The 72,089-nt window shown below is 37.1% G+C and overlaps 4 protein-coding genes across 4 annotated transcripts in view; all 4 read right to left on the bottom strand.

Moving 5' to 3' along the window:
• Positions 1 to 19,738: 19,738 nt before the first annotated feature.
• MS4A2 (membrane spanning 4-domains A2) lies at positions 19,739 to 28,587 on the bottom strand. The gene is made up of 7 exons (XM_012757027.3): positions 28,412 to 28,587; positions 27,430 to 27,544; positions 26,773 to 26,907; positions 25,049 to 25,114; positions 24,343 to 24,501; positions 23,188 to 23,286; positions 19,739 to 22,333 (listed from the first exon to the last, which is right to left on the bottom strand). Exons 1-7 carry the CDS (start codon positions 28,480 to 28,482, stop codon positions 22,235 to 22,237), a joined length of 744 nt encoding a protein of 247 aa, XP_012612481.3. The 5' UTR covers positions 28,483 to 28,587; the 3' UTR covers positions 19,739 to 22,234.
• Positions 28,588 to 31,747: 3,160 nt separating this feature from the next.
• MS4A3 (membrane spanning 4-domains A3) lies at positions 31,748 to 44,448 on the bottom strand. Its single transcript, XM_012757006.2, has 7 exons — positions 44,339 to 44,448; positions 41,402 to 41,573; positions 40,109 to 40,246; positions 37,354 to 37,410; positions 34,833 to 34,991; positions 33,435 to 33,536; positions 31,748 to 32,903 (listed from the first exon to the last, which is right to left on the bottom strand). Exons 2-7 carry the CDS (start codon positions 41,555 to 41,557, stop codon positions 32,820 to 32,822), a joined length of 696 nt encoding a protein of 231 aa, XP_012612460.1. The 5' UTR covers positions 41,558 to 41,573; positions 44,339 to 44,448; the 3' UTR covers positions 31,748 to 32,819.
• Positions 44,349 to 56,359, bottom strand: OOSP2 (oocyte secreted protein 2). Its single transcript, XM_076001361.1, has 5 exons — positions 56,215 to 56,359; positions 53,405 to 53,583; positions 52,299 to 52,402; positions 50,409 to 50,569; positions 44,349 to 44,473 (listed from the first exon to the last, which is right to left on the bottom strand). The coding sequence occupies exons 1-5, from the start codon at positions 56,357 to 56,359 to the stop codon at positions 44,349 to 44,351; spliced, it is 714 nt and encodes a 237-aa protein (XP_075857476.1).
• Positions 56,360 to 61,868: 5,509 nt separating this feature from the next.
• The window catches only part of OOSP4B (oocyte secreted protein family member 4B), a 10,639-nt gene continuing 418 nt past the window's right edge, over positions 61,869 to 72,089 (bottom strand). Inside the window, exons 2-5 of the mRNA XM_076001362.1 lie at positions 68,529 to 68,713; positions 67,883 to 67,980; positions 62,809 to 62,958; positions 61,869 to 61,932 (exon numbers count right to left, since the gene is read on the bottom strand). Coding sequence (XP_075857477.1) covers positions 61,869 to 61,932; positions 62,809 to 62,958; positions 67,883 to 67,980; positions 68,529 to 68,713 — 497 coding nt within the window. The remainder of the gene's footprint in view (positions 61,933 to 62,808; positions 62,959 to 67,882; positions 67,981 to 68,528; positions 68,714 to 72,089) is intronic.

The raw sequence follows: 72,089 nt of genomic DNA on the forward strand, positions 1-72,089 counted from the left end.
ATATTGCAGCCCTGGCCGACACTTGATTTCAGCCCTGTGAGACCATGAGCAGAGAACCCATTCACTCCAGACCCAAGGAAACTGTGAGATAATAAATTTGGATTGTAATAAGCCTCTAAGTAGATAATTTATTTGTTATAAAGCAATAGAAAACTAATACAGATCCTATGCTAGGTCTTAATACAAGACATCCAATCAACTCAAAAAGATTTTAAGTAATACTAAGTATATTATCTGAACAAAATAGAATTACATGGGAAATCAATAGCAGAAATAAATTTGGGAAACTCCCAAATACATAGAAGTTAAAAATCACTCACATCTCAATTAACCATGGATAAAAAAAAAATCACAAGGGGAATTAGAAAATATTTTGAACTGAATGAGGAAGAAAATATTACATACCCAAATTTATGGGATACAGTTAAAGTAGGACTTCTGGTCTCAAAAAAATAACCTAAGTAAGCTCCCTCCTTACAAAAGTAGAAAAAGAAGAGTGAACTAAATCTAAAGTAAGCAAAAATATGGAAATAATTAGGATTATACTGGAAATCAAAGAAATGAATAACAGAAAAATAATAGAGAAAAATAAATAAAGCCAAAAGTTGGTTATTTGAAAATATCAACAAAATTGACAAATTCTAGTTGTACTGAAAGAAAATAAAAGAGAAGACACCCATTACCAAAATCAGTTATGGAGGAGAAGATATTACTAGCAACTCTAAGGAAATTAAAAGGATTATAAAGGAATATAATGTACAATTTTACACCAACAATTTATATAAATAGATGAAATTAAAAAAATAAAAAAGATTTAAATCATCAAAAATGACACAAGAATTAGAAAATCTGAATAGATCTATAACAAGTAAAAAAATTGAAATAGTATTCAAAAATCTTCTCAGCAAGTAAAGCTGAGGCCCAGATAGTTTTACTGGAGAATTCTATTAAATATTAAAAAAGTAGTACTAATCTTTTACAAAGTTGTTCACAAAAGAGAGAAGGAAGGGGACACTCTCAATTCACTCTATGAGACTACTATCTTGATATCAAAATCAGACAAAGACCTTTGAAGAAAAGAAAGCTACAAAAAATAAAGCCCATAATTGGCATTTTATGTCCTCCTGAGTCACAAGAGTGAAGCCATAAAAGATGCCCATTCTGGTGCTGCCTCTTTTATTACAGTGCCATTCATAATGTGGGTAAGGAACATCCAATTTGAAATCTTGTTTCTATCTTCATATAGCCAGTCTGATACTGCCAGCAACTGAAGGATTTCTGTGGCTTCAATAAGATTTGACCATCTGTATCACAAAGGAGGAGCAGCAGGGCATTTGCCTTTTCCTGGGTACATATGAGTCACTCCTTCATTAATCCATTCTGATAAATCCTAAGGAGTTATTTTTAATATTTTAACAGGTACCTGTATAGCCAATTTATCAATTATAGTTGTCCAGATTCCTTTGGTTGGACCTCTACCTGCAATCCAGAAAGGGTAAAGTTCACCGTTGCTTTTGCTAAGTGAGAGCAGAGAAAACAAATTTTTAGCTGAACTGCTACCTTTTTTGCAGTTCTTTATTCATCTATTTTGTTAGATTCTAAAATTGTTTCTATTCCTTCCATATTATACTGGAAAGTTTTTATTATCGGTAACTGATTCCAAAAGCTTTGCTACTTCAAACCAAAGTGGCTCAGTTACTATGCCAGTTAATACCTAGTATTAACAGTTTGTTTCCATTCCTTTTAATTTTTTCTTTTAGAATATAAACGGGGTACAGATGTTTTTCTTACATAGCTTGAGTCAGGGCTGTGTAAATGTGCCCATCACCCAAATAGTGTTCATTGTACCTGTTAGGTGGATTTTTGCCCCTCCCCTTCTTCCCTGTCCCCCTTGCTTGATTTCTAATGACTTTTACTTCCCTCTGTGCACTTGTGTGCTTATGGATTAGTTCCAATTTAGTTGAGAGTACACGTGGTATTTGTTTTTCCATTCTTGAGATACATTGCTTAGGATAATAGCCTCCAATTCCTTTCAAATTGCTACAAAAGGCATTAATTCATCCTTTTTATGGCTGAGTAGTACTCCATGGTATACATGTACCACATTTTGTTAATCCACTCATGAATCAATGGACACTTGGGTCAATTCCATATCTTTGCAATTGTGAATTATGCTGCAATAAATGTTTGGGTGCAAGTATCTTTTTGATAAAATAACTTCTTTTCCTTTGGGTAGATAACCAGTAGTGGGATTGCTGGATCAAATTGTAGGTCTACTTTTAGTTCTTTGAGAAATCCCCATACTGTTTTCGATAGAGGTTGTACTAATTTGTAGTCCCATCAACAGTGTACAAGTTTCCTTTCTTTCTGCATCCATGCCAGCATCTATTGTTTTTGGGCTTTTTAATAAAAGCCATTATAAAAGGAGTAAGGGGCTATCTCATTGTGGTTTCAATTTGTATTTCCCTGATGATTAGTGAGCAGTTTTTAATATGTTTATTGTCCATTTGTCCATCTTCTTTTGAAAAACTTCTATTCTGTTTGTGTCTTTTGTCCACTTTTTAATGGGGTTGTTTGGGGTTTTTTCTTGCTGATTTGACTGAGTTCTTTGTAGATTCTGGATATTAGGTCTTTATCAGATGTGTAGATTACAAATATTTTCTCACATCTGTAGGTTGTCTATTTACTCTGTTGATTATTTCCTTAGATGTGCAAAATCTTTTTAATTTAGCCAATTCCCATTTGTTTGTTTCTGTTGTTGTTGCAGTAATTGTCATTGTGGTCTTAGTCATAAATGCTTTGCCTAGACTGATATCCAGAAGACTTTCTCTTGCATTTTCTTATAGAATGCTTATGGTTTCATGCCTTACATTTAAGTCTTTTATCCATCTTGAATTAATTTTTGTGATGGCAAGAGATAAGGGTCCTATTTATTGGCTATCCTATTTTCTCAGCACCATTTATTGAATAATGGTGCTTGTTTTCCCCAGTGTGTGTTGTTGTCTGCTTTGTCAAAGATCAGTTGACTCTAGGTACATGATTTTACATCTGACTTCTCTATTCTGTTCCATTGGTCTATGTCTCTATTTTTGTACCAATCCTATGCTGTTTTGGTTACTATAGCCTTATGGTATAGTTTGAAGTCTGGGAATGTGATGCCTCCAGCTTTGTTCTTTCTGCTTAGGATTGCTTTGGCCACTGGGGCTCTTTTCTGGTTTCAAACAAAGTGTAGAATTATTTTTTCTAGATCTGTGAAATATGCGATTGGTATTTTGTGGGGATTGCATTGAATCTGTAAATCACTTTGGGTAGTATGGATATTTTAATAATGTTGATTCTACCAATCCAGGAGCATGATCTGTTTCTCCATTTTTTTGTGTTATCCACAATTTCTTTCCTCAGTGTTTTATAGTTCCACTTGTAGAGATCTTTCACCTTCTTGGTTAAGTATATTCCTAGATATTTTATTTTCTTTTTTGCTATTGTGAATGGTATTGAGTCTTTGATTTGATTCTCAGCTTGACTATTATTGGTATATAGAATGCTATCAAGAGCAATTCTAGGCAAAAAAAAAAACCAAAATGGGAGGTATTAATATGCCAGATATCAAACTATACTACAAAGCTGTAGTAATTAAAACAATTTGGTATTGGCACAAAAATAGGAATATTGACCAGTGGAACAGATCTGAGAATCCTGATATAAAACCATCCTCATATAGCCATCTAATCTTTGACAAAGCAGACAAAAACATACACTGGGGAAAAGAATCCCTTTTCAATAAATGGTGCTGGGAAAACTGGATAGCCACTTGTAGAAGGCTAAAGCAGGATCCACACCTTTCACCTCTCACAAAAATCAACTCATGCTGGATAACAGACTTAAATCTAAGGTATGAAACTATTAGAATTCTAGAGGAAAATGTTGGAAACACTCTCCTAGACATCAGCCTAGGCAAAGAGTTTATGAAGAAGTCCCCAAAGGCAATCACAGCAGCAACAAAAATAAATAAATGGGACATGATCAAACTACAAAGCTTCTGCACAGCCAAAGAAACAGTCATGAAAGTAAGCAGACAACCTACAGAATGGGAGAAAATTTTTGCATCCTACGCATCCGATAAGGAGCTGATAACTAGAATATACTTAGAACTCACGAAAATCAGCAAGAAAAAATAAAATAACCCTATTAAAAAGTGGGCAAAGGACTTGAACAGAAATTTTTCTAAAGAAGACGGAAGAATGACCAACAAACATATGAAAAAATGCTCAACATCTCTAATCATCAGGGAAATGCAAATCAAAACCACAATGAGATATCACTTAACTCCAGTGAGAATGACCTTTATCAAAAAGTCTCCAAATAATAAATGCTGGCATGGATGCGGAGAGAGAGAGGAACACTCCTACACTGCTGGTGGGACTGCAAACTAGTTCAACCTCTGTGGAAAGCAATATGGAGATACCTTAAAGCGATACAAGTGAATCTACCATTTGATCCAGCAAACCCATTGCTGGGCATCTGCCCAAATGATCCAATGACACTCTACAATAAAGACACCTGCACTCAAATGTTTATAGCAGCACAATTCATAATTGCAAGACTGTGGAAACAGCCCAAGTGCCCATCAATCCAAGAATGGATTAATAAAATGTGGTATATGTATACCATGGAGTACTATTCAGCTCTAAGAAACAACGGTGATATAGCACATATTATATTTTCCTGGTTAGAGCTGGAACCCATACTACTAAGTGAAGTATCCCAAGAATGGAAAAACAAGCACCACATATACTCACCATCAAATTGGTATTAACTGAGTAGCACCTAAGTGGACACATAGGTACTACAGTAATAGGGTATTGGGCAGGGGGTGGGTGGGTATATACATACATAATGAGTGAGATGTGTACCATCTGGGGGATGGTCATGCTGGAAACTCAGACTTGTGGGGGGAGGGGGGAAGGGCATTTATTGAAATCTTAAAATCTATACCCCCATAATATGCCGAAAGAAATGCTACCAATTTGTGTACATTGATTTTATATCCTGAGACTTTGCTGAATTTATTTATCAATCCCAGGAGTCTCTTATATTGTCAGTGAAAGTGACAGTTTGATCCTTCTTTCCCAATTTGGATAACTTTCATTTCTTTCTCTTGTCTGATTGCTCTGACTAGGACTTCTAATACTATGTTGAATAGACATGATGACAGTGGGCAGCTTGTTTTGTTCTAGTTCTTAGTGGAAATGCTTTCAACTTTTCCCCATTCAGTATGATGTTGGCTGTGGGTTTGTCATATATAGTTTTTATAATTTTAAGATATGTTCTTTCTATGCCTCATTTGTGGAGGGTTTTAATCATGAAAGGGTGCTGGATTGTGTCAAATGCTTTTTCTTCATCTATTGAGATGATTATATGACCTTCTTTTTGCTTCTGTTTATGTGGTGAATCACATTTATTGATTGATGTATGTTGAACCATCCTTGCATCCCTGGGATGAAGCCCACTTGGTAATGGTGGATTATTTTTTGGATGTGCTGTTGAATTATGTTTGCTAGTATTTTATTGAGGGTTTTTGAGTCATATTAATAAGGGATATTGATCGGTCTGTAGTTTTCTTTTCTGTCATGTCTTTTCCTGGCTTTGGTATCAAGGTGATACTGGCTTCATAAAATGATTTGGGAAGGATTCCCTCATTCTTAAGATATATGTTTATATAAAGACTTTACACAAATGTTCATAGCAGCTTTATTTGTAATATCCCTCAAGTTAAAACATTCCCAATGTCCATTAACAGCTAAATGAATAAACAAATTGTAATGTATGCATATAATGGAGAACTACCACTGAGAAATAAAAAGGAATGAACATAGATAATGTAATATGAATGGATCTCAATGTAATTATTCTGAGTGAAAGAAGACAGGCAAAAAAAGTACATGCTGTATGATTTCATTTATATAAAATTCAAAAATAGTAAACTAATCTATAGCAATAGAAGGTAGATCATTGGTTTCCAGGAAATAAGGATGGAAGGTAGGGAGAGGCAGAACAATTTTTGGGGGGTAATGTTTATTATCTTGATTGTGATGATGGCTCATGACTGTATACATAAGTCAAAACTTTTCAAATTAAAGCCTTCCAAAAACTTCAGTTTGTTGTATGTCAATTATACCTCAATAAAGAGGTTTTTCTTTCTTCTTCTTTTCTTTTATAAAGACATGATCAACAGGCCTGAGGACTGTTCCTCCAGAAAGCAGAGCTGGAGGATGGATAGATGACTCGGGTGCAGAAAACCCTGTTCTTCAAACAATTTTCTGCTTGCCTTTATTCTCATGAGAATCATCTTTCTTTAACAGAAATTTAGGAATCGCCTATTACCACTCATAACACTATCCTGGCATGCTCTTTCCTGGCTGAATATCCTCAAAAAGTATGGCTCCATGTCTTTCTCACATTAACAGACCCAAATTGCTCAATCATGTATTTGTAGCTTTCAGTGGTGTAGGTCATATCAGGTAACTACCCACCCATCCCCCAATCCAGGGGTGGGGATATTATCACAACTTAGGTTCCCTTGAATCACCCTTCTGCTGGTCTGAGCAGCTATTATACAAATATTAAGACTAGATGGAGGGAGTATCTCCACTGCAAGGCTTTACTCACTTGTTATGGGTCTTTGCTAAGCCCATCATTGATTCTTTCAGGGGTTGATAACTGAAAATTAACTAATCAAGTTAGTTTCTAAAGTAACTAATCAAGATTTTCCATCTCTATTTTCTAATCCTGCAATAGACAGATGCTAGACTTTTGTATACTTACGTATTTTTCTGTGTCCCTTAATGAAGACGAGGTGCTCTGTAAGGCTCTACTCTGGGGTTCTAATATGATTCGAAACACCAGATGAATATAAAAGATTATTTATATCTCTTGAGGAATTCACGTTGTTCCCCATTGAGGTATTATTTCACAACTGAAGAAATAAAGCACACTGATCTTCTTAGATATTTTTTATCTTTGAATGTTCCTCAAAACAGATCCCATTGTCAGCTTTGGTCATTGAGAAATTTGCTGTTTTACAGAGTTTAAAAGATAGAACAACAAATCAATTAAAAGTAAAACACAGCCTTAATCATAGGTTACACAGTGAGTTATACCTTGTTTTATTAATTTTATGTTTAAATTAGGAAATGTTTTCAACATCAAATTACTACATAATAAATAAAAATAGCTAAATTTTTTAGCTATTTTTCTTTCTGATATAGTAATTCTTGACTTCAAACTGTACTATAAAGGAATAATAGTTAAATCTTCCTGGTACTGGCACAAGAACAGAAGCATCGATATCTGGAATAGAACTGAGATTCCAGAGATGAAACCATCTGTATACAGTAACCTAATCTTTGATAAAGCAGACAAAAATATACTTTGGGGAAAAGATTCTCTCTTCAATAAATAGTGCTGGGAAAACTGGTTAGCAACATGCAGAAGAGCAAATCAGGATCCCAACTTCACACCTCTCACAAAAATTCACTCAAGATGGATAACAGATCTAAACCTAAGGCATGAAACTTTAAGATTCCTAGAAGAAGATGTTGGGAATACTCTATCAGATATTGGGCTAGGCAAAGAATTCATGAGGAAGACCCCCAAGGCAATCACTGGTGCATCAAAAATAAACAAATGGGATCTCATCGAATTAAAAAGTTTCTGCACTGCCAATGAAACGATCATTAGAGCAAATAGACAACCCACAGAGCAGGAAAAAATATTCACTCTCTACACTTCCACTAAAGATCTAATAACAAGAATCTACCTAGAACTTAAAAGAATAAACAAGAAAAAATCAAACAACCCCATCAAGAAATGGGCAGTGGAAATGAACAGAAACTTCTCCAAAGAAGACAGAATAATGGCCTGCAAACATACAAAAAAATGTTCAACATCTCTAATCATTAGAGAAATGCAAATCAAAAGCACAATGAGATACCACCTAACCCCAGTGAGAATGGCCTGTATCAAGAAATCCCAAAACAACAAATGCTAGCAAGGATGTGGAGAGACAGGAACACTCTTACACTGCTGGTGGGACTGCAAATTAGTGCAACCTTTGTGGAAAAGAATTTGGAGATACCTCAAACAGCTAGAAATAGAAATATCATTCGACCCAGCAGTAGCATTGTTGGGCATCTACCCAAAAGAACATAAGTCTCTCTATTATAAAGACATCTGCACCCGAATGTTTATGGCAGCACAGTTCACTATTGCACGATCATGGAAACTACCCAAGTGCCCATCAATTCATGAGTGGACAACTAAAATGTGGTATATGCTTACAATGGAATATTACTCAATCCTAAGAAACGACAGTGAGCTAGCACCGTTTATGCTATCCTGGACGAAGCTTAAGCCCGTAATACAAAGCGAGATGACACAAGATCTGGAAAATGGGCTACACATCTACTCGCCATCAAATTAGTACTGACTGATTAAAACTATGGTGCTCAAAAAACAGTAGTGTTCAACAAGGATTTGGGGTGGGAGACCCACATCTTAAGGAAGTGGTGAGCATTGTTGGGGGGAAGGGATTACCTCTATCCCTTTTTAGGGAGAGGTAAACATATACATTGTAACCAAAATGTCTGAAAAAAATCTATAATCGGGAAGTGGGCAGGGGTAAGGGGGTAGGAGGGGAAGGGTATGTACTTACAAGGTTGGTGCAGTGCGCACCACCTGGAGGCTGGACACGCTAGAAGCTCTGGCATAGCAGGGTGGGGGAGGGGGGCAGGGGCAAGATATGTAACCCTAACAATATCTGTACCCCCATAATATGAAGTAATAAAAAAAAGAAATAAAAATAAATGGTCTATTTCTGAAAAATTAGCATTCTGGAGATCAAATGGGTTCCTTAAGGAATAATGACTGATATAATTGAGAGCTTAATATGTGCAAAAAATTGTTCTAAGCACTTTAAATCCAGTAACCTATTTAATCCTTACTTATGTTTGAATTAGGTCCTGCTATCATCATTTTACCAAATAGGATAATGATCCCTGGAGAAGTTAAGTGCCTTGCACAAGATACACAGGAAGTAAAGGGTAGCATGATTGAGGTTGATATAGATGGTGAACTAGACCTATGGAGAGATGATGGCTTAAACACAATAGAGAGCAGGAGCTGGCTCTCTGCTGTCTCTTCTTAAACAGACACTAAGGATACTAATCCTATCAGATCAAGACACCACCTTGATGATGTCTTTAAACTTAATTACCTTTTTATAGGCTCTATTGCCAAATAGTCACATTGGGGTTAGGGCTTCAACATATGAATTTGGGATGGGGGGTGGGCACAATTTAGTCCATAATAACATCTTTCTCCCTGACCAAGTCTTATCTTCTGATATGGTGCTGTTTATACCATCCTAGGACCTAAGTCATTAGCTCAGGCTACAGAAAATTTGCTCTAGTTCTTTTGAAATAGATTTTTGGCTTTGTTGTTGTTGTTGTAGAGCAGAGGAACTGAATGAAATTTTAAGCCCTGGGTAATTTTAAGGTTAATGTAGTAGTTCCTAATTCTTTTACTACATATGTTTTAAGGTTTATTAATATAAACCCCTTATTGTTATCATGCTATATGATCTGCGGGTTCTGCCTTATAAAGAAGTCTTTTGTATACATACATAATGAGTGAGATGTGCACCATCAGGAAGATGGTAACGCTGGAAGCTCAGACTTGTGGGGGGAGGGGGGGCACTTTTTGAAACCTTAAAATTTGTACCCCCATAATATGCTGAAATTAAAAAAAATAATAATAAAATAAAAAAGAAGCCTTTTCTGCCTCTTTTCAACAGGCATTTTCAATTCTGTGCCATAACAAATGCTTCCATTTATCTAACTAGGGACTATCTGAGACCCATGAAACCTGCTTACTTGGATGATATCATCCTGATTGCATCATTTGTTTCAGCTGGAGAATCACCCTTAGGAATCCCTAAACGAAAACACCTGTTCAGTGCTTAGCTCAAGGGCCTAATGAGTTCCTGGTTCTTCTGCTATGACTTCTTTAGTATATTGTCTGTCTTATCTCTTAAAATGCCCTGGCTTTGGGTAGCATTTCCTCCCTATATTTCTTTCTACAATGGTAAGTGCTGTTGTGTGTTCATATCTAAATTCATCTCCTTTTTACTAACACTCAACCATATTTGTAGCAATTTTGCAGCTTCTCGAGCTGGGTCATTCCTTCTCTTCTCTGAGATGTTCAGGCTAAGACAGTATGTAAAAGACTACTATGGGAACATCTTGTCAGTTCTGTTTCTGTGGAGAATTTTTCCATTCAGACTAATGTGCACAACCCTGTCTTTACAGAAATAACTATTCACCTAGGGACTATGCTATTGTGAGCTAAGCGACCATCAAAGCAGAAACCCTACATGGCCTCTCTACAGGACAGGGAGAGATGAAATTCAGTCTTTGGAAAGAAACAAACTTAGTGGGGAAAAGCAACTCTCCACCACACCACACCCCATGACATCCTTGTTTTGTAGATAGGGAAATTCAAATTTTGCAAAGATCAGATCTGTTGCTACACGTCATACCACTAACAAGTAGCTTGATTATAATTTAAACTCAAGCCTATCTATTGGAGAAAATGTATCAGCCTGCTATTCTTTACAAAGCAACACAACTTTTTCATGGGAAGAAAAGCTTTCTTTTATGCACCTTATGCAAATGAGGTGTGACATGATGGATATAAGTAGCATTACAAATACCTACATTTATTCTAATAAAAATAATGATCTGGTGGCTTAGAGAAAAAGACTGCTATAACTAGATTACCTGAAGAAAATACCCCCCCAACAAAATAATGAGAAAATCTCCAATGTAAATTAAACATTGTTTGGGTCTAATTATTGTTTTCAGAATAATAATAATAATTTTTATTTATAATAATATGTAATTATACAATATCAATAATTATAGTATAATATAATAATAAAAATATTATTATCAAATCTCCTTGGTTTGAGCATCTCCCTGTACTGATAGACCATGTGCATCATTACTCTTCTTCCTTTGACCTGACATGTTCCTCCTTAGTCCACTGAGGGCTCCCAGTCCTCACTTCAGAGTAGACCCTTGGGGTTGGACTGCCTCAGGAAACTCTATGGCAGGTGTTGACTGCTGACCCCCACCCCACCAGGCTATTATTTTTATTTTTACTGCTATAGAAAAGTGCTTTCACTTCTACAGTCTTTCCAAATGTAAAGAGGTGGAAGCAATGTGGCAAAGGCAATCCTAGGAAACATATGATGGAGAAAGGTCCAACCAGAATTAACTCTACCTTCTATTGGAGATCATGTATGTCAGCCCTTTGAAACTGCCTGGGTTCTGGCCTCTATTAAAACATTTTCCTGGGGTCGCATGGGTGTTACTAGGTGGAACATCTGTATTGGGTGTGGTGCATGCTGATTTCTGATGCCCTTCTAAACTGAGATCCCAAGGATTCTATGGTCACCAGTGACACCTGATGGTACTGTTAACTTAAGGCTCCTTAATAAACATAGGTAGAAGAAATTTTGTGTTGATTCTGTAAATGTGGCAACTTTTAGCTTTAAGAACGTAAAAGGGCTTTGGTGAAGACACATGAATGCTAACCTTGTTTCAGAGGGCGATTCTCCCCTTTCTTCTAGCACTGATGTCTGTCTGAGTGAGGAAGACAGAGTCTCATGGAAGGACAAGGCAGAATTAGGACTCATTTCAAGATTAATTACTGGTATGCTTTCGACTATTCATATCCACAAGGGTATAGCCAGAGTAGAAGTGGTAGGTGATGGGCAAAGGTCTCCAAGCATACTCCCTTTGGGATGGCTGTGACGTGAGCACCGGGTTCCTTTCTCCTAGAGAAGAAAAGTCAACCCCAAACTCCGGTGAAACTTGTCTTTCTCTTTCCCCCGGAGTCAGCCTGTCCTGATCAACTACTCACCCCATAGGTGTGGGGACTGCAGGAGGGTGAAATGGCAACGTGTGTATGTGTGTGTGTGTGTGAGAGAGAGAGAGAGAGAGAGAGAGAGAGAGAGAGAGAGAGAAACAGGCACGGAATCCTCCTCTGAAATTATCTGAGACACCAACTTTGCCCACCTAGGAAAGGGCAACATTTCTTATGATTTCCATGAATTTAGTGAATAAGGAATTGTCGTTCTGATCCAACTGTATACGCACCCAAATGACAAATGTTTATCTAATTGTAGGGTTGGTTTCCTGTGGTAAAACCTCATGATTGATTTTACCCCCAGGCCTGTTATTGTGAAACTAGGACAGGCACTTTCATCTGGTTTGGGGCTATGCTCATATCCTTCTCACATTTCACATAGAACAGAATATCTGATGTGTAAACTGGTTGTCTGCTTCCCAAATTTCTTCCCTGGGCACAAGCACACTGTGTTTCTAAGGTTAGAGTTATCTGTCAGGCTTGTTCCACAGTCCGAGCCCTAACCTTCAAGGCCATCAGCCAGGAATAGAGTACCTGCTGCACAGATACAAGGATAGAAAAAAATTCTCCTAGGCAGGGAATGGAGACTCTACCTTTGTACCAAAGAAACTTCCTATCCAGACTCTTTCTAGCATACAGTCTGGGCACCCTCCAAGTATTGAGTGATAATTGTGCTGTACCTATGGATAAATATTCTAGGGGTATGCATTGGTCAAAAGTCCTAGTATACAAGGTACCTCCAGAAAGTATCCAGCCATGTCGTATGAAAAGAGAGACATTTATTGAAGATAATACAAGAAACGTTGTACATAGGACAATGATGCTTCCATCCTCTTCAAAGGAGGCACTTTGGGACCTCACACAGTTATTCCAGCATCTCTTAACTTAACCTGTACACATCCAACATTCTCATGTGTTCTTCCTGTTGCAGGCCTTCCAGAATGTGGATCACTTTCAACAGATTCTCGACCATCTTTGAAGCATTTATGCCACACTTTTATTTGTGCTGCACTCATTGCATCATCCCCCAAAATCTTCTGAACCATCCAAAGAAAACCTAAAGACAAAATAGCTTCACTGGTGAACTCCAACAAACTTTTAAAGAATAATCAACACTGCTCTTTCTCAAACTCTTTTTTGAGAGGAGGGAAAACTTCCCAATTCTTTTTAAGAGGTCGGAATTACCCTGATACCAAAGTCAGACAGATACTACCAAAAAAGAAAGAAAGAAAGAAAGAAAGAAAGAAAGAAAGAAAGAAAGAAAGAAAGAAAGAAAGAAAGAAAGAAAGAAAGAAAGAAAAAACTACACACCACTATCTCTCATGAATAGTGATCCAAGTCTCTCCATCTCTCGCTATATATAAACATATATATAAGGTAATGTTAAAATAAAGTTTATATTCCTCCTATATTACTTTTAAAAACTTATATTTTATAGTTTTCTGCTTCATACTTTCCCAAAATGATTCTAGAATAAGATGATTTAATAAATATTATGTAGATTCCAGAGTGGGAATGAAGTAAGCAAGAACTCTGGAAGACCTACTTGCCCTTTGGTTAGTTTTAAGATGTTTTTTAAATATTATTTCAGCAAGTGCTCCAAGATGCCTAAGAGGCAGCTATTATTCTTTTATATATAGGAAAACTGAGACATAGGTCACAGAAATAGAAAGTAAGTTTGCTAGAATTACAATTTCAGCTTTCTTTTTCAAATTTAAACCTTTTATTTTTTATTTCACTTAATATAGTAAAGAACTGGCACTTGTTTAGTTAGAAAATTTTAGGACAATTACATTTTATTAAAACAGAGTGTAAGAAAAGTCTTAGGAGCTTCAGTCATGTATGCCCCCAAGTGATTGAAGTTATTTATTAGGATTGAGAATCTTTCCTCCCAACTCTGTACTGCTTAAGCCGGAAAGTTGGAGTCTGGCTGGAGCGTTCTACACAGCAGTATCGGAAAGGGTAGGTATCAGGGCACCTTGCACTTACGTCTTGTGCAGATATTAATCTCTTCATTTCCTTGGGCCAAGTGACCTCTAAAGAAGTGTGTCAGTTAATCATTTCATTGCTTCTCAACTCTGAAAGCACTTCTGTGAAAACCAACAGAATTCCTTCAAGCATTTCTCCATTAAAGTGGACACGATGGTAAGCTTTCCAGTAGCAGGTGGAAGAGAGACATTGCAGGACCAAAGGCATCCTACAGTTACTGCCAGGGGCCACAGGCTCAGAATGTGAAGATCCATTGCAACCTCACAGTCTCAATCTGGCCACCTTCTTGACATGGAACCCAGAGACCTGCATGGCCGGCCGTCTGCTAGTTCCCTTGGCAATCCTCATATAACCTGCACACAGCCTCATGTGCCTGGAGGGTCACACATGGAGCCGTCATTCTTTCTGCAGGCCCTGGGCACTCTGAAGGCCCTCTGCCCCAACTTACACCCACACTCCCACTGTGCACCTATGGCATTGATTACTGGTCACCTCTCCCTGTCCACACTCTGGCAGATTGTGTATTATTTGTCCACCAACTGCAGACCAGTTGCAGCCTGGTTAAACCAACAACTTCTCTTCTGTCAGGTAGCTGAACTATACTTTCTCCACTGAAGTCTGAACCCCTTCCAACTTTGTCCTACTTTGAGTTATCTCTCTCAGTCCTAGGACACCACATAGAGTTTTCTTAAATAGTATAATTGCCCTTTCATTCTTGTTAACAATTTATTATATTAAGTGTACCCTCTTCAACCCACTGCATGGTTTTGATTTGACTCAGACTGCTACAGATAGTAACATGATATGGTACATTAAATGGACCCCACCAAGAGAGCTTCTCCCCGACTGGAGGAGGAACCCCAGCAGAAAAGTTACATATTTCATCTTGATAGGTTACTGATTAAATTTCAAATGTTTTCTGAATATGAGGAAAAATATTTATGTCCCAAACTATGAATAAAGAGATGAAAAAAATAAAGCATAAGATTGTACAAAAAACAAGAGTTTCCACGTCTTATCGTATTGTGACTGAGAAAGGAAGAGAGGCGAGACAGATAATGTTGTTTTTCAGAGTGGTTCCTCTTTTTGGAAAAATCTACAAGGCCACATTTTCCCATGCAGGAAATGGAATTATCGTCAACACCATCACTGTGAATGTACAGAACCAACGTTGAACAACAACTGGGAGTGAAGATTTTATATTTAGTGAGCCTGTCTTCTCTCCAAGAGGCAAAGGTTGGGTCAGACATTACTTATAGGACTCTAGATCCACAAATATAGCTGAGCATTTTAACAAAGACATGGAAGAAAGATGATCTTCAACTTATAGTCTATAGTTTTTCCTTCCGCACACACTACACCCCTCAAGGTCAGCAATAGAGTCACCTCTAGTGACAGAAAGCTGCTCCTCCCTCAGATCCTGCTACGTCCTAAACTTCCCTCTTCCTGGCAAAAGCAGATATCAGTTAACCATTGATAGATGGAAGTGAATGGATATGTGGGTCAATTCCAAGCATTTAACGACCCAGATATGTGCAAAACCTGTTCCAGGATACTTTTACTTCCGATTAAATTTGACTTTCAGGTTATGTGTCTTCGTTCCAGCACAAAGTAGGTAGTAATTTTTCAGGTTCTGACCCTTGAAAGTCCCTCATATCTGACTTCTATTCTTATATCTTATTGGTGGCTTTAAAAGACATCTCAGGTTTTTTAACTGCTTTTTTCCACGTGGCAAACATGAAAAGGGCAAAAGCAGCACTGTATTCAGGGAATCCCCTTATCTGGTGAAAAATGCTCAGTTCCCTTTCTTTCAGGTGACAGGGCAGCTACTACATAGGACTACTCTGCAAAATCCCAAAGATGCTTCTGACAATACTACAGGTTCAATATATGCTCTCACTAAAATAAGAATCATTTACTAATGCATATTATTGACCTCAGCACTAAAAAATCTCATTTTCCAATTGTTGTATTTCTCAGCCATAGTTAATAAAGCACCCCACTCCTACTTCTGAAGCTGTGGCACTGATTGTATTCATTGTCGGGCTTCCTCAAAGCTGGATGAGAACAAAAAAGCATCAAATTCTGTTCTCCGCTAATTTCTTCCTAGTGTGTCAGAGTGACAAATGGAAAGCCACACATTTGAGGTATTTGAACTTTCAACTGGGAGATCTTCCATCTCTAGTGCTGAAGGTAGAGGTTATGCTTTCAGCTATACTGTTGGGCTTTTTAGTGACAGATGCAAGAGGCATGAAGCCCAAGATCAGAGTGTCATAGGACAGTGAAATTTGACTGAGCCACAATGCTCTGATGAGGCCATGTCTCACCAGCTAAGCTAGGGTTACTCAAATGGCCAGAGAGATATATTAAAAAACTCTCTGTGTCTCCCACTGAACTTTACTAATTGAGCCACACACTTACAGTTCTGATATCCAAGGGGAATACCTACCAGACCGATGATCAATTTTCTTTCAGCAGCAGTGGGTAGCGCTACGGATATAAAGAACTGGGCAAAGAAAAAATATACCTGAGGCCTGGAGACCATCCCATTTACATTAGTTTGCTGGGACTCCACAACAAAATACCACAGACTAAGTGGCTTCACCAACAGAAATTTATTTTCTCACAGTTCTGGAGCACACAAGCCTGAGATCAAAGTGTCAGCAGGATTGGTTTCTTCTGAGGGCCATGAAGGAAGGATCTGTTCCAGGCCTCTCTTCTTGACTGATAAAAGGCCATTTTCTGTCTGTGTCTTCACATGCTGTGTCTGTACAACATGTCTGTGTCCTAATCTCCTCATCTCATAAGAACATCACTCATTGGATTAAGGTCCACTCTAATAATTTCATTTTAATTACCTCTTTAAAGACCCTATCTTTGAATATGTTCCATTCTGAATATGTTACATTCAGGGGTTAAGATTCAACATATGAATTTTGGCTCCCCATGATTCAGTATATAACACCACTGGAAGCAAAAGTCCTCATTCTGTAACAAAACCCTAAGAGAATCAAGTGTGTATTCACCACATCCAGAGAACTGCATCCTCCCTTTGGAGAGGAATTCTAAAAGAAGTAGACACCTTCCACCTGTTATAAATTCTAGTAGAAGGATATAAGGTACCAGGCAATGCCAAAGACCTGGAAATAGCTGATTCCAGGGGCTGATAGACACATTTGTTCTTGGGTCTAGGTTTTTTTGAAAAACTTATGTGAGATAATTACATAGAACTATACCACCAATTAACACTCCATGTTTTCTATCTTAAGAACAAATGAACAATCACTTGGGAGATAGGATTCATTTATTACACACCTCCCATGGCTAAGAGAGGCAGTAAAGACAAGTAGGAAGAACACAAAAGTCAAGCTGGCCTGGGTTTAAATCCTATTATAGCTCTATAATCTACTGGCTAAGTGGCTTTGGGCAAATTTGGTCTTATTCTTGCTGTGTAAAGAAGCTTACAGCTTTAAAAAGAAGAAGTATTGCTTACCTCAAAATTTTGTGTGATGGATTAAAATGAAATAACACAAGTTAAACTTGCAGCAAAAGGATAGAGACATAATAGAAATTCAATTAATTTTGACCTTATTCTCTTCCTTACTCTCCCATAAGATTTAGAATTCTAGTTCAACTTTTTAAATTGTTGATTTCCCTTGGCACTTTCCCATGCTACGAGGTACTCTTCCTCTAAGTTCTAACAGCATCCTCTATTGCACACATGGATCTTTCTCCCTATTTGAACATGCACTCCTGAAGGGCAAGATTCATAGCATATTCACATCTTCTATTCTGTGTCCCAGCAAAATGTCTGAAATCAGGGCATCATCTCTTATTTAGATCTATTGCCATATTCATAGCATCTTGCTAGATAAAATATCAATTTATTTACTAATGGAAAAACATGGAGGCACAATTGTCTATGATGGGACAATTGTCTCTTTAAAAAAAAGAAAGTCATTGAAAAATACCATACCATGTGAGCAAAATGCCATACTATGTATTATAAGAAACCATTCCTAACGCTTTCGCATAGACTAATTGTCAGCCCTCCTTCTGCCTAGCCTACATCTATCCCCAGTACAGGCCAGATTCCAATCCAAAAGTGTTTTATGGGAACCCCAGAGAACAAGAACAGGAAATGAGTTCTTCTGTCTGGCACCAAAAATTGACTTTGGCTTTCTCTATGCCTTGCATTTGTTACAGATTGAGGTTTTTGTTCTGTGTTTTTCCACCAGTTTGTTCCTTGTAGGCAGACATGATGGGTTAAGATTGTTCTCATTGATGAAGAAAGTTGATATGTTTTTGAAGGTTTCCCAAAACCCACCTGATAGCCTTTTCCCCATAGCCTATCACCACCTACGTCTCTGCCATTTTAAGACCAAGACAACATCATCTTGTAATATATATCTCTTGCAGTTCAATTTACCTGGGAATATTCTACATGAAAGCTACTAATAATTGTCTTTTCTAATCTCTCTTGGGGTCTTAAACCCACTGTCTCCAAGCAGAATTAAGGGATAGGTGGATATTGTCAAAGGCTCCTGAGAAGTTGGGACAGTGTCTCTTTTCCCAATTTCAAATTCGGGATTAGGCATCAATATATATGAATAAAAAAATATGTTCCATTCACCATTCCAGGAACTTGGCTACATGATCTTTGAGCATACACAATATATTTAAAGTAGTTATACATAATATCTCCGTTTAAGAAATAAAGGAAAAATAAAACTAAGGTAAAATAAAATGGTTGCCCAAGATCATAGAGCTAATATCTAACGTCACTACTACACTTTACTTCTGGGTATATTATATTCCAAAGTTTACATTCTAAACAATCCATGCTCCCCAATTTTGTTCAACAAAGCTCTATGCAGAGATTCCTAGATAGAAGCTGTTTAGAAACAAACATTGCCCCACTTTACTGTTTGTAGAGTGAACAGATGTTTTCCAGCGGAGGGAAATACTCATGTAACATGGATGGCTACTGTGAATGGGCTCTCACACTCTTGAATATATAAATCTACCCTGACACTCTAAATCAAATGGCAATTATGAATATATACCCAGTTTTATCAGTTGTTTTCATAGGCAGATCCACACCTCATATGTTGGGAATTATTTGGGAAATATTATTTCTAAGACGATTTTTAGAAAAAGGCTTTAGATTAACTTTTGTCAGGGAGATCCAGAATAAATATTATTGTTCCAGGTGTCCTGCTGGACCGTGTAACTGTTTACTCAAAGTGGAGAGTTGTTTCTTTGAAAATATGTGCATCAAACAGCTCTGATGGCTGCCGCTATCCTAAACCACAAACTCAGCAATTATGATTACCAAAAGTCCTAAATATCAAAAATCACAGAATATGAAAACAGAAAGATCTGTTGGGAACCTTTTGCTCCAAATTGCTCATTTTCAGATGGAGAACCTGAGGTCCATGGGAGAAATGACTTTCTCAAGTTCACATAGCATAGCAAATAAATTAAAGTCAAGACTAACTTATGAAATGTGACTCTGCCTCTAGTTTCAACTCTACTTCATCATTTTTTGACAAGAGGAGGCTGGTGATTGTTCCTATAGTCTGTTTTCTGTCTGTGGGGCTGCTTTGTAGAGCATCCTATTTGACAAAGGGTTGATGAAAAGGAAGACTCCAGAAACTGTTCTTGGTCCCTGGCATCATTTAATTGATGCTTTTTGTCCCCATTATTCTTGAACAGTCCCTCATATGTAAACACAAACACAGGCAGGAAAACCAAGTTAGATGATTCCAATTTATTGTACAAATACTGATCATTGAAAATACATAAGGATCACAAGCACACTAATAATGATACTATGCTGCATCATTGGATAGATTAGCTATGGTGCAAGAAATTAAGGCTGAATGCATAGTGTGCATTCGGTGGTCTTCATGAAGATGATCTTTAAGTTGAAATTTAGAACGATAATGTGGAGCAATGACGGTGTGAAGAGCACATCAGCTGTGTGCTCTGTGTGTGCCTGAGGTGGGCGCGTGATAGAAGGCAGGCAGAGGTGGGACGACATTTCTTAGAACGTTCTTGAGGAAAAATTCAAAAAATTGTGTGATGTACATAGTAAATATATAGTCAATGCTGTGGTTAAAATAGAAATTGAGTTGAATAAAAAGAGGTGTAATATACCATACAACTGTAAAGACAGACTGGATCCACTTCCAGAGGTCCCAGTAGGCCAACTTTAGGAATCTGGAAATGAATATATATGTTATGGAAGTGATATGACTAACTATGGATGACCAAGAATGGAGATGCAGCTTAGCAAACCACACAGTAAAAGGTTATGTTCTTTTTATTCTGCTGTCAAATTTGGAGGAACGAAATTTTATTTTAGAAAACTAAAAATGGAAAACCTGAGGTCCTGAAGTTAAAGCATAATATGTCTCTAAATCACTTCTTGTATGATCGGTGTTTTCACTTTCATAGTCTAGGGAAATTAACATCTACCTGTCACCTTTTAATTTTGGCATCCTAAATACATGAAATGTAACTAATTATTTTATTGACTAATTGTGACTAATACCTCCAAGCTGATTTTTCAGTCCTCCCAACTGGGCTCTGCTACTTAGGCATGAAATATTTTTTTCCTTCTCTTAAAAACAGCAACAAAATCATTTTGCCGAGGTTGATTTTTATTCACTACTTTTTATTCACAGTCTACTGTCGTATTTCTCACATATACCCTGTTTCTCTCTCTCTAAATGCCATTGCGAATATTTCATTCATTTACTCATCACTGTACCCATGTATGGAATTCCTCTGCCCCTGAGCATTTGTTCACTGTTGCTATTTTCCTTGCCTCATCTCCACGCCTTACCTGGAGTTGATTTATCACTGTGGACTCTTCTCTTGCCCAAGCTGACACTTTCTGTGTGGTTAATTATTTTCACTTTTCTAATCTTTCTCTGCTTTAGGCTACTTGCTGTCTACTGTTTCACAATCCCCTTTTCTAACTAATGCTTGTGGCTGCCATTCTAGATGTTATCTTTACTTTTTCCCTCTGATTATAGACATGTGAGGTTTAACATCTATCTCAAAGTAATTCTCTCAGAGTGCTAACTCGCTTCATTTAATAATGATCTCTCTTGTAATGACACTAAAGCTCTGTCACCAAATTTTATCTTTATCAGAACTCTGTAGTAGCTGCCATTGGGCCCTCTCCTATTGCATTTCCCTTTGTCTCCTCAAAATGAAAGCCTAAGACGGAGCTTAATTTAGGTCTCTCTGTAGTCTTATTCCACCATTCATATTTCTGACATTCTATTATTTTTTCAACATTACCAGGTGTTTTCCTTTGATCATATGCTCAAACACTTAATGTATTAGCCAACCAATTGCTTGTCTAACTTTATCCTTTAACTTACTAACAAAATCTACCAACTACTCTTTTTCTACATGTTTTAGATATGACCATTTTTCTTATTCTTATTGACTTCATTTCACCTGAGGTTTTTATTAATTTATTCCTCTTTCATCACATTTAATGTTTCATTAAATGATCTCTCCATGTATAGTTTCCTTGTTTTTACCCACCTATATCACTAGATAATGGGTAACTTAATGAAACTCCCCACTACCTACACATCAATCTGCAAACGTTATTGAACAATACCATGCCAGTAAATTTGTAAGTGATTCAGGCAATATACAGATTTTTATAAAACGTTGTGTCTTTGCAAAAATATATTATCATTGAGGGGTTGTAAAATATTTACATATAGAAAGTTATATATAGTGTAAGATATATATATGTGCATGCAGGTGAGTGTGGGCAGGTGGGTGCATATTATGCCCAACTGTAGCTATATTGTAAACTCTAAAAAGAACTAAGAACCAAATATTATTAAACTATCAAAGTTTAAGTCAACTCTCAACGAGGCTTCTTCTTGTTTTCATTATGTGCACAGTTGTAGACACAGTAAAATCTTACTTATTATATGTTTCCAGAAAGGATAGGTGTGAGATCATAATATAAAGCAAGAAAAACAGGAGTCCGAAATTGAAAAAAATAGGAATCTATCATATCTACAAATTGGGAGGAGCATATTTAAGTGAACAGAAGCAACGAAAACAAAACATTGTCATCTGGGAATAAATCTAATGTAAGATTGGCAGGAAATTGTGGAGAGAACAGAAATGCTTCCAGTAACCCCTTAAACAAAGACCTTGGCTTTCTGGCCCCTTGGCTGTGAATCTGAATGTTCTGGACACATGATCCTTATGAATCATTAGGAGAAGATTCTTCCACTGTCTCTTCCAACACACTGTATATAGGTGAATATATGTTTAATTCTTCATAAAGACGATCATCTGGAACCTGATAAGGCAAAAATCATTCTATATCAACCACCAAGAAATTTTCCATCACTAGAAGTCTTGTTTGAGGAGCTTATCTCAGCTTCTTGTGTCTTTCTGAATCTCACACTCTCTCCCATTACACTCCAACCATTCCCTCCATCTCCAGAAAACTAGACTGGCTGTCCAAGAGGGCCCAAAAAAATTATAACAGTTGATGAAAACTTGGTGAGATTATTCTTCAGTATATTTGCTGCCATTGTCTTTGGAGAAGAGTGATTTAAAAAGGTGTCCAGACTTGAATGCTTCAGGAATGTGGACAGATGGAGAGAGTGTTTCACTCATCGGTGTGAGTAAGTGTGTGTGTATCAAGTGCTAGTGATTCTCATCAAGGGTGTAAGGGATGGGGAGGCAAGTGGAAATGCAGTTGGTCATCATAAAATAGGAAGGAAAGAACGTTGAAGCTTTAGAACAAGTCAGAAGGGAAAAATCAAGGGGAAAAAAAGGGAGAGAGCAGGAACAAATATACAAATCTATTCTGGGACAGAAAACAAGGCCAGATACCTGTGTAGTTCCACCACATGCTGCCTGCTCATTCATCTCTCATACTCAACACATTTCAGGGCATCTGCATTTTAGACAATTACAAAGATCCCCTTTTTCTAACTCTCAGTCAGAAGGATTTATTATGACATTTGTGCTACCAATGAGTGTAAAATGTGATTTAAACCATGAGATTTGGAAACCAAAATAATGAAACTTGGAGAAACAGTTTTCTGTAAGAAATGTTCCAGGAAATCCAGGCCATATTTTTAAGGGCTAAAGCTCAAATTCATTAGCCTGCCATTTAGGATTCAGTATCAGGCCCCCACCTACCTTACTTCTTGTGAGTTCTTCTCCAACCCCATATACCGTGAGTGACACTGCACTGCAGAACCCCAGAATGGTGAGAAACAGAATCATCACCACAATTTCCTGTTGAACAACAACCAACAACAACCAAAAAGGTAATTAGAGTCATATAATAGGTACCTCAAAAGTTTATTCCTTATAGTAGCCCCTGCTTTTATCTCCCCTGCATGATCAGTCCTTCCAAATAACAAATGCTGGCGTGGATGTGGAGAGAGAGGAACACTCCTACACTGCTGGTGGGACTGCAAACTAGTTCAACCTCTGTGGAAAGCAATATGGAGATACCTTAAAGCGATACAAGTGAATCTACCATTTGATCCAGCAATCCCATTGCTGGGCATCTACCCAAAAGATCCAGTGACACTCTACAAAAAAGACACCTGCACTCGAATGTTTATAGCAGCACAACTCATAATTGCAAGGCTGTGGAAACAGCCCAAGTGCCCATCAATCCAAGAATGGATCAATAAAATGTGATATATGTATACCATGGAGTACTATTCAGCTCTAAGAAACAACGGTGATATAGCACATCTTATATTTTCCTGGTTAGAGCTGGAACCCATACTACTAAGTGAAGTATCCCAAGAATGGAAAAACAAGCACCACATATACTCACCAGCAAACTGGTATTAGCTGAGTAGCACCTAAGTGGACACATAGGTACTATAGTAACAGGGTATTAGGGAGGGGGGAGGGGAGAGGGGGATGGGTATATACATACATAATGAGTGGCATGTGCACCATCTGAGGGATGGTCATGCTGGAGATTCAGACTTGTGGGGGGAGGGGGGAAAGGGCACTTGTTGAAACCTTAAAATCTATACTCCCATAATATGCCAAAATAAAAAATAAATAAATAAAAAATAAATAAATAAAAAGTGAAAATACATGGGAAATGCAGATGGTTGCTCACAGCAGATAACTCCAACCTTGAGGAATTTGGCTGGGGCAGAGGGAGCAGGCAGCCAGCATCTCCCTGGACTGCATGAACCTACAGGGCTCTATACTTTTGTGATAGAGACTACAAAAAAAGGATAGTGATCATGGTAAAGGAAAACAGGGCTTTTTACTTAGATTAGGACCCCAAATCTTAGCCATCCCATAAGAAATACATACAGTGGAAAAAGAAGCCAGAAAGCAGTTGTCAGAGTCAAAAACCTCTTCGCAACTGTAGTCGACAAAAGACGTGCTGTTCTTTAGGTTGATGATCAGGCAGACAATTCCTATCCCCCCAGCTATACTGCTGCCAGCGTTTGCCCCCAGGCGTCCTCTCACCTGATGATAAAGAAGAGCACTCAGACCTGGGGACACGGGCAGTAAACCTACCTGGGTTTAGGGGCTGAGTGCATCCAGTAAACTCTGCATTTGTTCAGAATTTAGGTTAAAAAGAGAAATCTTGAAAACGTATTCATTGTTTAATAAGAGTATATTACTTTCTAGCTGGACTGCATTCAGGAACCACATGGATACCCATGACCTCTCCTAAAACAGTCTCCTTATAATTGAAAACAAATCCTTTTTTTGATCATGTTCATATACCTACAAGGATGATACCTGTGTGAGGACTTTTTAAAACAAGTGTCTAGGTGATTAAACACTAGACACTTGTTTTCATTGCATGTCAAATGATACAATTTATGTATCTAATGATTATATCCAACTTCTGTTGCAAAAAGGCTTCCAATCCAAAGTAGATTGAAAAAAAATTGCATATCCACATTCACTAATAATATAGGAGATGAAGACATGTCTCTCTCAAGACTCCTAAATTTCTATTATTCTTAGCTTCTCAAGGATGGATAAAGACAGAATCGCAACTCACCAGATATTTGTCCTTTGCTGCATTTTTCCTTTCAGATATAATTGACAAAATTCCAGAAATAGCAAACTGTTCAAAAGGGAGGGCGGGAAATACAGTGAGTCTCTCTTCTTCAACATTTCATCCCCATTCCCCAAATATTTTGGGTACCTATAAAGCTGTCCATTAATGTCCCTTGTGAGCCCAGTATTCCTTATTCTTATTGCCTATAGAGTGTTTCTCAAAATTAAATATATACATGAATTATGTGAGGATCTTGTTAAAATGTGGATTCATATTCATTAGGTCCTGGATGAAGCCTAAAATTCTTCATTTATACCTGGCCCCCAGGTGACACTACCCCTGACAGCCCTTGGGTCATTCCCAGAGTAGCACGGTCCAGCAGCAACTGGTACATGACTCTTTTATTCCACTGCTCTCATTCTATTATAATCGTTTTGTTTGTATGTGCATCCGCTGTATTAGACTGTCCATTCCTATAGGCAAGAATTGTGTTTGTGGCATATATCTCTCCAGGGTCTAAAAATCTATTATTAATAGACAGACATGTAGTGATCACAGAAAGGTACATGATGAAAGATTTGGTAAAAATATAAGTCCAATAGCACAAATTCAAGATAATCTCTAAAAGACTCAGATTGTATGATGTGTTGAGAGACTCCTAATAAGCTAAGTGGTTGGAATGAACAGACAGTAGAGAGAAGTTCCAAATACAATACAGTAGAGGCATAAGGAGAGTCCTAAACAAGTGATCTGAGCACGAAGTGTCTAGCAGAGTGCCAAGCCAATGTTATATATTTTAGAGTTAAAATGTATTCTTTTGAATGAAGTATTGATACAAAAAACAAAACGGGTAATCACAAAATAATTATGCAGAGCAAAGGAAAACAGACAGTAAAGAGAACATGCTGTATAATTCTATTTATGTAAAGCTCTAGAAAATGCAAGTTAATTTATATTTATAGAAAGCATATCAGTGGTTTCTTGAGGATGGGAGGACAAGGAGTGGAGGGAGGGAAGTAGGCAGAGGTTCCAAAGTAGCACAGGGAAACTTTTGAGGATGATGGATATGTTAATTTATATTCATATGGTAATGTTTTTATGTGTGTATATATGTGGCAAAAATTATCAAAGTGTACAGTGTAAATATTTGCAATTTATTTTATGTCAATTGTACTTTTAAAAGCCACATATCTTTGTGATCTCAATCAGCCATCTATTTTCCAGACAGTACAATGATTAAAAGAGATACACTAAGGAGGAAGCACCTAAAAAAAGTTTCTAGGGCATAGAAATACACCAAATAACTGTTGACTTTGTTTTTTTTCACCTTGGCAATCTCTTTACACTCCCTTCATGAAGATAACTTTTTAAATTGATAGATAAGATTATATGTACTTATCATGTAACTTTATTAATGAATAGTATTAGGGGTATTTTCCTGGAATTGCATTCTGAAAGTTTAGGTTCAATTTCTATTAGGTAAATGTCCCTTGGCCAAGTCATTTAAATTGTATTAGTCTCAGGTTTCTCATCTAATAAAACTGTGGGCTAAATGCTTAACCTACAGTTAATTATAGCAAGAATACTTTGATATTATTTTTAATGAGCACATATCTGTAAAGAATTATAAATATTAATACTGGCGATAAACAACTGGTTAGATCTAAGTAAGAGAAAACCTATGTTCAGTGTGATTTCAGAGACAATTGTAGATATATACTCACAAGTACTGCTCCCCAAAATGGATAGCCCACTTTAAATGATGAAAAAATATCTTCCTCAAAGTCTGAAACATTGATTACAGAGCAGACAATTGTTCCAAAATAAAGACATATCAAACCAGTCAGAATTTGTGTTACCTATAGAAAAACACATGGGTTTTGTGAAATTAGAATATATTTTCCCAAGATTGTATCAATTTCTTTATAATTGAGGTCAAATGTGAGAAATTGCTTTAGTGTATTAGAGTGATCTGAGAAGTGATCCAAATGTAATATTTTCCAGTATCCCCTGGACCCTATAAAAATTGTTACAAGCACTGCCTAATGCATGGATAGCCGATACATTTCTCATGTGCCTTTATTTGCATAGTCATGCTGGATATTAATCATTGTTCTTTCCATCTAAGTAAAGATAGAGACCATGAATCCTCCACTCCTACTTGCCATCCTTGTCCCAGTAACTTATGGTGTTTATAAGGAAATGCAAAAGGGTGTCCTTTGCAAAGGGGTGTCCTTAATAGGTGTCACCTCTTTATCTACCAGATTTTTTAGAGGGCTTGTTCCTCCTCCTGAACTCAAGTGGAAAAACAGTTGATGCAACCAAATATACTTTTCTAGAGAAACCCTTACTCTGGCTGAGGTTGGAGGATGCTCACTCACCCCCAGGAATTCCAGCTCTTTTTTCAGAAATGTTAGCCATATATTTTGTGGTGGGGACTTCTTTGGTAGAGTGCTATCATGGAAAGAGATTTCTGAGAGTCCAGATTCAGGTACACTGTGAAATTTAACAGAAATTTGGTTATGAGAAAATTCTCCAACTCCCTATACAAAGTCCTTGATTAATAGAAAGGGACTTTTTGTTTATTTTTTCAAAACACTCCTGTAACTGAAATCTTCATTGTAATACCTAAGAAACCAAGGCTCAGAGGCTCCAACTAACTGACCAAGAACACCTAAACACTATCGAAGTGATTAGATGGGACAAAATGAAAAAAAAAAAAAAATGTGAACCCTTCCTTCCCTTAACCCAGGGTTATTTCCAAGTTCTTTCCTATCAATCTATATCGATAAGTAAAACTGAATACAATCAAACACATTTACCTATGCATCTCATAGTCCCTTTAACATAGAAATGTATCTGAATATATTTTGTCAATGACAAACTCGACTTCATATAACAGAGTACAGTAAAGGAATGGCTTTGAACTGCTAGTTCAATCTCTATTATTATTTTCATCTTCAGAGCAGCATCCCACAGCTTACGGTTCATAAAGACCAACCAGGCAGGAGGTCATTTTAGAAGGCATTTGTAAAAGCATGTGTGAGGAATATGCATCTCTCAGCACATATTAGACACAGAGGCAAGAGATCTACCTACATGCATAATATGAACTCTCCTGTCTCATACCCAGAATATGAGTTTCTAGGACGAGCAGCTCATATTCCCAGTTCATCTCCACCAATGACAAAGAATCACTTGGAAAGTATAGCAAATAGCTTCTTGATATCCAATATATTAATCACACTAGATGGGCCCATGCCTCAGTCCATTAATTGTCTTCTCCCAAGAACTGTAGCTGTGGCTTTCTCTGGCTCACTAGGTGACTGAAAATTGAAAAAAAAAATAATAGCCTTTACTTACCTGGGGGACCACTGTGGATTTGGGAGAGCGAGTTGTGCTCTGCTGCCATTTTCCGTGTCCATTTTTTTCATTAACTGGGCTATCCAGGAGTGACAACAAGTGTTATATTGAGGTTTAGTGGACTTTCTCTCACAGTGTGCTCTGGATATTCGTTTGAAATAAGTTGACTCACAACACCAAGCTTATCTTCATACATAAGCCATTTGTCAGATAGATAGGTCTCCTGGCTGATTAAGATCAACAGGGTTTTTCTTATTATGATAAATAGCAAAATTGAGAAGCTGACTGAATAGGGACTAGTATGAAATGAGGAAATTTGGGAGTTGTGGAGCATAATTCTGCCTGAGACTAGCAGGATTCACAGAACCTAAGAATGAGACTTTTTAGTGGGAGTTGAGAAGGTGAGAGAGAACTGCAGAACAGAGAGAGCTTTCTGTGTCCTTTCCAGATCTTTTCCTACTTGTGTCCCAATTCAGTCATTTCTGCATCACAGGTTCTCCAGTTGCACCTTTGAAAAGCCTCTCTTCCCTGTTTAAGGCATGCTTGGCTTCACATGTAGACCTGAGGACAAAGACTATTTGTGTGCATGAGTGAGTTCAGTCTCTCAATATCTGTATCCATCTCTGACTTTATTATCTTTCTCTCTCTTCTTGCCTTTTGGACACGAATTACATGACTCTTTGCAGCAGATGGTCTCAGAAACAGGACAGGCAGAGGTCAGACTGCTGTAAACCATACCTGATAGAGTATAAAAGGTAAGAAGTTTTCACACTTCAAGACTCAATTGTCTGCTAAAGCATTAGACTGACTCTCTGCTGCTTGGATCTTTATAATGGCAGGAACAGGATGATGAAAGCACTGAGCAGCATGAACGTGATAGCAAATCCCATGAGCAAATCTAAACAGCATTGGACTGAGCAGTATGCCTCAATTAGGGTCAGGGCCAAACCAATGTGTTCATTCCAATAGCATAACTAGCTAGACCATAGCAAAATGAGTATAGGTAAGATTCACAGAAGGTTTGAATCTCTTTTATTTAGTTTAATTACAGACACAACCTTGGATGGTTCTTCAATAAACTTCAAGATACCACAGATTTTTCCTCTAGTCACCTGTGTTGTTTTTCTGGGATGTGATAAAATTCTTGCTCATGGGAAACTAAGATATTTGCATGAACAGAGAATACTAAAAGACATATTGGCATACTTTTTATAGTGAAAACAGAATAGTCCAGGTACCATGTTCCCACTGTGTCTTCAGGAATTGATAGACTTACAAAGTGCTATTGGAATTAAAAAATAAACCTAATTGACTTATACATTCATCAAAAAATGACTTTATGTTCCATGCAAGGCACTCGCTGCTCTTATCACTGAGCACGCACAAGTGAACTCCATGGTCCTAGACCCTATCTAACCGCAATGAAGCAGAGTAGAACAAAAGTAAATGACATATCATTACTCAGTATGTCAGAGGCTAGAGGATGCTGAGACACACAGAAGGACACAATTCTTCCTGATAAGGGGTATGTTGAGTTCAAGGAAGGAATTTTCAGAGAAGGTAACATTTGAGACTGGACTTAAAATGACAGCCTCAGGAATTTTCCCTTGCTTGTCTCTCTCTCAGTGAAATCATCGCACATCCGCTGGGGAAAGTCCTGAAGTAATGGTGTTTGTCTGTACAGTGTTTCCTAGGCATTTATAATAAGTAATCATGTGTATGTTAAATAACCAGGAATCAGACTTGAGATTTAGATAGGAAACAGACTGAGTATGGTCTCTATTGTTTACACGTGGTGCTATTTTGTGAGAATTTTCAACAGAACCTTGCAAAATGCAAATCAGAAACTGTCATACCTCATGACCTCCCAATTGTTTCATATCCCAGTTTTCACCAGCACCTTCTTGCCCCTTTGTGAGATGCTTATCATTTTCTGTGCCCACACTTCGGTTCCCTACAGCCATGCTCTACCATCTGTGACAATAATGAACATCGAAACATATCACAAAATGACTTTTTCTTGGTGAGACAAAATCATCAAGATAACTATCCATGAATACCTACTGATATAAATAATTTAATAGATAAATGAGAGAGAAGGGATAAATCTTTCTTGTAGAAAAATTTAAATAATAAACGAAGGAGAAATGAGAAAAATAGAAAATCGCCTTTGACATCACAGTAGTAATTGCTACAGGCAAAATCTACATGTGAATGCTAAAATTTGTAGCTTTTGCCAATCTCTCTGGTGCAAATACTCTGACCACAGCCAATTTCAAGCTACCCAAATTATGTTCACTTGTGCTGCCTGAAAATTTAAAATTGAGTCTGGCAGACTAATATAGGCCAGTTCCAACATACCACTGCATAAACTTACAGTTGTTCCTTAGGACTCACAGAGTTGCCTCATTTTATAATCTGTGATGTATACATTTCTCTCTCCAAATTTATATCTTTCCATCTATCCATTATATACTAAAGTTAGACCTACTAAACTCTCTAGCTCATTCCTTGAATATTCAAAATTCTTTCTAGAGGCTTTTGCATCTTCTTTAATTTCCCCTTAATCATGCTAATTCATGGTCATTTTTAAGATATCAGTTAAGAAAAGTCTTCTAAAAAATTATCACCTAGGCTGGGCGTGGTGTTTCACGCCTATAATCCTAGCATTCTGGGAGGCCGAGGCGGGCAGATCGCTCAAGGTCAGGAGTTTGAAACCAGCCAGAGCAAGAGTGAGACCTCGTCTCTACTAAAAATAGAAAGAAATTAATTGGCCAACTAAAAATATATAGAAAAAATTAGCCGGGCATGGTGGCACATGCCTGTAGTCCCAGCTACTCAGGAGGCTGAGGCAGCAGGATCACTTGAGCCCAGGAATTTGAGGTTGCTGTGAGCTAGGTTGATGCCATGGCACTCTAGCCCAGGCAACAGAGCGAGACTCTGTCTCAAAAAAAATAAAAATTATCACCTACATCTCCCCTAACCTGGATTAGAATCTCATCCTATGTGCTTCCCAAGATTTCTACACTCTTCCTATTATACCCCTTATATGTTCCTATGGGTCTATTTCTCCCACTGTGAGCAACTTGATAAAGACTGTGCATCATTCTCTATTGTTTGCCAAACTCTTAGCACGGTACAGGCCACATGGTGGGGACTTGTTGAATGCATTAAAAAAAATAAATAAATGAAAGAATGAGTGAATATATATTATAGAAGTAGGCTATATTTAGAATTAGTAGAGAGGAATGTAAAAGAATCTGTGCACATAGGATAAGCAAGTAACTAAGAGTAGCTTATGAGTACAAACATATAGATGTCATCAATTCAGTATCAAGGGAAACAAAATTTATTAATCAGAAATGCAAGTACTCCATCCGATCTATTGATCAGGAGCTGAGAAATCAGAAGGAGTTTCAGCATCAAACTTCCATGTTGAAAAGATGGCCACTGAAGTTGCTGGAGGCCGTAGGAGGAGCCGAGATGGGAGCACGAAGGTTTCTGCCAGCTCTCTCCAGCAGCGGCAAGACCAACATCAACAGTGGCATCATTACCAGGTAGTTGTGCTATTTTACATTTTCCTTATTTTCATTTAACCTGCATAACAACTGATAAGGTAGCTGATATTATTACATCTATTTTACAGATAAGGAAAACATGGTCAGAGAGATTAAGTAACTTGCCCACGTTCAGACAGGTAGTAAGTGACAGTGTCAGAATTTGAACCCAGATCTGTCAGATTCTAAAGCCCTTGTTCTTTACTTCTCTGTTTTACGTTTCTCAAGGTCCTTCTGAAGAGGAAATATCGACCTTGCTCTCAAAGTCCCGGATCTAAACCATTATCTCAGTATCAGGGCATGTGTGAGCACCAGAAGCTGACTAAAACAAAGTCTCTAGACTAAACCCTCCCAGCTCAAAGATAGTGAAAATCTATCTCAATGATGATGATATTTAGTAATATAATTTCTTTATTTGATGGTTTTTGTAATGCTGATGTCAGCTAAAGTCAAGAAGCATTTTTCTGCAATGAAAAAAAATCTGGCTCATTTTCCTTTCCACTGGGTGGTTGGAAGTTGGATTTTAGGGAGAATACATGAAACAGGGATTATACTATCACCTTCCTTCCTCAAACCTCATAATGCAATGGAGTCGGTGGCTAAGAATAAAGGGAACCACTTTCTGGAAACAACTTTGGAGTAGTGATCATAGAGGTTACAAGTCCAAGAATGCCTATAGAAATATATTTGTCCTTCCATACCCAGAACACACTAGTGGGATTTATAGTTAGGACAGAAAGGATTGAGTCAAATGTCCAAGTTTCTTATAATTGGTGCCATAAAAGAAGGATTGAGTCTTATGAGCTCATATTCTCCTGAATTCTTGGGTGAATCTCTGACTCATTGGAGATTTACGGTTGAATTTTCATGGTCTCAGAATTCCTTTCATGAGGAGGCATGGCTGATTCCACAGAACTGGGAGTTGAAGAAGTCGCCTTGAAAATAAAACGTTAGTGTTCAAGAACTGGATCATCATCTTTCTCTCTTCCCATCCCTTCCTATAATCACCATGATCATCACCAATAACAATAATTCACTGATTATTACTGTGATAAATACTGTATAAAGATTATATATGTAGTCCTGATAAAATCATTAGAAGAGAATAAAAAAATTATTTTCATTTTCCAGTTAAGATACCTAAAGTCTAGAAAAAAATTATTAATGTTTCCTGGGTCATACAGCTAGAAAGGGACAAGTTGCAAGAAAATAACTAAACTCAATTCCAGCTGTATATAAAATATGTATACTCTTAAATATTAAATACACTGTTTGTTCTTTCATATTCACATTTGAATTCTTTTTCAGCCTTCATTCCATTTCTAATATTCATATAATCTCTAACTCTAGAGAACTCCATAAATCATTACTACATAAAAGTTTCTGTTCAAGAGTCAGAAACTACTTCAAACCCTAGAAAGAGATTTGCAGATCATGTGAATCATTAGTCATTTCAACAAACCCACCTCTCTCAAATTGCAGCAGTTTGCCTTGCACCACATGGTTGAGACAGAGGTGGTTATGCACAACTCCACCAAGGTGAGGATTAGCATTAGAGACACCAGGCCCTAAGAAAACCCAGTAGAAACATTCAGAAAGAAAAAAATGACAGCAGCAAACCCTCCCATAAAATAGACTACAACATCTCCCTCCCATAAAATGGAACAAAGTGAAAAATAAATTAGATTTAAGACACAGGTGCACAAAACACTGTAGAAGGGATACCCATCTCAATCAAAAAGCATGAAAACATTTTCCCTGAAGAGGGAGATGTGTTATGTTTCTGTATCAACCCACAAGAAGTAGCCATGAGGAGAAGAAGCTGTAGAAACAAAATTCTGACATTATCACTAACATCTACCAATCTGAAAAGTAGTCACCTAAGGACATGAGTAGGCAGTTTAGGAAAATGGACCAAAATGACCCCTCTACCATTTCATTAATCATACTTCATAGGGGCTTATGTATTATCCCTGGAAAACTTTTAACCTGATCTTAACACAAGCTTATATAAATACAAAATAAAATTATTGCTGGGCTAATGATCTTTCTATTATTACTGAGACATATAGAAAAAACAAATACAAAATTGTCTGTAGGGAAAATACCACTAAATCCACAGGAAAAAATCAGACGTAGGTAAAAATATAATTTAGATAATTAAAACTATAATAAAGAAAATGAGGACACAAACTTCTATGAATAGTATCAGAAAACAGGAGGCTTAGGAGTGAATCTGTAAATAATAGTTTATAGATCATAGACCACCAGGTGAAATGGACAATTTCAAAGGAAAACATTAATTTCTAAGTTGACCTCAGAAGAGGTAGAATACCTAAACACCAACAAAAATAATCTGGTAGGGTTCTTAAAGAACTTACCTTTTAAAATACCATAGTCAAATAAATTCAAAAGTAAAGTCATTCGAAATTTCAAGGTATTATTTGAATATTCCACAGAGAAAACTATAAATCTCTCATTTGTTTTATTAAGCAAGGAAATGTGAAATAAAATTTTTTAAAAACGTAATCTCTCTGGGGAGTGAAACAGTAATATTAGCAACAGCACTAGTATCCATAATAGTATAACATAATGTGCTTAGCCCTGTTTTAATTGCTTATCCCATATTAACTTATTTAATTCTCCCATTAACTCCATGAGATGGGTACTATTATTAGCCTCATTTCAAAAATGAGACAATTAAAACACTGAGAGGTGATCTAACTTGCCCTTTATTACAGAGCTAATAGGTGGCAGGCCCAAGATTCAAATCAAAGTAGCATAGTACCTGACATGTTATTTTTCTGTATATTTTGGATTGTTTGCAATACTTTATGATTACACATATTTTTTCAAAAACATACGTTTGATGAGGAGCCCATGTAAATGCATAAGTCTGGAGACTTTGAAGACTGACAACTCTTGATTGACTGGATATTAACTGCTAAATTTATTGACAGAAAAACAATCCCAACCAGTGCAATTGTAGCACTGGCAATGTTCATTCCAAAACTGTTTTGCATCTAAAAAAGAATAAGAATTTTCTATTAATATATGCAACACATACTTTATTCTCTTGGTAACATTTTGTTGAAAAAAATATTGATAGAATGCAATAAACATTGCATTAAACACCCAGCAATATCCCAGATGCAAGGCGAACATCAATGAACATCAATGAACAAACAAAGATTCCCTTCCCCATGGAGCTTACATTCTAGCAATAAAGACGAAGAAAACAATAAACATACTGTAATAGGTAAATGACGTGGTATTTTTTGAAAGTGATTAAGTACTATGGGAATGAGACAAGGAGAATTCAGAAATCCAGAGAGAAGAGGTATACTAAATAGGAATGACACTTGGGACAGCATGAAAGGGCTGAGGGTGTTGGCCAAGAGGATCTCTGGAGGAACTTCCTTGCAGTCAAGGAAACACTCAGTGCAAAGCCCTGAAGCCAGAATGTCCCAGGGAAGCAAGGGGGCCAAGGTGGTTGAAGGCAAGAAGACAATATTAGGAAATGAGGACAGGCAGTTAACAGGGAGCCACATCACATAGGGCCCCGCAAGTCACGAAAAGGACTTTTGTCCTAACTTTGAGAAACATACAAAGCCAATGAAGGATTGTGAGCAAACACGTTATATACTCAGATTTATGGTTTAAAGGGATCACTCTGTTTCCAAAGAGACTGGGAAGGGGAGGTTCAAGGATGAAAACAGGGAGCCCAATGAAGAGAGATGGGGTAAATTGGAGAAAGTGTCATCAGCAGAAAGATGAGACAAGGTTAACTCTGATGTAGCTTGAAGGCAGAGCCAACAGAATTTGCTGACAAACTGAATTCAGAATTGTGAAAGAAAGAACAGTCAGGAAGATTCTAAGGTATTTGATCTGGGAATCTGGAAGAATGGGGTTCCCATCAGCTACCATGAGGAAGACTGTACATGGAGGTGGTTTGGGGAGGAAGAGGAGGAGTTTTGCAACTTTTAAACATCTAGGTGGAAGTAATTATACAGGCCAATTTGAAGCTCAGGAGAGAAATGTCAGCTGGAAATATTTATTTCAGGGTTCTGGGCATACAGATGTTATTCAAAGCCATGAGAATGAATGATATCACCAAAGAAGATTGAGAAGGGAAAATCGCAAAGAATTGAATTCTGGGGCACCACAACATTAAAAGGTCAGAGAGAAGAAAAGGAACCAGAAAGGGAGGAAGACTGAGAAGGAGAAATAAAGAGATGAAAGGAAAACTAGCCGATCAAGGTAAGCCAAGTGAAGAAATTATCAGAAGGAAGAGTGAGCAACCAACTGTGCTAAATGCTGCTCAGAGGTGAAGTTAGGTGAGAATCAAGAACCCATCGTTGTTTTAGCAATGTGGAAGTTTTTAGTAATCTTAAAGAGAGTAGTTACAGAGGGATGGAGGAGAAGAAAATAAAGTCTTATTGAAGTGGTTTTAATAGGATTTGGAGACAGATTTGGAGACAGAGTATGGATAAATCCCTTGAAAGGGTTTAGCTACAGAAGGAAAAACAAATTATACCTGTAGTTAGCAGGGGAAAATAATGTCAAGATTTCTTCTTGTTTTAAGTTGGGAAGAGTGACTGGATGCTTATATGCTGATTAAAAAGATCTAGTAGAGAAAGATAAATCAAAGTGGTGCATGCATGTGTGTGGTGAGGGGGGAAGGAATGGAATCTAATTCTCAAGTAGGGGGATCAACTTTACAGAAAAATCATAGGGCTGACCTATGGTAAGAGGCTAGAAGGAGAAATATATATTGATACAGATCTAGTCCATGAAGCAGATATTATAGTGGGAGTCCAAAAATGCTCCTTGTGATGGCTACCATTTTCTCAGAATAGGAAATAATAAGGCCATCAACAGAGAGTGAGGATTAGAGAAAAGGAATTGATGATTCAGGATAGAATAAAACGGTGAAATAGTCATCTAGGCAGGAGGGAAAGTGCATGGATGGAGTAGAGAGAGGAGCATCCATGGTAAATGAGTCAGTGAGATTGCATACTAAAGGCTTAGTAGTTGTTTAATGAATGACTAAAGGAAAGGAATTTCTCACTTTCACTTGTGCAACTAGTTAGTGGTGGGAGATCCTGTGCTCAAAATAATAAGAATCGGTCAAGCTGACAACATACAAAAATTAAGAAGCCTTTTTTCTAAGCTTCAGATTCATCACATATTTAAAGCAACCACCCCAGGTATGCATATTCACAATCTATGTGATCTTTTTGATAAGTCACCATCTGAATACTTTAAGAAAACTAATTTTCTTGAGTATTAAGTGACACTCAGTGTCTCAGCTCTATTGCCTACTGTCAATGACTAATTTATTTCTACTCCTGTGTTCATAGAAAAAGAAGAATTGCCACTTACCCGTACTCTCGTGGGTTTTCTCCCTGCTACAACGGACAAGGTTCCTGAACTAATAAACTGTTTGAAAACAGGAAATAAAGCAAATAAAGGAATATTAAGTCTCAACCATTTTCTTCTTCACCTTTTCTTGATTAGCAGATATCTAGCAAAGTCATACAAACCTTTTTTTTAAATTCACATCTTAGAACACAAAATGATGCTGCTCATTATTTTATATGACTAAAATTTTAAATTAAATTGTGAGCAAATTTATAATCTTTTCATTTTGTTTTACGTTTGGCTTCTTACTGGTTTGTGAGAGTGTGGCTACTTTAAAAACATATAATATATACATATAGTTAATGTAATTTGATTATATTATGCTCATATTTATATTAAATGTAAATAACATTTATTTGCATATATATAGATATAATATCATTCTCATGTTCTTACCCAAACTTCAGATAAGGTATTTATTTATTAGACTAGATATTCTGAAAGATCTTTTATAAATCTAAGTGTCCATATCTATTTACCCTCTAATTTTTAAATTATGACTGTGATATACTACTATTTCTATGACTCTAATTTTGATAGATTCAGTTCTGTACATATTTATGAATTTTTCAAAATCTTTATTCTGTTTTATTTATTTATTTTTATTTCAGCATATTATGGGGGTACAAATGTTTAGTTCATCCTGTTTTTTTACGTTATAAGTCTCTCACTCCTGTGGATTGGGGAAAAAGTTTCCAAAATCATGGAGAGCAAAGGCTTACTGCACAAAATTCAACTATTGAATTCTGGTTGAACATGAAGGAAAAAGCTTTCAATTCTATTTCAAATAACAAAAGTTATCATAGGAACCTTCTGAGTCACTACGCTCTGTGCTCTAATCCCAGCTTCATCTCATATCCATTGTGTAAAGTTGGATGAATCACTAAACCCCTCTTTGCCTCAGTTTCTTTTTCTGTATAATAGAGATGGGCATATCTCCATGTTACTATTACCAACATTATATCTGTGTGGGGATAAAAATGAAATACATATAAAGGGCTTAGCTATTCATCCAGCATACAGAAAACATTCAAATTATTAGCAACAACTAAGGTTTTATATACATTTTCCCATTTAATTTCAGAGACCCAAAGAGAAGGTCCTCATATTGTTTCTACCACTCTGGTGGGGAAATCAAAGGGTGAGAGCTCAAATATCTTTTCCAAAGTCATACAGTCAATAAGAACTAGTGAGAGAAAGATGAGTAAACACAAGGGATCATGGAGTCAATATATAACAGGGCATGTATGCGGTGGGGACGGAGGGGAATTAGATTAGAGCCGCAGGGAAGGCAGATCTGGAGGGCAACAGGATAGACCTCAGACCTTGCTCTGTAGGTGCTACAGAGCCAGAGAGGAGCTTCCAGCATTGGGAATCCAATGGTCAGATTTGAATATTAGTGTTGAAGATGCTAAAGTGGACACATAGGAACTACAGTAATAGGGTATTGGGCAGGTGGGAGCGGGGAGGGGGCAGGTGTATACCTACATAATGAGTGAGATGTGTACCATCTGGGGGATGGTCACGCTGGAAACTAAGACTTGTGGGGGAGGGGGAAAGGGCATTTTTTGAAACCTTAAAATTTGTACCCCCATAATATGCTGAAATAAAAAAAGAAGATGCTACAGAGTGAAATTCTCACTATTTTTTTTTACAAATTAATCCCACTTTCTGAGAAGACTCTTTACTGATCAAACAATTGAAATCCTTTATTATTCTCTTGTCTACAATATAGAAATTTTCCATTTAGATAGTCAAGATTCATATGTAAAGCAAATGTGTATCCTAGGTTTTTTAGAAAAAAAAATCAGATTTTAACTATTCCATCAGAATAATTTTAACTAAAAAGTGTAGAAATAGTAAATCCAAATGTTTTGGACTACACCCAGAAACAGTATACTGTATAATCTTTTATCAGAGTATGAGATCTGATTTTTGTCAAGAAAACTTAACCAAATTAAGAGTAATTTTCTTTCAAAGGAAATGTGAAGGATAGTAATTTTGAAAAAATATAAATTAGAGCCCAAGACTTGCTAAAAATTTTTTTCTTTATTTGTCAATAACATGTTCTATTCATTATTTTCAACTAACTTTCCCATCTTTCCATGATGGCATCTTTGTTTTTGATATTCAGTTCAGGACTGAACATGTATAAATTCTCAAAGGTCTAGCACCAAAATAAATAAGCTAATAATAATAGTCATAATTATAGCTGGCTAACAAATAGTTCCCATTACCATTTAAAAAAATGAACCATCAGATGAGTGATAATCATATGACAAAGCTGAATTTAAAAATTTTAAAGATTACCTAGCCTCAAAGCCTATTTATTCTGATTACATTTTGACCCATATAGGGAAAATGACTTGATTTTCAAACAGTAGTCACTAGACAAATTTATCTCCCAAGCCAGGACTCTTGGCTACACCATGAGGCAATTCAACAATATTCATTTTCCATTAAATTTTCTTAGTATCCAAAACTTAATACTATATAGATACTAAGTTAATTTTGTGACTTAATTTGTACTCAGAAAATGTGGTTTCTTTTAATCAGAAAGAAAGAGATTTTTATTACTTGCTTGTGTCAAGAATTACAAATCAAAACCACAGCACGCAACCCTCAAATAACCTGCAAACAATACTTTCATAATCAAACACATTTCTAGCAGTGGTATCTAAAGGATGACAGATGGCCAGGGAGTATGAGTACTCACAAACACAGCACCCCACATCGGGTATCCTGTGTAGAAGGTGAAGAAAAAGAAGTACCGGAAAAGGTGGGTCAAGTATTGCAAGGAACCCAGAAAAACACCCAAAGCCAGAATCACGGCTCCATTTAGGATCTGGATGGCCTGAAAGAAGAAGGAATAAAAAGGCATAATAATCATATTCTAAAATGTACATTGAAAAGACACCATTTTAATTTTCCTCAGAAAGGAAATGTCAGTGCTTGAAATGGTTAAAATGCCAAGCCTAAATTAACTGGGCAAGAGCTTACACTAGGACATTTTTTGTCCCACACTACCCCACCAATTCCAGTGGCAACCCTTCATCTTCGCCTCTCCTGCAAATTTCCATTCATTCTCATGAACTGCACTCAAAGGTGGCAGAGAGTGAAGGAGATATGGCTGGTGAGAGAGATGGAACCAAAGCCTTCCCAGCATGCTTTGGGACCCTAATATGGCAAAAGCAGACAGATGGTAGGAAGTAATCTCCTCAGCCTTTCCCTCAACCCAATTTTTTAGTTTAAAATATAGAATATGAGTGTCATAGGGCTCAGCCTCCTGATATGGGTGGTCAAAAGGCACAAAGGGAAAAAAAAAAAGGTCTTGGAATCTGTTTTCCAAGATTTTTTTCCACCGTGAAAGAATTTTTGCATTTCTACTCTCCAGGTCTATAGTGAGTCCCATTTGACTTTTCTTCAATTTGTCATTGACTCAGTGATGAACAATTCAGAAATGCTCCTTTAGGGGTGTAAATAAGGTTTTCCACATGAGACAGTTGACCCTTGAACAATGTGGTAGTTTGGGCTACCTAGCCCTTATGCAGTCAAACATCTGCATATAACTTCTGACTCCCCCAGAACTTAACTACTAATAACCTTCTGTTGACTAGAAGCCTCACTGATAACATTAACAATAGATTAACACATATTTTGTATGTTATGTGCATTATATACTGTATTCTTATAATAAAGTAAGCTAGAGAAAGGAAAATGTTATTAAGAAAATCATAAGGATGACAAAATATATTTACTATTCAGTAAGTGGAAGTGGATGATCAGAAAGTTCTTCATCCTCATCATCTTCACGTTGAGTAGGCTAAAGAGGAGGAGGAAGAGGAGGAGGAGGAAGAGGAGTCAGTCTTGCTGTCTCAGGTGTGGGAGAGAAAGGTAGAAGAAAATCCACATGTAAGTGGACCTCACAGCTGAAACACGTGTTGTTCAAGGGTCAACCGTATTTATTTTCTTACCTATTAAACCTATTTTTAAATTAAGGCTGACTTACCCCAAGGGTTTGTAGTACTGTCTTTTCATAATCTTGTGATCCATCAATGGGCTGGTAAACAGAATTATTCACACCCTCTGGTTCTGGCTGGCCACTGGGAGCACCACTGGACAAGGCTGTGCCCAGCTCTGCATTATCAACTTCCTGGGAGGCCATTTGGGGTTGTTTATGGCTATTATGGAGAAGAAATCCAAAGGCTTGAATGTAATCGAAGGGTTCAATTCTTTCCATACATCAGAATGACTCTCCATAAACGGGGCATGAGGGCAGAATAATAGAGTTTGCACGATGTTCAATTTCATTTTGTCTTGGAGTAGTAGACATTGTTGGGTCATTGTGGTAGGCCTAAGTACTTCACTTCACTTTAGAATGGTAAAGAACGATTCCTTTCTCATTTTTACATTCACTGATATATAGTCCCTGCCTCTCTTCAAATCAGTCGTGGGCAACCAGATGTATGGATTCTCTGAGCAGTGGTCTCTTATGTGAGAGTGATGGCTTTAGTCACATTCCAGTAATGATAACAGATATTGTTTATTTAGTATTTACTACTGTGTGCCAGGCACATTCTAGTTGTTGTCAATGTATTCATATATATAATCCTCCCAAGAACTCTATGTTGTAATATTATCATTCCCATTTTATCAATGAGAAAACTGAGGCATGAAGAGATTGAGAAACTCAAACTCACACAGCTCATAAGTGATTTCATATTCTAGAAACATTCCACTCTAAGGTATAATATTTTTCTAAATCATTACATTATATAGCACTATATAGATGATGTCTTTCTGAGTAGCAATATAGCATAGTGGAGTTTAAGCACTATGGAAGAATCAAATTCAAATCCGAATTTGGTCATTTACTAGTTGCATGACCAAGTAGTGAGAACCTCAGTTTTCACATCTACAAAATAGGAGTAATTTGAATTTCATATTACTATTGCAAGAGTCAACTTTGATAATGTATTAAATCTTTAACCCACAAACAGCTGGTATCAACTCTTATACTCTGCATTATGCCAAAAAGTACTTAAAGTTTTGGATATAATAGTCACCAAACTACCACCTCAATCATTACAGCTAAAAAATGTGTATCACTAAAGTACACACAGAATGCTCATACTGTCCTTCTGAATGCTGAGCAATATAACTTCCTGATACATAGTGTTCTCCAAGACAAAACAATAGCAAAATGCTTATATGCTTTTATAATTGATGAGGGGAATGGTATAAGATTAAACATAAACCCCCTAAATGCTGAATTCTGACAAATCTATTAAGTAAGTTTACAATAAGATTTTAACTTCTACTTTTTTTGGAAATTATGCAGAAGATCCATTTTTCTAATAATTAATTCTGTGTCAAAATAAATACATGCCACTTCCTTTCAAGATGTTTATCTTTCTAATTCTCTATTATAGAGGCATGAGTCATACTTACTCAAGTGTAGTAACAAATTGCTAAGGTGTTAATTTAAAAGAAAGTGAGGGTTAGCACATGTTCTAATCTTATCACATTGGAAATTGCTATAAAAGTTCATGACATTTCCATAAAAGTTTCCAACCAATACCAATAAAAAGTTTATCATAAGCTTCATAGGAGTTTTCTACCAATACCGATTTTCATGCTACCATTAAATTGCATTGTCTATTTAAACACAGACAAATGTGAAATGACAAGGAGCCCTTACTTCTGTGTTCAACACTGTGCACAGACTCCAAGAGTGAGGGAAGATCAACAAAGCTTACAATGAACTCTACATTAATGAATGCCTAATGTAATTATGTACAAGGAATATAGCCAAAAGTAGAATAACCTTATTTAAATCATCTTTTTTAGTCCTGGCCATGGCTGGATGATGCACTCCTTCTGGTTACTCTCAGAATTCTCTTGACTTTCCTTCTCATACCACTTAATCAGCCTAACTTTCAATTGCCTGGATACTTGTCAGTTACCTCGTTATCTTCTCAGGATAACTCCAGTACCTAGCTCAGTGTCACCCTATGATGGGCACTCAGCTAACACATGTTTAATACATACATAAACTTTTTGTCCAGCCCGATGTAGCTTGCTTTATGGATGATAACAGAAAATACATCTGCATGCACTAAAACCTCTCATACAAAAATATTCCAGAGCTATTCAGGAGAGAGGGAATCTAACTATATTATTTAATTTGACTTGTTTTAAATAATCAGAGAGAATTTTCAGCCTTCAGATAGAGAAAACTGTTATCTACAAAATTTGGTCAAGTTATCTCATTTAAAAACAAAGATACTCAGAGAGAAGTAGATTTTCCAGGAACCCACCAGTTAAGTTCACCTCCCCAGCTCTTCGTTTGGGACAGTCATTGTTCTGAGTGCTTAATTCATGTTGACTAATTTAGTTCTCACAACGACCACATGAATGGGTGTTTCTGTTATAATCATTTCTATTTAACAGATGAGGAAGCTGAGGAACATAGAGATTAAGTAACTTGCTCAAGGCCACACAGTCAGCAACTTGAATAGCTAAGGGTCAGAACCCGGCAACCTACTTCTGTTAATAGTTATCATTACACTATACTGTCCCCTGAGCTTATGCTGAAACTCACTCACCAAACCCCATACCTCAGTTGTGCCTGGACCAGTTCTCATGATCAGAGCTGGCAGATAGACTCAGATGCAGCTACTAGAATTTAATGTATCTTATATGGTGGGGGAGGTGTGTGCCCAAAGAAATATTTATATTAGTATGTCTAACATTTTTTTATCATGGCTCCAGAGAAACAATCACATTCTAAGGGGAGGCTGTCCTTATAGCTAACTGTTCCAGATCAGTATGCAGAAACCGAACAGAAAACTTTACAGACCTCCCAGCTGCCCCACTGGGAGGCATCTTTCACAGGCAGAAAAGAGAAGGGGATTTCTATGGAGAGGGAATCTACAGGGCTTACCTTGGAGGCTTCAGGCTTTGGCAGACTTCTTTCCTCCCAAGCCCATCTTGTTGCCAAGTAGGAGACACTCAGTAATGATCACTGTAGTGTCTTTTCCAGAAAACGGCGGCTTCTTCGGGCTTAACGTATCTTTGCCTTATGCAATACTTTCAGGGAGTCAGCAAAAATGTTTTGCGGGCTGACTGAGGGTGTGCTAATCACACCTGCATTTGAGGGCTCTCCGATCCATCTGCTTCCCCAAGGCTGAGGGATGATTAGGAAACTGGTGTCGGGGTAACTGTCTTCTGGCTTTCAGACATTGCTTAACACACTGTTGGAAAAAGAAATACAAGCAGCAAAAATGGGTAGATCAGTGGGAAGGGTTGGTGGGATGAGGTAGAACAGTTAGTTGCATAAGAAGAAGAGAGAGAATCAGACAGTGAAAGAACTGTCTGGAGAAGGGAGCATGCTCACTCAGGCACTTATTTCCCATAATGTGCCAGCAGTGCTGCTGTGTACCTTACACGCACCATCTGTGCAGTTCTCACAGGCTTGGAGAGCTTAATTACCCAATATCATAGGTATAATAATAAGGTGACTTGTAGTTTAAATGCATTAAGTAATTACTATGTATAAGTCACTGCTTCAAATTCTTTACAGATATTAACTCATTTCATCCTCATGATAACCCAGGACCTAGATAGTACTATGAACCCAATTTTTTGAAAGAGAAAACCATAGTATAGAAATGTTAACCAGCTTTCCCAACATTTAACCAGCAAAGCCTTATGCACAACCTGAGTTCTGTATACGGCGAAGCCAGGATCATGTCTGTTACCCCAGTGTGATTGTCAAAATCTCTCCTTGAAGTTTCAAATGTGGCCCATCTAGAGTTGTATAATCATCCTAAATAAATAAGTGTCCTGAAAGAGGTGATGGAAAGATCAGAGCCAAGTAGCAAGGTATAAGGAAGTGGGTAACATGGGAAGATTCAAATCACAATCCTTAAGAGGGACACAAGGTAGGGCCTGAGGGGATGGCCCAGAACTAGGGCACTGTCCCCGATTCATGGGGTGGGGAGGTTGTGAGAGACAGAAGAACATTCACAGCAAAGTAAGTGAGGTCCTAGTCCTGCAAACACAAATGGATCATAAGTGGGGACTTGGCCATAGGAAAGAGAATGAGGGCCACATATAAAGACCAAAGGGCAGTTTGGGGAGGAGAGATTGTGAACATGAAATAAGCAGCAAAAAACACACCAAGGTTCTGCAACCAGATTGACACCCAAGCTTGGAACAGATGCTCCAGAAGGTCTAGTTTCAGGGCAAAGAGAGGGGACGGACAGACAGCATAGAAGGCAGAGACAGAGGTCACAAGGAAATAGCTGAAAGGGTGGTAAAAGATACATGATCCTTCCCTCCCAGTTTTAGCTGGAGCCACTACAAATGGAATATTGAGGGAAAAAAAAAAAAAAAGAGTGACGAGAAGGTGCCTTAAGGGAAGGAGAAGAAGAAATACGAGGAAGTGAAAGGGGAAAAAAGTGGATCCTTTCAACATGCTTGTTTTGAATTTGGAGCTGCAGAAAGAAAGAGCCATAAAAGGAAGTTACTCAAACTCTAAGACTTTAGTTGTCCCATTTGTAAATTGAAGATCACAGTACCCACCTTAGGGAACAGGACAAAGTTTAAATGACAAAATGCATGGAAAAGTCTTAGTGAGTAAGATCTTTTCAAGAGTTAAAAATAAACAATAAAAAAGAGAAGGCTTTTCAATTCCTTAGAGAGAGACTGATTGTGAGAAACTGCTTTCAAGAGAAAGGGGGCCTGAAATACAAAGATCTGGGTTCCTTCTAGCTGGGGTGGCTCCCTTGAGCTTCTGCGTGGACATGGAGCATGTGTAAGGCTGCCAGGTTCCAACTGAGCACACGCCAGAGAGAATTCAGTGGGCCCACTTTGATCTTTAACTCATCAACATGCTGTTCCTTAGAGCTGTCCAAATAACATTCTTAGTGAAGAGGGGCCGTTCCTCAGCCACCAAAACCCCTGCACTAGTCAGAACCCCAGTCATCTGGGGAGTGTCCCTACTCACTGGCTCTCAGAATTTCCCTCAACTGTGGCTTAGGAGCTGAGGAGTCCCCAGATTTGAATATCACCTTCATTCTTTTTCTAGAGTAGAAACAACCTAGACTAGATACAGACTTTCTTCAATGAGCATCATTCCTCCAGATCATCTTTCCTCTCTGTCTTCTGTTACCAAGGCATTGCTTTTCTCTGGCTGGGGTCCCTTGGGTCTAGGGCTGTAGATAAAATACAGGATTCCCAGTTAACTTTTAATTTCAGAAAAAGAAAATTGTTTTTGTATATCTCACGTGATATTTGGGTATTTAAGGTAAGTCGGTTCCAAATATTGCATGGGATATAAATATACTAAAAAAAGTTGTCTAAAAATCAAATTTACCTGGGATTCCTCAATTTTGGTTTGCGAAATATGGCAAACCTACTTAGGGATCAATTTCCACTCTTTTTCCTTAGACCATTACCAACCATTAATAGTCATGTAGTCAGCTCTGTGCTATCCTCTGGCCCCCAGTAAGGTTCCAGAGTTTGTCTGTGATGCTGGGTTTACTGCTCTCATTCTTGGTTTGAGGGGCTTTAACCAGTCCATGAGCAATATCAGAAGAGAAACGTCTCAAGATGCTGTTATTTCTCTTCCACAGGTGGAAGAGAGGGTCAGGTAATGAGTTATCCACAGTGGTGGCTGAGACTTTTGTGAATAACTTGTTTCCCTATCTGCCTGTGACTTTCTTTTAAGGATCTCGACAACCTCAGCAGAGAATCATCTATGTGGGTAGATGACAATGGGAAGGAAGAATAGGAAAGGGACAAGAGTTGTTCCTCTTAGCATAAAGTTTTGTATATTAAAGGAATTTGAGTTCCTTCTGATACACACCCAAAACTGTATAATGTGGGCTTCTGCTACCTCTTGAGTACCTGAATCCACAAAGAAAATATCCCAATAGGGATTCAATTGGAGTTCCCAGTCCACTGTGATATTAAATTTCTGTTTTATAAATGACTATGGGTCTTCCAAGAGAAGAGCAACCTACAGTTCACATAAAGCCACAGGTGATACGCACCTACAGGGATCCCACTCTGATCAATCTTGTTGATCCCCAGCTTATTGGCCAAGTGGACCTCCTGAGCATCTTTCAGTTGCTTCTGGTTTAAGTTCTCCCTCCAACCCCTTCATAAGTCATTCTCTGAGTAACTCACCAAGTCACTTTTTGCCTCCTTCTCAGTGTCAGCCTGCAGATTTCACTGGGTAGTTTCTGGGCCCTTTGGTAGGCTCTTCTGGGGACCATTTCACAAGCTGTGCTCAAGATCCTCCATCCCTTGCTGGAATGTGGTTGAGTCTCTCCAATGCAAGTTGCCTGGATACCTTAATACAAGCGTCCTTAGATTCTTGCTTCCTTTTCCCCCTTGATTTTTCCATCTTCCCATCAAAATCCCTATTGGTCTTCAACATTTTTCTTTATAAAAGCATATATTTCATAGAAGAATTCTAATTTTCTAATAAAACAATGTCCCAGTCCAGATATCTGATATACTATTAAATATATCCTCACACATTTAGATTCATATGAGATGGAGATAATTGTGCCTATAGCCAGGCTGGCATTTTTTTAATGTTAGGTTCATTGAAGTATAACTTAGACACTATAAATTTTTTAGGTACACAGTATTATTAATTTTTACAAATGTATATAGAAGTAAAAGCACTACCATAATCCAGCTAATATCATTACTCATCTACTAATTCCTGGCATGTTGAAGTTTTTTTCTCTTTAACAGCTGATCTCTAGCTTTATTACATCACTAAAACATAATTCTGAAAAAAACAAAAAGAATTCCTACTCTTACTTGCTTCCCTCTCCACTTCCCAAGAAAAACAGGGACATATTTTCAGGAAAATAAAACCAGCATTTAAATATATGATGTAATCAACTCTAATTCTTTGATGAATTTTAATCATACCAAGTCTAGCTTTGCCTCCAGAAAAACTAAAAACAAAGTATCATTTTTGTGAAATATATTGGATTTTATAAATATTCTTAATGAATTCATCCATCAGTGACATAAATAGAATGAAACAGAAAGCACCAAGACTGCCTCTTTTCCTCCCCTCGTCTCTTGATTTTTTAAGTCTCCTGGGGATTTCTCCTTCCTTTCATTCTCTGTGCCCATAGTCCCAACTACACAAGAGATTAAGGCAGAAGGATCACTTGAGACCAAGAGTTCAGGAGGATTGCTTGAACCCAGGGGTTGGGGTCCAGCCTGCAACAGCAACATTGCAAGAGCTCATATCTTAAAAAAAAAAAAACATTTTTTCGAATGTTCTCATCACAAAGAAATAATAAATGTTCAAGATGATGGATATGTTAATTACCCTGATTTTATCATTACACGATTTGTACATGTATTGAAACATATTATACCCCATAAACATGTACAATTATGTCAATCATAAATTTTTAAAAAAAGAAAATGAAGTAGCAGGATAAGGGGTTTTAGAGCCACCCTTCTAAAATCTAGCCACATCATCACTCTTTACCTCATACCACAAGAATATTGAAGAAATACCCAATAATTTTTTTTGTTCTTAGCAATCATTCATCTCTCAATATCAATATCCTCCCAAATCTGTTGATATAAAATCATTTTTGTTCTAGATTCTGTAAAAACACCCTCTATCCATTGCTAGACTTTAAGTTTTATTGAGAGCTGTGTAGTGCTTGAATAGTAATTGTTTTCTACTAAAGTTCAGCAACTTAAGATGAGAAGAGGCAGCTGAGTATAGTGGGGAATGCATACAGTGCATAGAGACAGATCTAGAGACAGCCCAACTTTGAAGCCTGGCACCAACACAAACCAGCTGTGTGACTTAGGCAAATGATTTAACCTAGGTTTTTTTCTTATCTGTAAAATTGGGATAATAGTGATACATAGCTCTTTAGGTTAAGAGGATTAAGTTACAATGTGCATATACCATTGCCTGACACTCATTAAACCCTCCAGAAGTTTTACCTCTCAGCTCTATATTAACTGCCAAAGATTATTAACCTGCTTTTACAATGTCAAATGTTTTGACAAGTAAACATCTATAGGCATTTTATTGAAAATGATAAGGTAGTAGCACTTTAATGTTTAAAAAATTAATAAAAATTATCTTGGCAAAATCTATTTCTAGAAGGATGTAGCATCTAAAATGTACATTCAATAAGCAATTGAATAGCCAATGGCACAGTTGAATTCTCATACATGATATAAGAAATCTCCCAAAATCAGAAGTTTTATTTTTGGAGTATTACATGTATAAACTCCCTGATTAGGGAAAAGATGATATAAAATAGCTGGTAATAAATAACCATTTAATGAATTTCTCTTAGGTGGCAGGATGATTCTATGATTGATCACTTAAATCAATTAATTATTCCAAGTGTGGAAGAACCATATTGGGGAAAAAGGAAAATCTAGTGTCAAATTTCAGCTAAGGGAGTGGTTATTTGCACTCTAGAAAATAAATTTCTTTCTGAAATAATTATCTAAATAGATTGTCACGTGGAATTATTTTTAAGACTTAACTTCACTGATTAATTAGGAAAGCCCACACAAATTCAAGTGTCTGCATATAAAAGGATTTTATCTTTCCTGAAAGTTAGCATGTTAAATTTTAGACCATGTTCAAAGTTTCCACTCTGGCACATTCAAATGTATATTTCTATTTTTTATTCTTACTGAAAAAATATTTAGAACATATTTCTTGGCAGTTCATATCAATTAGATCAAATCATTGTCCTTGAACACATATTGCTAAATCTACTATACAGAAAACAAAATTTAAATAGATAATATAAATTACCTAATAGTTAACATTAGATTAATAAGCCCCTATTGAATAAAATTACCTAAAAATATACCTTCATTAATCAGGGTCTTTGTTGAATCAGACTTTTTACAAATCAGATATGTAAGAAGAAATTTATATATCAACTATTTTTTATTTAAAAAAACCATTATTTTAAACAAAATACATGATATCAACTTTAAATTCTGTTTCTCCTCTAGGGGACAAGTTTGATCAGAATTTAATAATCCTAACTCTTCTGGTGTTGTCTGAAAGTCAGCCATGAAGGGACTGGGATCCAATTTTATTTCATTATCAGTGGATACTGGTGTAAGCCACACTGATTTTCTGAAGAAAAGAGAAACAGAAAGCAGACAGGATTAGCATACTTGGGATTAGGTCATTTTTATCACTGTCTAACAACACAATCATGTTCAACATGGCGATTTAGGAGCATGGCATAGTGCCAGATGCTACACCTATTAGGTAATAGTGGACTCTTGGTATAGGATTTGGACCAATATTCTTATTAAAAAGACAATTCCAGATAGCCTCCCTGTGAATGGCCTTGGATGATTTGTAATGCTTGCTTTAGTAGAGTCCCAGATTACCCAGTAAAATCGATTTAGCCAAATGGATCCTAATAACAGTGAGTAAAAGCCACCAAAAGCTTAACCTGACGCAGTATGGTGGTGGAAAGATGTATCTGTATGTAAATGAGTGACAGAGCATGTGTGTGTGTGTGTGTGTGTACAATAGTAAAATTCATGCACTAAAAACCAAATCATATATGTTTGTTGGTCTGGCTTTCATTTTTTTAAGGAATGTAAACTGCAAACATAATAATTACTATCAAAATAGGAATATCCTCTCATTACTATTATTCTTGTAGCCTATGAAGAAAGAGCAGCTCTAGGGCATTCTTTAGGTCAGAATTCTTTAGGGGATTCTTTAGGTCACTGTACACTACTCTAAGCATTGGGTAGGATATAGGAATGAAAACGTGTGTGTGTGTGTGTGTGTGTGTGTGTGTGTGTGTGTGTGTGTGTGTGTGTGTGTGTGTATGAGAGAGAGAGTGAGAGAGAGACAGAGAGAATGAGAATATCAAGGGTTGATTTCTATTTAAGATTCAGCTACTTCCCAGAATATCACCAAATCCCTCAACCTTAATGGAAAAAAGTTAACAGGAAGATCAAGAGTATTAACAATGTGAATGTACTGAATGCCACTGAACTGTACACTTAAAATTGTTAAAATGGTATTTTATCTTATGTAATATTTTACCAAAAAATAAAATTTCTCCCTCCTCCCAAAAAAGTAATCTGATTATATTAAAATATATTGCACATTTACTCTGAGCTCTAAATTCATTTTTTGATGTCAACTATTTCCATATATTAAACAAGGATAGAATTTTTTCCCATAGTTTTCAGGTGGTTTCCAAGATTCATCACTCAGATTTATAATACTCAATGTAAATATTTTGGTGACACAGTAAAAAATGTATTAGAATACCATTCCCCTTAGTCTCAAAGTTCACATGGGATTTGATATTTCAGTTCCACAAAATTACAAGCAAAGTGCATTTAATGATTAAGCTGATAAACCCTTCCATTCATGAGTTAATATTAAAATGAAGAATTGGCTTTTCTTAACTTATTTAGCCACTTACTCTCCAAAGAGGGCATTAAACAATAAATTGTATCCAAAGAAGAGTATTATGAAGGAGAGAACATCAAAAAATATCAACTCTTTCACTTACTAAAAGTAACTTTTGAGTATTTAATGACTCTGCTTTGTAGTTGAGTTATTAATAAAATAACCTAGTTACACTAGATTGTTAGGACCATTCCAACTCTATTTGTTTTTATTGTAAAATAAATATTACATTTAAAAAATTAAAAAACAAAAAAAGTATTCATTAAAATATGTTATAAATGCTAATTTGGGATTTTTTTTTGGAATTACACTCATGGGTGAAACATGTTATAGTCTCTAAATTCTATGCTTCTGCAGAAGCTTCTGGTAAGCAAAGCTAAAGCTAAAACATCCAAGGAGCCAAGTCAGAGGGACTCACCTGGAGGCAGAACACTCCAGAGGGATTTTCTGATGGTCACAATGCATATTCCTTGGGGTAAAGTGTATCTCAGTTTGAAAAAGGAGTGTATCCTCAGAAATAATCTAGGAGAGCACAAAGTTTGGGTAGAAGGCATTTCTAGGAACAGAGGAGTCATATGCACATTTAAATAGGGTGTAGAAAACATTCAAGGTCTCAAAAATGGCTGTCACTCTTAGGTATATACAAAGGTCTGGCAATTCATGGGGAGAGAGGAAGACTGTTCTCTCTAAGAGTGGATTTAAAACCCCTGAGGGCAAAAGAATCCAATTCATTCAAACAAACTGCCACTTAGAGCCATTTTTGTGATTCACTAATGAGGTTTTCAACGATTCTTTTGAGAAAGATGAATTGGAAATCAAATAACAAACTGGCTTAAAGCATAAGCTTTGGAGGGTAATCACCCTGACTGGGCCTCTAAACTACCAGCCACTAGCTGTGCCTCTCTGGAAGAATTGCTAAAGCACCTTCTGAAGCTCCAATTTTCTGATTACTAAAATAAAGACAACCCCTTATTCAAAAGTGACAGTTCTATTTAGTCATTGGCCCAAAGTATTTGTATTGTATGAACATAAATTGTTTAAATCCGGGAATCTATGAGATAATACCCCAGGATAATGATGCCGTTTAAGATTTGTATCTAGCCAAATAGGCAACAGAGATTTTATTCCAATGAAAATCCACTTCCCATATTGATACACGTCCTCACCGGAGTATGGGTAGATTTCAAAGGACCTAACATTGAATATACCTTCCTGAATTGGCAGTTTTCCACATTAAAAGTGTTAAATGAAATTCAAAACTGTCTGCTAAACTTTTGTGAAATATAATAGAAGCCTAAAGACAACTTAAAATCAGTTCACTAACTGCCCTATAAATCTGTGTGCTGAGGTCCTGTGTATACAAAATGGTCCAATAGTCAGTGAAGGATAAGTGAGGAGTTCTGTTGTCACTTACCCATAGCTAAGAGCAAATATAGGGTTTTTTTTAAGAGATAGTAATTTTAATACCAGGCATAAAAGCCCAACAAAACATTTAGTATTTTTATAAATAATCACTATTCTCACCTTCGTCCTGATGCCACACTCATAAACAGGATATATAAAATCATATATATATGTTTGTATCCGAGTCACAGGGCAGCCCGTTCCCAGACATAATTCATCAGCAAATATATACAGATTGCTGCTGGGCATATATGGGCTAATTGAGACCATCATCCAGTCCATAGAACAACTTATTTTCACTGTGGAAAGAACCATCATGAGAAAATGTCAGATATGTATCTGTCTTAAGGAAGAACTCAAAGAATATTCAGCTTTGCCCTTTGTGATAAATAAAAGGCCTTTCTTTCTTTGGCAAGGGTAACCATGACTTAAAGAAAAGCATACAAAGGGTTTTCATATTACCACTATATCCAAAATGTCTGCCTAATATTGCCCCCAAATAACTAGAGTTCAGTTATTTCATAGAGAAAAAAAGAAAAAAAAACCAACATGCAAGGATAAGAAAAAACACAATCATAGAGACCCTTGCTTCCTCCTAAAGAAATTACAGCGGTACTTACATAAGAGAATCTATATCTAGAGCAGCCAGAACCAGAAACAATCTCAGGCTTAAGAGGAAATAGTCCAAAGAGAGAAAATCCACTATCTGGGATGGAAGTTGTATGAAAGTTTTATAGTAAATTATCCTCTATATTGAAAACTTCAGTAAGTCAATGCTAATCATTATCTGTAATGGGTTCATCTGGGGGAGCTGAGTCTTTTCAGCAATATTTATATGATTAATGGGCAAGTGGCCACAGAGAGCTCCAACACCATGGGGGCCTGGAGGTCCTTGGACTTTAGAGATAAATCGTCATCGAGAGGGTAAGGCAGTGCCTGTTAGGGAAAAGACATGGAGGGCGGCGGTGCAGGCTGTGCCGAGGGGTCGTTGGAGAAGACAGGTGCTTCTACATCAGTGATCGCAACCTCCAAATTACATCTTTCCATGTGTTTGGAATATCATTCTAACATCACCTAGAGAAGATGATTAGGAAGATCCTTCCTAAAGGGAAAAAAGTTCCAGCAGCTGGGATTAGAAATGGATTTCAAGGATAAGCAAGCATGCGCATAGCAAGTCCATGCTTCTGACTTTGTTAGTGTCGGTAGGAAAGACAGACACGAGCAGAGAAGTATGGAACTGGCGGTGTAAACAAACACATGCTGAATAAGAGAACCTACTGTAACAATAACAAGGTAAGGGTGACCACAACTATTACAAGAAAACATAACAGAAACAACACAGGGCACATTATACATTATAGTTTGTGCACCCCACAGTGGGCTTTGGACACCACAAGACATCTGGGCCTGATCACACAAGGTGAAAATCTTCCCCCACGCCTGATGCAGATCAGATCTCTGCAGAGGGATGGCAAGAAGGAGACAACATCCCCATTGGTCAAGAAAAAAAAAAGAAGAAGAGACAACGTCATGAAGGAGGAGAGGCCAGACAGAAAGAAAGAAAAGGAGAAACCCAAGAGACCCCAGTGCCACTGTCTGCTGGGACGTGTGCTGCTCTTAGACGATTTGGAGTATAGCATCGCTTGCCGAATACACAGAAACCCCAGTGCCACAGTCCACCAGGGTGCATGCCTGCTCTTAACCCCTTTAAGAGTGAATTTTTGCTTTAATAAACCCCGCTGCTTGCTGCTTCAAAGCCGTCTCTTGCTTTCATTCTTCTACTGCAAGAAGGCAAGAACCGAGGAGTTCAACAGCCATTAACCGCTTCACTCTGTTTTTTTCATACTAACATTAGAAAGTCAAGTTTCAGTTTGACATTCTGCGGTGGCCTCTCAAATAGCTGAGAAATTATTTGAGATAAAGCCCGAGGCACACACATAGCTGCTGAATGTATTAACTGAAACAGAATCTTCCTTGCACCCAAGCATCAGGAACTATATAGCTAGGGCCTGAACACCCTACTCGCCTCATCCCAAACAGCCAGAATTCCTTGTTCCTTCCTCTTTCTCTACATGTGCTATTTGTTTCAATAATTAGCTGCTTCTTGGTGAACTAATCTAGACATTCTGAAAGGTCCATGTTAGGTTAAATGGAAAGATATCAGAAGTTATATGTTTTCCTTGCTCCTAAACTGTTTATAGGCCAAATGAATAAATAAGAAATTCACATATCCATTCCAAAATAATACCCCACTCCAAACAGAAAGAAACAGATAAGACTACTTAAGAAAAAAACACAAAAGTAGTATTGAAATGCTGCCTAGAGTAGATGACATTTAGTCAGGATTTGAAACTGGGAAGCATCTGGATTCCAGGTAAAATAGAAAAGATACGTTGGCATCAACTTGTAGAGAGCATAGACTTCAATTTACTTTATCCTACTGGCTTTGCAGGACCATTGATGAGTTTGACATGAGTGAAGGTCAGAGCAATATATTTTAAAGAATAAGAGCAATATCACCATCGAGCAGAAATATGAAGTGCCTGAGAGCAGGAAGGTCCGTTAAACCAAGTCTCTTGCAATGCAATACAATCAAGTACTATTTAATTGGTAGCAGGTTTGAAAAGTTCAACTAAAACATACAGCCAAGGACTATAAACCTGAAAAACCTCTGCAAATGAAGATCAAGATAGAAGACCAAGACAGAGAAGGAGAGAAAATATAAATCAAAGCCCAAGAACTCAGACATTTAGGCAGAAAGAGAGAAATGTATCCTCCATATATTGATACATGTCTACTTGGCCTGAAAGTATTTCTTTTCTAGCAAATTAAAATCAGATCAGATCTCTGCAGGGGGAGAACACCTGCAGGGAAGGTGATCATTGTGAATAATCCTGTCAAAGAAGCATTCTCCAAAACTCATAATTTACCATTGATGTTCTCAGCACAAGCCCAAATCAAGGCAGCAGGGAAAATCAAGACTTCAAAGGCCACAGAGACCTTCATCTGGGCAGACCTCCGGCTCAGGACTGCACAGGAAACAGGAAGTGCTGGTTGGTTTAAGTGATTTTGCATGGCAACATCTGCTCAGCTGCCTTCATTTTTCTACTTAATTTGGGAGCTGACGGAGTACACCTATCACACTCTCAATCACCGGAAGGCCGGAGCTCTCCTGATTATCCAAACAATAAGACTCAAAGAGGCGTATCAGGAAAAAAGTGTTATTTGATAACCGTCTGCACAAGGCCTATTAAAAACATCTGAGAGGCTGGCGTGACACACATTTCCAAAAACTACTAAATTTTGGGAACTGTTTTTACTAGATAATGTTCAGGTGTCATTAGTTTCCATAAAACAGCCGCCCTAAATCACATATATTTGAAATCAAAAGACTATTCTATCTTCCTTTCTATAGGTTTGGCTGGAAGAATCAAAGCAGAAATGATGAACTTGACCAGGAACATAAATCCCTAGGAGAAGATGGGGTCTCACAGGAAAACCAACTTTCTTGGTATCAGGAAAATCCACAAATCCAGTACCATCCATCTCTGTTGATTTTTTCTAAATTATATATAGTTACTTCGGTCATTTTAAGCCTTATAAAACAAGAGGGCATTTTATATACATGCACATAACTTTGTATAATGAATACATATTCATTTCGATACTCACTTTAATAAAAGTTCCAGTTAAAGATTTTTATTGTATTTTCCTGAAAATATCAGTCAGGACCTAAATGTGACTGTGTAGTTTTAAAAGGAACTTAGAAATCAAACACTAAAAGTAAATAAAATTCATTATGAAGAAGACCCCAAAGGCAATCACAGCAGCAACAAAAATAAATAAATGGGGCCTGATCAAATTAAAAAGCTTCTGCACAGCCAAAGAAACTGTCAAGAGAGCAAACAGACAACCCACAGAATGGGAGAAAATTTTCGCAAGCTACATATCCGATAAAGGGCTGATAACTAGAATCTATTTAGAACTCAGGAAAATCAGCAAGAAAAAATCAAACAACCCTGTCAAAAAATGGGCAAAGGACATGAACAGAAACTTCTCAAAAGAAGACAGAATAATGGCCAACAAACATGAAAAAATGCTCAGCATCTCTAATCATCAGGGAAATGCAAATCAAAACCACAATGAGATATCACCTAACTCCAGTAAGAATGGCCTTTATCAAAAAGTCCCCAAACAATAAATGTTGGCGTGGATGCAGAGAGATAGGAACACTCCTACACTGCTGGTGGGACTGCAAACTATTTCAACCTCTATGGAAAGCAATATGGAGATACCTTAAAGTGATACAAGTGGATCTACCATTTGATCCAGCAATTCCACTACTGGACATCTACCCAAAAGATCAAAAGTCACTTTATGAAAAAGACACCTGCAGTTGAATGTTTACAGCAACACAATTCACAATTGCAAAGTTGTGGAAACAACCCAAGTACCCATCAATACATGAGTGGATTAATAAAATGTGGTATATGTATACCATGGAGTACTATTCAGCTTTAAGAAATAATGGTGATATAGCACCTTTTGTATTTTCCTGGATACAGCTGGAACCCATTCTACTAAGTGAAGTATCTCAAGAATGGAAAAACAAGCACCACACGTACTCACCAGCAAATTGATATTAACGGATCAACACCTCAGTGGACATATAGGAATAATATTTATCAGATATCAGGCAGGTGAGAGGGGAGAGAAGGGGATGGGTATATATAAACACAGTGAGTGAGATGTGCAACGTTTGGGGGATGGTCACACTTGAGGCTCTGACTTGAGGGGCGGCTCTGACATGGGCAATATACGTAACCTTAACACTCGTACATCCATCATATGCTAAAATAAAAAAAAGAATAATAAAAAATAAAATAAATAAAAGTAAATAAAATTCAAAGTCTGAATTAAATGCCTATTACTGTTGAACTTAACACTACTGAACTTAACACTAATGAACTTAACACTACTGAACTGCATGCTTAAAAATGGTTAGATGTTAAAGTTTATATTTACCTTACAATTAAAAACAAAATTAAAATTATTGTATTATATACAACTCAAACTATTCCAGCACTGTGGCCTTACCCAAGGCAAAGCAACTCTTCTATCAGACACATGCAGAATAAGACAAGCCCATAATGAAATTTTCAAGTAGTCATATGTACTTCATCTAAAGTATTCTTGGCAAGAACCACATCTGCAACTTTTTGTATTACCCAAAGCATATCTTAGTATAATGAACTCATGTAGAAATATTTGATTAGCTTTCTCACAATTAAACCAAAACCTTGCAGTAGTTTTCTCTGTAGCTACCTAGGTTAGACTATATATGTTAAAAGCAGAGAGATAAAAAAAAAAATTCATTATGGAGATGCCTTTATTAGGATCATTCTGGTGCCAACACTTGTAGAAGCTCTCTCTAATCACACCCATCTGGCTCCTACCCTCCCACTTCATCCCATTATCTGACCAGGGTAGCCATGGAACTGCCTTTCAGTCTATCTTCTTTACTCTATATTTTGTCAAGACTACTTTGAGGGGTATAAAACCTGATTGCTCCCCTAACCCCATTAAGCCCTGATCTAGCCTTTTTGGAGTGATTAGCAAAAAGTCCATCTGAGAACTGATGGAGACCTCAAGATATATATAGAGAAAACCAGCAAAACTAACTGGTAAGACCTAAAATACTGAATTTCTAAACCTGTATAAATATTAACTTGACTCCCAAATACATCTTTCCTAATTAGCACCGCAATTCACCCACTTACAGACACCCAATCCCAGGAGACATCCTTGATTCTAGTGTGTTCCTCAAACAAGTAGTATGTTCTTATAGTCTCCAAAATATATTTTTGGTTCTACCACTTCTCACCACCTCAACTCTAACCTTTCAATTGAAAACACAATTTTCACCAACTTACGCTGCTGCTGTAACAACCTTCTAACTGGTCAGCCTGTTACTACTATGCCTCCAGGAAATTACAATACTTTAAGGCAGAGATACTGTTTCATTTTCATAGTTTCATAAATCCTTAGCAAATAAAAAAATTAAGTCAGAAAAATATTATCCATCTTACTTTCCTTTGGTACACCATTGACTCCTAAAATCAACATGATTAAAATTTAGTGAAATGTTTACATTAAAATTTAGTTTTCAGAACTTAAGATATTTTCCAAAGCATCTAAAATTAAGTGTCAAAAATTAAAGTCTAAAATCAAAAGCATCTGGCTCAAAAATCTCATTCTGACATTTAGAGATTCTGGTCAATTTAATTCACCACCGAGACCTTTTAAGTTGAGGCAATAGTACCTGCCTCATTACTGTAGCAATTATTAAATTAATAAATTCATGTTATTCTATTGCAGTGGGTACAAAAAATAACTATTATTTCAATTGGGATCTGTAATTCCAATAGCCAAAAATCTATTAGGGTTTATTGAAACGAGAGATTAGGCCAAATCATGCCACATCTTTAATTGTACTCAAGGATGAAGTAAAGAAAAATATAGTAAAAGAATCACAAACATATTGATGAGGTGACAAAATTTACTGTCATTTTCATTTCGAAACAAAGGCATTTTCAAACCCTGCAATGAATCCCTGCTAACTCTCTTCCAGCTTCAGTTACGGGAAGGACTGAAGATCAGTAAACTGGCACAGTTAGGTACCTGTTAGTGACCAAGCCCAGCAGCTCAGCTATGCAGCAGTTCCAGATGACTCAAATTGTTTAGATGTCTTTGTATGTTCCTGGAATAAAAGTGCCATTCTAACTAGAGAGAGGAAGAGAGGTACTTTCTCATGTTTAGCAAGAATAAAGCCTGTGTCTAAAAAAATGGAGAGAGATCTTTTTCATATTTTTTCTGTCATTTCATCGTGAGTTTTTTGTATCCCCTCCACCACCAGGAGCAAGGAATCTAGGCAAAAGACAATGTTCTGCCCTAAACTACCAATTTTTCCTATGGAAGAAGACTGGCCTTGCTGAGTAAGGAAGATCATTGTGTGTGTGTGTGTGTGTGTGTGTGTGTGTGTGTGTGTGTCTGTGTGTGTAGCATCTCTGCACATGTGACACCCTCTGGCTCAGGCTCCCTTAAAATGAGTTTGGCACCAGTGCTCTTGCACCATATACTCAAAGGCACAGGATTTCACTTCCAGAGATGTACTGGGTAATTTAGATTCAGAGAAGCTTCTTTCAGCCTGGAGTCCAAGCTGTGATGGGCATAACCTGAGTTCTGAGTACTTTTGTGTTAGGGAACCAGCCACGGTGCAACCTGCTGCCCTATTGAGGGCTTATCCTGGGCCTGGAACATTCCCCCTTATGGGAGAGCTTGAGTTGTTGCTTGGTCCCAGATTCTTATTAAGAGAAAGCATTTCCCTGTTCTGCATACACAGCAGACTTCCTTGCACTGCTTAACGCATGTGAGTCGTGTCACCTGGCCAGCCCCACCAGGACACCTGCCCCATGTGGGAGGGGAACAGTGTCTTTGGCTGCAACTTCAGAGGGGAGAGAGCATGCAGTCCACCGCCCTGCCTCAGCTAGGAGGGGCCTGCTGGCCATGGGAGACTGGTGCTCACTCCACACACAGCAAGGAGAAAAGATGGTGCAAAATCAGCGTCTTTTCTCCTTCCCCAACACACAATACCAGCACCTGGTGTGTTGAGTCTTTCTTGGCAACTCCAAGGAACATGCAGTGTGCTGAAGTACATGAGCTCCTATTTCTGATGGTTGGCGTTGTCATGATCCTTTCCATTTTCCACACCATGGGGATCCTCATTTGGGATTCATAGCTGATTTCCTTTCTCAACGTTTGTCAATTAGTTCAGAAGCCTCAAGAGGAAGAACAAGTGATCTTGTTCACTAAAAATATCCCCAGCAACCCACTGATCTATGGCTGGAGATAGATGGCAAGGGTGATGTGATGGTATAGTTGTAACCTTCTATGGTTACAACAGTCTCAGAATTAGGGCAAAAAGCAATTGGAATCTTATTTTCTTCCAGATTTACCTTATGAAGATAATAGGAAAGATAAATGCACAATTCCAAAATACGTTTAAAATATTTCCTTATGAGACATGCATCAGGGAACAGGAAAAAAAGCATTATACAAAGCCAAAGATAAAGGATGATGGGAACGTCCTCAAGTTGTTAAAGCAACTACAGAGAACATAGATTTTCTTCCCTTTTACGTGCATTATAAAAGAGGAGGAAGATTTAGTCAGGGGAATAGATTTCACTATGAGACACTAGATAGTTGCGGTGAGTAATGGGTAAAAGTTTAAAGTGGGTAACTAAATCCTGAAAATGTTCAAGTCTGTCATAAAAGTACACACACTGAATACAGGCAAGATTTATTGTGTATGAACTCACATGTGAAGTTAGAATGGCAATTTTACTTAAAATTAACTCATTAAAAAGTTTAAATATCACATTACAGATATATATATATTAATACTATCCAAAATTCCGGGAGGTATTCAAACAGGTAACAGATTATTACTCATCTTCAGACAGATATAAAAACAGCATCATTGAAACTGACTCCCAGACAAATATGAACCACTTGCTCCTGTGTCCTAGGGAAAAATGGGAGTCATAACACGGGCATTATTGGTGCAGCGTTTCATGGACAGGTGGCTGCTGAAAGACACAGGGGAAAAGCAGTTAAAGAGTTGCTTATATGTAACTTTTACCCAACAACTCATTCAGAGAACTCATGAATACTGAATTAGAGGCAGTGTAAAGAATCAAATTTCTACCTTCAAATGCAATCTAGAGCATTACCCAACTCCAACACATACCTTATATATACTATTTGGAAGTGATTAGCATCTAAGTATTGCCTAGATCACTGGTTTTCTGAGACTGTCATGACATAAAGTACTTATACCATGTATCTCAACTTTGATTTTAAGTGGTTTTCAGATCTCTAGAACAAAGCTTATTTTCTTTATGAAATATCAATTTCAAGGCCATTGTCTGTATACGTAAGTTTTGTGGCATCCTTTTAAAATAAGCTCAGTGGAAAAGTTGTTATTAAGATGTTTTTCCACAGATATTAATCTTAGGAAAAGTACTAATTAGATGTAACACATTTCTTTTGATATTCAAACCTCATTTACCTTCCTCTCCGCTATTCTTATTTTTATCTTATATACATACACACAGATATGCTTTTCTGCAGTGATTAGTATGAAATTGAGACCTGGTATGGGCCTTCTATAATTATTTCACTTTGTCACAGGCTATATTGAAAGTGAACAATTTAGTACCTCAGATAAAAGCTAAGGAAACTCACCAGTATGAAAACTATTCATGTTTATGTGCAACTAACAAGAAAACTATAATTATACTCAGGTACAGCCTATGACACCCACAGGGTTGTTTACGGGGCTCATGTTACATCTAGAGTAATTTGAGCATACAGTATTAAAGGGATTTACATTATTTCTTCCACTGAAATTACCTTTAACAAATTACAGCTAACCAAGATATGGACAATCTAAATATTCTCACCTATTAGTGCTGCTGCAGGTAAGTTCACAGTTTTGACTTTGTGAAGGAGCCGAGGCGGCTTGCCCTTCTTTTGTCCCTTGAGAGCCATCGCCCACAGCTTTGACTTCGTACCCATTCATCCCAAAATGCAACGAAGATGGGGCTTTACGCCTAACAGTAAATAAGAAAAGCACGGGATTGATAGTTGTATAGATACTTTACAGGAAAAATGTAAGATCAATTAGACTTATGTTAGTTATAAGTTAGAAAACCCAAAGTGACTGGCTTAAGGAAGAAAAAGACAAATTATCTCAATGAATCTCAATAAAGTTTATAACATAATCTTGAATAGGATGCTACTTATTGATTTAGAGTTGGCATCATAAATTCTCAATGTTCCTTCTCTTTCACCATTTACTCTTCCACCAGGTTGTCTTTTACTTGTCTTCAATTCGAATACCATATGATCTAATGGCAATGAACATCAAAAAATACAGGACTTGGGGAAATGCTATTTAAAATTTAGAACCACTTTTTTAACATCAGCATGAATGTTTAATGATCATTAGCTACTGTCCAGTTAAAAATTGTGTTTATTCTGATAGAGCAGCACTGTCCAATAGAATTTTCTATAAAGGAAATATCCTAAGTCTGTGCAGTGTGTTATCACTAGCCACATGCTGCTATTGAGCACTTGAAAAATAGCTAGTACAGCTAAAACTAAATTTTAGTTGTATTTAACTTTAATTTATATGAAAATGTTACCTGTGGCTACTGGTTACTATATTAGATAGCACAGATTTAGAGACCATGGGTGAAGTTTGAAGAACACAAGATTTTTTTCTTAAATCTGGTTTCAAGTCATTCCTTGCCAGGGGCCTTGACAAAGTCTGACCTTTTCCACCCATGAGGAAGTGTGAAGATGTAGTGAGAATTTGATTAAAAGCATCCTGAATAGCTGAAAATGACATTGCTAAGTTGCAAATGAACTTAAAGTAGTCAAGACAGCATAGTACTGGCATAAGGATCAAGTAGATCAATAGGACATAGAATATTGTAGAGAAAATCAAAGTTATCCAGTCATCAATATAACAGAGTCAAAGCAATCCAAGAGGGAAAAGAAAGTCATTTTGATTAATGGTGCTGTACCAACAAAATACACCTATGGAAAGAGGAGACCCTTGACCTGCCTCACACCACACACAAATATTAAGTTCAGATGTATTATAAACTCAAAGAAATCCAAAACCATAAAACTTTTAGAAGAAAATAGACTTGGCAGTAAGCAAAGAATTTTAAGACAGAACAAAAGCAATAACTTTAAAAGGAAGAGCTGGAACCTATTCTACTAAGTGAAGTATCCCAAAAATGGAAAAATAAGCACCACTTGTACTCACCAGAAAATTGGTTTCACTGATCAACACCTAAGTGTGCATATAGAATTAACATTTATCTGGCATTGGGCAGATGGGGGGGAGGGTATATATACATAATGAGTGTGATGAGCACCATCTGGAGGATGGACACGCTTGAAGCTCTGACTCAAGGGAGGCAATATACATAACCTTAACATTTGTACCTCCATAGTATGCTGAAATAAAAAAAGGAAGAGTCTATAAACTTGAAAATGAAAGAAATCTGCTCAAAGGACACCATTAAGATAATGAATAAGCAATCGGGGGACTGGGACAAAATACATCTGACAAAGGCCTGATCTTCATGATGTAAAGAACACTTACAACTCAGTAAGACAGATGACAGAATAAAAATGAACAAAAGACAGTTCACAAGAGACTTACAAATGGCCAAGGAGCACTAATAATTAGTCATCAGGAAAATGCATATTAAATGATGAAATATCACTATGCACCTGTTGGAATGCTTCTTCTAGAATAAGAAGACTGTCAACATATGGTGAAATCGCTAAACTCTCATACATTCCTGGTATAAATGCACCTTATTTGGGAAAATATTTGTTGGTTTCTTACAAAATGCAACATATACTTTCCCTACTATCAAACAATCCTACTCTTAGGTATTCACTGAAAGGAAATGAAAGCATACACCTACACAAAGACTTGTAAAAAAGATGGCCATAGCAGATTTATTCATAATAGTCAAACAGTGACAACAGCACAAGTCTTCACCAAAATAACACACAATGGAATACTACTTAGCAATATAAAAATTAAACTACTAGAAGACACAACATAAATGGATCTCAAACATTGTGCTGAATGAAAGAAGCCAGATGGAAAAGCATATGCTATGATTTCATTTCTACAAAATTTGAGAAGAGACAAGAACAGTAGTACAGTGTAGCATGAAAGAGCCAACTGGGAAGAAACACTTTCTGCAGGGATTATAGTCTTATATATGTTGATAGAGTTTTGTGTTAAAGCTGAAAAAAAATATTTTGGTAATAGGGTAGATCTTATGTTGTGTTCTTATCACAAAAAAAAGTGTTTTAGACAAAGAGGGTAGGAGGAAACTTTGGTATGATAGATTATGTTTATGGCATTGATTATGGTTTGGTTCTCCAAACTCATTAAATTTGTATAAGTTGTAGGAAATAAATGTGTATACCCTTTTGTACAGAAGGAAGGAGGGGGAAGGAAGATGGGCAGACAATCTACCTATAGTCATATTATAATTTGCCTTAACAGTGAAAGGAAGTTTAAATTTTCCCTCTGGAGAATTGAATTTGTTGAAATAAACTGACAGCAAACAGATTAACAGGAGAAAAATCATACAAATTAATGTTCACATACACAGGAGTCACACAAAATATGAGACTCAAGGAAGGGCCAGATGATGGAAGTTTAAATACCCTTTTCAAAGGGGAAGGGGATTACAGAAAGAGTAAATGATTTATGGTAGGGGGATGAATGGGCACAAAGAACAGACAATAGCCTGAAACAAAGTTCCTCTGGGCTCTGGGGGAGGTGGCAACAAGTTATGGGAAGGTGAGGGGTAGAACTGTACCGTGAACAAAGGTGTCTTATGCAGATAGTCTCTTAGTAACAGCCCTTAGAAAGAATAGTTCAAAGAATAGGTGAAAAGTCTGTCCAGACATGGTGTCCTGGGTATGAAGACTTCTAGTTTCCTCTCCTGCTATAAGAGTTAATCTTCTCTAGTTAATGTAGATTCCAGAAAGGGGGTCCAAGACAATTGCATTTCTTTTGAAAAAACTTCCCTCAGTCAGATAAGGTGAACTTCAGAGAGAGCCCCTCCCTAAATTTAGGGGAAGAAATAAGGAAAAGCCAGGAAGACCTCGATTCTGAGGCAGTTTCTAAGGTTCTTCTAATTTTCTTTCTTGCAAAGTGTTCAGCAGGAAAAATTGGATATCCATATGCAGAAGGAAAAAAACTAGAGCCTTATCTCTTGCCACATATAAAAATCAAATCAAAATGAATTAAAGACTTAAGTGTGAGACCTGAAACTATGAAACTACTAAAGAAAACATTGGGGAAATGTTTTAGGATGCCGATCTGGGCAAGAACTTCTTGAGTACTACCCTCCCCCTCAAAGCACAGGCAACTAGACAAAACTGGACAAATGAGATCACATCAAGCTAAAACATTTCTGCACAGCAAAGGAAACAATCAACAAAGTGAAGGCAACCCACAAAATGGGAGAAAATATTTGCAAACTACTCATCTGACAAGTGATTAATAACTATTGTAGAATATATAAGGAGATCCAACAACTCAATAGAAAAAAGTCAAATAATCCAATTATAAATGGGCAAAAAGTCTAAATGCACATTTCTCAAAAGATGACATACAAATGGCCAATAATTCCATGAAAAAATGCTCAACATTAATCATCAGAGAAATGCAAATCAAACTGCAATGAAATATCATCTCACCCCAGTTAAAATGGTTCTTATCAAAAATATGGGCAATAATGAATGCTGGTGAAGATGTGGAGAAAGGGGAACCCTCATACACCATTGGTGGGAATGTAAACCACTATGGAGAACAGTGTGGAGGTTCCTCAAAAACCTAAAAATAGAACTACCACATGACCCAGCAATCTCACTGCTGGGTATATATCCAAAGAAGGATAATTCAATATATTGAAAAGGTATCTGCACTGCCATGTTTATTGCAGCATATGCACAACAGTCAAGATTTGGAATCAACCTAAATTTCCATCAGTTGATGAATGGATAAAGAAATTGTGGTACATATACACAAGAATGAAATCCTTTGCAACAACATGGATGGAACTGGAGAACATTGTGTTAAGTGAAATAAGCCAAACACAGAAAGGCAAATATCGTATGCTTTCACTAATATGGGAGCTAAATATTAAAAGCTATTTATCTCATGGAGACAGAGTATAATGATAGTTACCAGAGGCTGGGAAGGGTGGGGGGGAAGGGGAGATAAATTGTAGTTGGTTAATGGCTATAAAAATGTAGTTAGATAAAATGAACAATACTTGATAACATAACAAAGTGGCTGTAATCAACAAGTCAGGGTATACTTTCATATAACCAAGAGTGGAATGGAATGTCCCTAACACAAAAAAATGATAAATGCCTGAGGTGATGGGTACCCCAATTATCCTGATTTGATTAATTCACATTATATGCCTGTATCAAAACATCACATATACCCTATAAAGATATATAACTCTTATATACTCATAATTAAAAATTAAAAACAAAGCTGAGTTAAAAATGTACATACTTTGTGACATATATATTTAGTTACATGTAAATTTTTCTCAAGAGAAAATTTAAATATTGATCCTTAATGCATGAGATGCATGCTAAAGTACTTAGGAGAAACATACTCACACCTTCAATTGAAAGGGCAACCAAAAATTGATGGATGGGGAAATGGATGCATTACAAAGTTTAGAAAAAATGGTAGAATGTAGGTATTAGATATACAAGTGTTCACTGTAAAATTCTCTCTGTACATTTGAAATTTTTCTTAAGAATTAAATTTTTAAAATTTTAGTTGTACCATAGGCATCCTCTAGGGCATTTTTAATAGCTGCATTTTTTTTTTAACAGAAATACTCATCAGCCAAAGAATAAATTTAAGAACATGTAAGGGGAGTAGCTGGCTACACATACCTTCTCACAAAACAAATCACCGGAAAGTCATAGAGGGTGTCCAACACTGGTATAAAATTGATCTCAGATAATATAACAATATCATTCCCTGGGACCACCTGAAATGATCAAGAGCTTTAAAACTAGAAGCCATTAAATTATTTTGGTGGTTCAAGATTATTAATAGATTCTGTCAGTTTTAGAAAAATCTGAATATTGCAATAACGAAGCAGTATATCTAAATGAGAGCTAATTTACTCCCCTTTTCCTCTGGTCCTTCAACCTCTTTGCCCCCATCTCGACCACCAGAGTGGGGGAATAGGGAAGGAATAACTTCTGTCTCTGGAACAGTTTTAATATATGTTTGCCCTTTCCAAAATAGACACCCTCCCCCTTTGCACATATCCACACACATGTTCTAAAATACTGAAGTCTGATGGGAGGTGAGGGTATTGAAATTGAGAAGGTATAGGCGATGACTTTGGACTTTTTCAAAACCGCTTATTTGGAATGTTCCCCATTAAGTAGATAAGCAACTGGCCCCTGAGAATCGATCACTGCAAAAGATATGAATATGCTTGAAATTTTTAATTAAGAAGGAACTTAATGCTATGTAGCCCTGAAAAAATGGAGAATAAGTTTTTAGCGAAAAAATCATGGCACATACAATTTTCTTGATCCCACAATGAGTGACAGGATAAGAAAACTCGTAGTTATCTAACCCCAGTCCCGTTACAGGACAGTGATCTCCCAGGTATATTTCGTCGCTTCTAAGTTCTGATTCCTCATCATCAGAGAGCCTTCTTTTCACTCTGACTAACAACCAATCTTCAGAACACGTTGAAAGTATTGCTAAAAAAATAAATAAAATCCAAAGGATAATATGTTAGCACACTTCTTCTCAAGACATAACACATTCTGTCTTTATCAGTGCTGTGTGACAGAAACATGTGAGCCACATCAGTAGCTTTCCGTTTTCTAATAGCCCTATTCAAAACTAAGCAGGTGTAATTGAAAATATATTCTATTTAATCTGAAATATTCCAAATGTGATCACTAACATGTAATAGGACACAAATTGAGATTTTACATTCCTTTTCTCACACTGATTTTCTGAAACCAGTATGCATCTTGTATTTGAATAGCACAATTCAGATTAGCCACAGTTCAAGTACTCAGTAGCTGCTGGAGGGCCATGACTACTCTGCTGCTGTGTTTTATGCTGCTATAAACGCTCATCGAGAGATAAATTGGCTACTTAATTTCTTTGCAACTATCTACTCATATTTAGAATAATTATTACCTACCTTTTTAGGGGTTTTGCGATGATTAAATGAGATAAGGCATATGAATATCTTGAATCTCCGCCTAGAACTTAAGTGCTCAAGTAATGTTTAAGGTAAAAGCAACTTAAAGGTCTTTATCTAAGAGACTACCACCACAAATTTGTTTCCTATAGACATATCTCCATCCATCCTCAGTATCAATGAGCTAAATCTGGATCAGAATTTTAATACTATATAAAAAGCCGGTTTCAGTCTTCTCACATTAAATCAAAAAAGCTGAGGCTATACCCCAATAACATTTTTACAAGTAAAAAAAAAAAAAAAAGAAGAAGTCACATTTATCTCTCCCTAAAAAATCGCACATTCATTTCTTTGTCCCCAGTTATGTTGGTCTGCCAAATGGATTTTAATTAAATAAGTGATTTGCCCAACTACATGAGACATTGAACCAGGTTTCGATCTCAGGACATCTGCAGTATACAAAGATTTGTAGACTTCTGTCTTTGGTAAAACATTTGACCTAGAAACACGAAGTGAACAATTTGACACTATTGCTTATTGCTATGGCTAAAAGAGAACAAAAAAAATGAGTATGACATGGGACTTTTTTCACATTTGGGGAAAATATTTTTGCTAGAAAGATTAATAGTCCAAGTTTGCTCATATAAGAGATTTGACAAATACTGATAGCAAATATGGTAATGATGGCTGTAGAAATAAGGTTTCAGGTGAGAATGAAACAAATCTGCAATTCTTTTACCTCATGCCAGGATTATGGTACAATATCCATGGTCCATGTCAAAACAGGAATTATAATTAACATCAATTATCTTTTATTCAGACTAAGAAAGGGGCTGTGGCCTACGCAACACAAGGATGGACACATTTATCTTAAAAAGCAAACCTTTCAGAGGCAGGTTGATCATGGGTGAATATGTCAGACCACAGCCTTTTCCCATTTGCGATTCCCACATTTATTCTCACCAAATTAAATAAGTAAAAATTTCTGTTTATGCACCAATCCCTACATCAACTGTCAATGGATATATTCTTGGTATTGAGTCTAAAGAAATTCTGAGTGAGATAGGACAGGTAATCTTCATTTCTCAGATAAGAAACAAAATGTTCAAACCATTAAATTCCTTGAGAAGGATCTCAAGTCTGGTATATAATGCAGCTGGCACCAATACCAAGTCATATTGGTGACTCAGGTCACTGAGTCATTGCTAGAGTCTAAACAGTATCCTCTTTAATCCCATGAAGATCTATGTCTTAGATACGTAGGGGTGAAAAAGCGGGAATCAGAACAACAATGAATACCTGACTCAGATTTCATCAATAAATTATTCCCTATTCATAGAGAATACTCCATTCTCTTAATGTAATTAATTTGTCAAAGGCCTTACAAATCAAAGCCTAGTCCATGAATTAGCAACCTGAGCATCACCTGAGTGCTCATTAGAACCACTGAGTTCCCAGTCTCATCTCCAACCTATTGAATCAGAATGATTGTTAATAAGGCCCCCAGATGACTTGTATATACAAAGTTTGAGAACAGCTGGTCTAAGGGGCACCAACATTCACAGCTGCAAATGACCTGTGACTGTAACAAAAGGTGAAAATGTGAAGAGAAAAGATAGATGGGAGGCAAGATTTCTTTGGTGTAGCCACTCAATTTCCATACCACTAATGCTTTCCAGCACAAGGACTGCAGACCTTGTGTGTGAACAAGCATTATGATACACCAGAACTACCTAGTAGTCAAAAAAAGAAAATTTCCAGTCTCTCAGAGCAGGAACCTTGTTTCATTCCTTAAGTTTCCCCAGACTAGTCTAATGTGACCAAAGCATACTCAATTCTTAGTCGCACCCTCAACCATATACCCCAATTTTGGTCTCATGGGATGGTTAATACAGAAAGTTAGACCCACATGACAAAAAAATACATTAGGGCACTGAAATTTCAAAATGAATCATCAAACTCAAGTGTAACAGACAGGGCTTGGGGAATAACAGGTTGACCTGCCCCAGAGAAGCAAAGTCTGATTTTGAAAAATGTCATCATAGATATCTGATATTGATATCTGATGTTGGGTATTCCCCCACAAGTCTTATTTACTCTGAGACACCCTGGAAGGAGGAATCAAGATTATATGAAACAGCAGCGGTTCCAGGTGGTTTCAGGTCTGGCCCTAGTTTTGCTTAGAAAAGGGTCTGACAGCATGTTCCTTGAAGCACTTTTAACTGGAAAGCAAACATCGTAAAGGTGGGTTTCTCACCTCTGTCCCATCAGCCTTTGGGGCCAGATTCTATTGTTGGCTGCACAGCATAGAATGTGTAGTAGCTTTCTTGACCACTATCCTCTAGATACCAGTAACAACCCCAGTTGTGACAGAAATGCCTCTACACATCACCAAATGTCCCCTGGGGGGCAAAAACATCCTCCCAGTGGAGACCCAGTGTCCTAACGTAAAGGTGGAAGAGAAACAATGCGCAGTTGCAGATACAGGAGAAGGTCCGTAGGCTGCCTTCTTTGGCAAACCTCTCACACCAGCATTAGACACAGCTGACCTCAGCTTGAGCCAAAGCAGAGAGATCTTCTCAACTACCACATGGTGATACCAACACTTAGAGTGTTTTCACTTCATTGGCTCTCTCATCATCTTATCTTAAGGTCCAATACATCCCTAATAACTTTTTACTAGTGGCCTAAATTAGATACAGAGACTTAAAGTAATTTTCCCAAGTTTATACAGTCAACAAGTACCAGAGTTGGGGTTCAATTGTTCCCAGTATAGAGGAAGCAATTAGAACCCAAATACAGCTGCTCACTATCTATATGGTTTTCATTCTATCTGTCAAGCACCACAGAAAGGCCAAGAGAGCCTGCACCCTCCCTTCCCAGAAACCCAGAGATCTCTGCAGTAGCCATTCCTTTTCCTG

The sequence above is a fragment of the Microcebus murinus genome, chromosome 4 (genome assembly GCF_040939455.1).
Source record: "Microcebus murinus isolate Inina chromosome 4, M.murinus_Inina_mat1.0, whole genome shotgun sequence".
In the NCBI taxonomy this organism is placed as follows: domain Eukaryota; kingdom Metazoa; phylum Chordata; class Mammalia; order Primates; family Cheirogaleidae; genus Microcebus; species Microcebus murinus.

Excerpts from the sequence above, each read along its gene's own strand:
- MS4A2 (XM_012757027.3), bottom strand. The coding sequence starts at position 28,482 with ATGAAAAAAATGGACACGGAAAATGGCAGCAGAGCACAACTCGCTCTC. Across the intron at positions 27,545-28,411 it reads AATCCACAGTGGTCCCCCAG|TGTACCTGAATCTGGACTCT; the intron begins GTAAGTAAAGGC and ends TAAATTTCACAG. Across the intron at positions 22,334-23,187 it reads AAGAACTCACAAGAAGTAAG|GTTCCAGATGATCGTCTTTA; the intron begins GTAGGTGGGGGC and ends TTGCCTTATCAG.
- MS4A3 (XM_012757006.2), bottom strand. The coding sequence starts at position 41,557 with ATGGCCTCCCAGGAAGTTGATAATGCAGAGCTGGGCACAGCCTTGTCC. Across the intron at positions 40,247-41,401 it reads CAGTACTACAAACCCTTGGG|GCCATCCAGATCCTAAATGG; the intron begins GTAAGTCAGCCT and ends TTCTTCTTTCAG. Across the intron at positions 37,411-40,108 it reads CGATGTGGGGTGCTGTGTTT|TTTATTAGTTCAGGAACCTT; the intron begins GTGAGTACTCAT and ends GTTTTCAAACAG.
- OOSP2 (XM_076001361.1), bottom strand. The coding sequence starts at position 56,359 with ATGCAAAATCACTTAAACCAACCAGCACTTCCTGTTTCCTGTGCAGTC. Across the intron at positions 52,403-53,404 it reads AGTGTGGCATCAGGACGAAG|ATTATTTCTGAGGATACACT; the intron begins GTGAGAATAGTG and ends GTGCTCTCCTAG. Across the intron at positions 50,570-52,298 it reads CTGGAGTGTTCTGCCTCCAG|AAAATCAGTGTGGCTTACAC; the intron begins GTGAGTCCCTCT and ends TCTTTTCTTCAG.